The sequence below is a fragment of the Triticum aestivum genome, chromosome 6A, assembly GCF_018294505.1.
Source record: "Triticum aestivum cultivar Chinese Spring chromosome 6A, IWGSC CS RefSeq v2.1, whole genome shotgun sequence".
NCBI classification, from domain to species: domain Eukaryota; kingdom Viridiplantae; phylum Streptophyta; class Magnoliopsida; order Poales; family Poaceae; genus Triticum; species Triticum aestivum.
This window is the reverse complement of record NC_057809.1, coordinates 28,729,936-28,802,024: the sequence shown is the minus strand read 5'-3', so window position 1 is coordinate 28,802,024 and position 72,089 is coordinate 28,729,936. Positions and strand designations below refer to the sequence as shown.

Genomic DNA, 72,089 nt, shown 5'->3' with positions numbered 1-72,089 from the left:
TCAGTGGATATTTCTAAACATTTTGATATGATGTAATCAAGAGGTTTATGGATTCGCAAGAAGTGTACAGAAACATATTTTTGAAAAATGAGCCAAGGCACCCATTTAACAAAGGATAATTTTAGAAGCATCTAGGAATTGGTTTCATTGGATTTGGAGTTCACATGAATTTCCTATGAATTTGCAAAGTTGGTAAATATGAAGAAATGGCTCAATAATTTATGTGGTACAGAAGGTATTAATAAAAATGTTCATAAACTAAGTTATGAACTTAGGAACACCTAGGAATTTGAATCATGGCATTTGGATCAAAAATGGGCTCTCTGTGATTTTCCAAAGTTTAAGACAGGAATGGAAAAATGGGATTATATAATTATTTGTGAAAGAAATATTTCTGTAAAAATGTGCAAATAGCACCACGTGATAGGAAATGAATTTATGAACTTATAGAAATTAGATTCATCAAATTTGGACTTAGAATAAATAATCTATGGATTTTACAAGTTATCTGGGAAAAGAAAATAAGAAAAGGGCTATACCCTTATTCTCCGCACTGGGCGAGAGATAGGCATTGGGCCGGCCTAGCTGCACGGGTGACAGGGTGACGTCGAAGGCGCCCACGCGGAGTGCGCCTTCGCTGCGGGGACGCGGGAGACATGGAATCCGCCTCCACTTGCCAGCGTGGCCTCGTGGTTGGGCCACTGACGAGCGGGCCCCGTCTGCAGGTTCGTCCTCAACCTCCCGCGCGTGCTCCGACCGCGGCGAGGAGCGGCTCCCGCCGGCGATTGCCGGGGCTACAGAGCATCTCCGGCGACGCTCCGCCCACCGGCGTGCTCAGGAGGCCACGCCGCACCCATCCATGTGCTGCACGCATGCCGTGGACGGCTGCAGCAGCGATGGCTTGGGTGGCCGTGGAGGAGGCTGTCGGCCATCTTCGGCCACGAGCGCGTGACGTTCCCGGGGATGAATGACGGTGATGGAGGCCCTCGAGGTGGTGGTATGAGGATACTGGAGTGGCTAGGGAGAGAGGAGAGGCTCGGGATAGCCCGGATTCAGGCGGAGCCCGACTGCGGCGCTACGGCCATTGCGGTGAACGGAAGACACGCGGAGGGGTGTGGGTTTGTCCAGGGGTGCATGAGAGGGAGAGGGAGCCAAAGGAGTAGAGAGGGGGCTCAGGGGTGGCCTTAAATAGCCGACCCGTAGCTCACCGTGGACGCGGCGCACGGGTGGCCGCGGCAACGGCTCGGGAGGCCAGGAGGGAGGGAGAGGAGTTGTCTACGTCGTTCGTGGGAGTCGTGTAGGGTGCCAAGAAGAGAGAGAGGAACCGGGGCGAGGCTCTAGTGCTCGCACATGTGACGCCGAGCATTGGCCGAGCCGGGCGGCTCTGGGCATGCGCCGTAGGAGGTGAGAGAGAGAGGGAAAGGAAGAGGCCTGCACGGTGGCGTGTTGCGGACATCGAGGCACCTCGACTGGCACGAGGGGGAGGCTCGAGGTGGTCGGGGGATGCGGCATCAACGGTCGGGAGCACGCTGACATGCTCCAGAGCGCGCAAATGGCCGGCACCCGCGGCTTTTTCTCGCGTCCTCACGCGCCCACTTGTGTCTGGAAGCTACAGGTGGGAGTAAACAATGTGACAATGGCATTGGATGCAATGGGGATCCACTAGAGTGAGGAGGGAGGTTGAGAGAGAGAGAAATGGTGTTGTCCAGAGAGGGAAAAAGAGCTTTTCACCCCCATCATCATGGCCCCTCGGGCAGGGAAAGATGCAGGGGTTAGAGGAGGACCAGATGATGTTGTGGGAGAAAGATTAGCTCATGGAGATTAGTGGAAATGGCCAAAACATGCATTCTAAATTTCTGCCAGAAGGTGTTTGATGGTGGTTTGGGCAAGCATATGATTTCCATTTTCCATGAGACTCCACAGGATGAAACGTCACATATAATTAGGACCTTCCACCAATTTTTAGCTCATGTGGGCAAAGTTGCCAATGTAACTTTGGTAAACCCTAGAAATCAACAGAAATGGGTTTTCCAAGATCTAGTCATGCAAAACTATTCTCCTTGATGCACCACTTAGTGTAGTGTCATCATTTGAGGTCTTGAACATGTCCACAAAAGTTGAGATCAAGATGAGAAAGTTTCCAATGTAGACTTGTTCAAATATGGTTCTGGGCAGAGAGGGTTTTGGGGTACTTTGATCAAGATAACATTCTCTCCAACTTGTGCCATCTGGTCTAGATGCATTACTACACCATTTGAGCATGTGCACCAAGTTTGAGAGCATTTGGACATGTTTGACAATGCAAAGCTGTTCAAACTTGAAAAAGGACAGAACTGGTTTTGAGAGGGTTTCATGGGGTTATACTATTCTCCATGACATGAGACTTGGCAAGATCATCAAACATGTCATATGTGACATGCTAGAATTTTCTTGGATTTTTATGAAAATATTTCCTGTAGAAATATTTCAAATCCTTGAAATGGGCAGAAATGGTTTTTGAGGGATTTGACCAATATTTTGAACATGACCATGTGTTGAAACTCTTATATATGGACAATATATGTCCATTGAGTTTCCCTAAAGTTTCTCAAATATTTTTGAAACATTAAAATAATTTTTCCCTATTAAAGACCATTTCTGGCCTTAAGAAAAGCTTTTAAATAAAATAAGAAAATAACTTTTAAAATTATATTTTTGTGGTTTAAGGGAGTCCTATATCTAATAGGTTTCAAATAAACTTTTGGAAAGATTTTTTACACCTCAAATCAAGTACTTGCAGTGCAAATCTCAATTCAAGGGGTTTTGGAAAACTAATTTTGGAAAATACTTTTTGGCCAAATTATTTTTGTAAGGAAATATTATATTTCTCTATACACATGGTATGATCATTGGGAAAAGGTTTTGGATCAAGGAGAAGGAGTATAAGAGTTGGAGGATTTATTTGATTTTTAGAGCACTTGCAAACAACAAAAAAAAATCCAATCAAGCAAAGTCCAAAACACTCAAAAGTTTTTGTAAAACCTCATTTTATCATGATTTAATAGCTTAAGCGTGGAAAGGAATACAGAAACTTGGATTTGGGGTAGTCTTCACGTCCTCATACTGCTTCTACTTCCATTTGGTGCTCCATTGAACTAGAAGTACTTGATGGCATGGCTTCGTATTTGTCGTCCTGCTTGATCCAGAATGCAATTGGGGTCTCTCGCGTAGGTCATATTGGGCTGGGGGTCAATGGTTCGGTGTTTGATGTCCTTGCAGAGACCGGGCTAGATAGGAAGTAGGAAACACTTCCGGAGTTGTGTCGTGTGGAAAAACATCGTGCACAGTGGGTGACTCAGGTGATAACTCTAGCTGGTAGCCGTCTATTCTTCATCTTGCAGTGGTCTTTGAGAGGGCCGATAAATCTTGGTGTGAGCTTCCCTTTGACATGGAAATGCTTGGTCCCATTGAGTGAAGTGACTTGCAGATACTCCTGGCCTTCATCGCGGACGTTTATTTCTTGGCGACGGTGGTTGGTATAGTTCTTCCTCCTTGGCATGGCGGTCTTCAAATGTTTTCTTCACCAGCTCAGTGATTCTTCTACCGTCTTCGGGTAGACAAGTATGTCATCAAGGAAGGATGACAATTACTTGTCCGAGTACTCCGTGAAGACTTGCCCACGGGGTACATAGGGTATAGGTTGGGGTATCAGTGGTGGTCATGGTTGGGTATTGGCCAAGGTTTCCTTGTCCTAGAGCCAAAGCCCGTGGTTGTGATTCTGACCATATCGTGGCTTGGTGGGGCTTAAGGGTTTCAAGGATTCTAGTGTCCGAGCGAACGTTTGTCACCTTATCCTTAAGCACGGTTCCTGAGATGCCAATTATTCTATGCAGTCCTTTAAACAAATAACCTTATACCACCGAAAGCATCAACTCTTGTAGGTCAGCTCCAATCATCACTCATGTCATCTATATGCTCGGGACTTGGAGAAGGTCTAACAAAATCATATATGTCTACGATCCCCAAACTCATATGTATGGCTACCTCTAAAAAATCCATGGGTAGAGCATACAAGCTTCCAGGCTGGAATAAAACACGACAATCCAAGTGCTCGGCCTCTTCTTCCAAGGTCTAAGATAAAGCACCTCTATCCTAAGGAAACACGTCGTAAGCCACTCCAAGATCTTGTTTCCTTCCTATGAATCAACCAACAACCCATTAGCTTTCATCAATCACTACATAATCCATTTAATTCTACAAATCCAATGTTTATGATGTTCCTCATGATCTCCTAAAGTCCATAATGCTTGAAAGGGCTGTCTCTACTATAGTAAGTCCACCAATTTCCATTATCATGGTCAGTAAACTCCAAGGTCAAGCTTATATCAACTCCGACAATTAATCCAATCTCCTAGTTTATTGTCCTCCAAGAATCGTGGTATCATCATCGAGATCATCAGTCTAAATCCAATTTACTCCGAACCATGTAGAATTACTCAGCATCCATACTCCACTAGGATAACGTATTGGATCCAATCTCATGTCCAACGAGAATTCCTATCTATTCCCTCAAGTCATTACATAATGTCAACTATCTTCTATCATATCCCCTGGCTCAGTCAAATCCTTATACTTCCAAGAAATTCCTCTTGCGATTATAATTGTCCCACAAAATCCAATTTACTCCAGGGGTAATGAAAGCTATCCTAATCTTTACTAATGCTCCCACCAAGTTCATCTTCCAACATCAAAGCCTCATAATCCACCAAATAGTCTCAGATGATTCCTCAAAGTCATTGATATAAACTCATCAAATCATTTGTCCTCTATTCCTATATCCTCAACCTAGTCTTCCTTATGGCATCGTCCGTTCTGGTGCTATATTAGGATGATAATGTGCTCGTTCACTATGTCCACTAGTTCCATAATGAACCCAGTGTTGTGCAAGGTCTATAGAGACTTAACTGGTTCTCTTGCAATTCTATGGGTTAAGCACATGGTTAAGGACTCGAGCTGGGGTATCTCGTAAAGTCTCGAAGGGTCTAGGAATGGGTTTCTAGTCTGGAGAGTTAAACATAATTCTACGGGGTTGCACTTGGTCGTGGAGGTTGTAGCAGAAGTCTTCATTGCTAGTCGGTTGCCGAGGCAGAATCCTTGGTGTAGCTTGTCTTGCCGGTCATCAGTTGAGGAGAGAGATGAGAGGGATAGGTACCATAGAGGGGGGATGCCTAAAGAGGGTTCTATAGTGCAGGTGCAACAAACAAGTGCCAAAAGGGCCAACACAAACAACAAAATAAGGCAGGTGATATAGTCGTGTACTTATTGCCTAGGGCAAAAAGGGCAACTGATATCAAAACACAAACAAATAAAAACAAGCAACAAACAATCATGGTTCTATTCGAACCATCATACGAACTCGACTGCGCATAGGGGGTACACGACTCATCCTACCCAGGGGTTCCCGGACTAAGTAGTCGTGCCTTGAGCCTCATGTAGTCTTCTGAGTTTTCCTCAGGTGTTGCTATGTCTCTTGTAGTTGTTCGATGAAACGATCCAGGTTGAGCCTGAAGATTCTTCAACAACTTCTCGCCTGTTGAAGTGATGGGGTGAAGGTGGCTCCTTGTAGCTGGCATTGACTCGGTCTTCTATTGTCTTCTTAATCATGACGATCCCGTTTTATCTTCTAAGCCGTCGATGGTACCAGGTAGATAATCCTTTATGCAGTGATATTAACAAGGCATAGTAGAGGTCCAACATGTCGGCTACGTTGATGACAACGTCGACACCAAGAGCGGGGGATGAAGAGAACCGTTTCCCTACTCACTATAGTGAGGCGGACCAAATGGCTAGGTTCTCATCCACCGGTGGTCGCCGATATAACAACGGTAGTTACAGGGTTACTCTATCAGCGATGTATATCATGATCTTGCATATCCTATGCCCGATCATCGTAGGCTAGGGTTGCATCATCTTGTCGTAGTGTCAAGGGTGTCACCATCTCCTGGGTCTTCAGGTCCTCATCCTTCGAGGATGTATCTTCTGTTGGTATCGTCTTGTTGTGATGTCGCCAATCTTGTGCTCAAGAGATGTAGGTGAATGTCTGGCAAAGCATCTTCCTTCTAGATTATCCACGAGGATTACAAGGAATCCCGTGGTTAGGGGCTTGAGGGTGCTAGCGACCATTTGCAATAGTTTTGAAGGGAAGAGATTGATAAGGAAACTATACCTTAGTTTTTCGAAAAACTGAGAAGGGAAGAGAAGTATAGATAGTTTTGAAAACTGGTAGTAGTTTTGGAAATAGTTTTACCCTAACTAACGATCATGCTAGCTAAGGCTTCCTACAGTCAGGATGGCTCTGATACCAGCTCTGTGGGGACCCCGACTCATAAGTCGTGATCACCGAATGCACGTGTACAGTGATCCCAGAGATCAATGCTCACTGAACACACAGAAGCTGAATAACAAGAGTCTTACATCCGTACATACCGTATTACACAAGTAGGACCATTATGGTCAAGTCTTGAGTATAACATTGCAGCGGAAATCTTCGTCGATAACTTGGACCCAAGCCATCTGCCTTAACCCTACAGGCATTCTGACTGGGAAGCGTCCTAGCTCGCATGTTCGTCACCAAAGCATTCTTCTTCATATCCTGTTCTTTTATGCCTGGCCAATAAAATAACCAGTGGCAAGCCAATGAGTACTTTGAATGTACTCGCAAGCAACCCATGTTTTGGTTCAAGATACAACAATGCATGATATAGGTAAATCATTGCGGAAAGCTAGTCTTTGAGTGCAATGACATGTTCAACAACTCGTAAGACATGCATCAGGAGAATTCAAGTAACCAAGAGGACAGGTTACAGATATCAACATAAAAAGAGTGGGCACCAACCCAACTCAATCATGTCAAGTCCTTTGACTTGACCCGAGTAGTGGTATCATCATAAAAAGAGTGGGCACCAACCCAACTCAATCATGTCAAGTCCCTTGACTTGACCCAAGTAGTTCTTCCCACTTACCCAAACACACACTGGTTTGTAAACATGTGGACGTAGTTTAAGCAGGACCGCCCAACTGTCCTTGACCATGGACACGGCTATTAGAATAGTTTTACACTCTACAGAGGTTGCACACTTTACCCACAAGATTCGGGGAACTTCCGTGTCATCCACGACCCGCGGTACCTCAAGTACCCAGGGTAAGCACCCGATCACTATCTTTCCCTAGACGACACTAACAAGGAGTCCACTCGTTGTTCCGTATCCTCATGATGCACATCATACGAGACTCACTAGAGATCGTAGCATCCGAGAGGGGACACAACGGTGTATCCGGTGCCCTGTGAAAATGCTCATGGCCGCCCTACCTGGCACGACCCCGTCCCGAGAGAGAGCACCAACTCTCCCCCGTCACTAGTAATGCGGGCTCCAAGCTAGTATCGGCCTAAGTAATCAATAATGCCCTTTCCCATATAAGGGTAGAGTGGTTGCGCATGTAAGGTTGGGACAGTCGACAAATCTTAAATCTAATCCGTTTTCGAAAAACAACACACACACTTACCTCGGCACACCACTTCGTCATCAAGTGGTTACCCATCTCATTGCCTCGCTCGGGCATAAGTGGCACCCGACGGGGTTTTCGAAAAATCCTTTGAAAGTACTTTCCTCCATCACCATGCATTTTCCCGTCCCTTTTCGTAGTACTACTTTAGCATTCTATCTATTCCCATCGGCAAAACCCTCATAAGGAGGTAGGGTAATGCACAATGCAAGTATCAACAAGGAGGGAATGAAGGCAACCCACCAAGTGGCTACCCTCTCATCATGATTCCGATGCAACAAGAGTAAAGTGCTATATGAAATGCATAAAAAGGGTTTCATAGGCATGGTCAAAAGGGCTGCTTGCCTGTTTTAACAAAGTCTTCGAGGTCTTCAAATATCTCTGGTCCAACTCCGAGCATTTCGTCTACTTCGTCAACTATTGTCGAAAACAACCACAATAAGCAACACAACAAGGTAGAAAATAGAAGTGCTCCAAAAATATTGGTTTGACTTTTCTAGTACATCTCTGGTTATATGAAAAACAATCAGAGTGGTTTCATGGGAATTGGGTCAGTGGATATTTCTAAACATTTTGATATGATGTAATCGAGAGGTTTATGGATTCGCAAGAAGTGTACAGAAACATATTTTTGAAAAATGAGCCAAGGCACCCATTTAACAAAGGATAATTTTAGAAGAATCTAGGAATTAGTTTCACTGGATTTGGAGTTCACATGAATTTCCTATGAATTTGCAAAGTTGGTAAATATGAAGAAATGGCTCAATAATTTATGTGGTACAGAAGGTATTAATAAAAATGTTCATAAACTAAGTTATGAACTTAGGAACACCAAGGAATTTGAATCATGGCATTTGGATCAAAAATGGGCTCTCTGTGATTTTGCAAAGTTTAAGACAGGAATGGAAAAATGGGATTATATAATTATTTGTGAAAGAAATATTTCTGTAAAAATGTGCAAATAGCACCACGTGATAGGAAATGAATTTATGAACTTATAGAAATTAGAATCATCAAATTTGGACTTAGAATAAATAATCTATGGATTTTACAAGTTATCTGGGAAAAGAAAATACGAAAAGGGCTATACCCTTATTCTCCGCACTGGGCGAGAGATAGATATTGGGCCGGCCCAGCTGCGCGGGTGACAGGGTGACGTCGAAGGCGCCCACGCGGAGTGCGCCTTCGCTGCAGGGACGCGGGAGACGTGGAATCTGCCTCCACTTGCCAACGTGGCCCGGTGGTTGGGCCACTGACGAGCGGGCCCCGCCTGCAGGTTCGTCCTCAACCTCCCGCGCGCGCTCCGACCGCGGGGAGGAGCGAATCCCGCCGGCGATTGCCGGGGCTACAGAGCATCTCCGGCGACGCTCCGCCCACCGGCGTGCTCAGGAGGCCACGCCGCACCCATCCATGTGCTGCACGCATGCCGTGGAGGGCTGCAGCAGCGATGGCTTGGGTGGCCGTGGAGGAGGCTGTTCCCGGGGATGAACGACGGTGATGGAGGGCCTCGAGGTGGTGGTATGAGGATACTAGAGTGGCTAGGGAGAGAGGAGAGGCTCGGGATAGCCCGGATTCAGGCGGAGCCCGACGGCGGCGCTCCGGCCATTGCGGTGAACGGAAGACACGAGGAGGGGTGTGGGTTTGTCCAGGGGTGCACGAGAGGGAGAGGGAGCCAAAGGAGTAGAGAGGGGGCTCAGGGGTGGCCTTAAATAGCTAACCCATAGCTCACCGTGGACGCAGCGCACGGGTGGTCGTGGCAACGGCTCGGGAGGCCAAGAGGGAGGGAGAGGAGTGGTCTACGGCATTCGTGGGAGTCGTGTAGGGTGCCAAGAAGACAGAGAGGGAGCGGGGCGAGGCTTTGGTGCTCGCGCATGTGAGGCCGAGCATTGGCCGAGCCGAGTGGCTCTGGGCACGCGCCGTAGGAGGTGAGAGAGAGAGAGGGAAAGGAAGGGGCCTGCACGGTGGCGTGTTGCGGATGTCGAGGCACCTCGACTGGCGCGAGGGGAAGGCTCGAGGTGGTCGGGGGACGCGGCGTCAACGGTCAGGAGCACGCTGACGTGCTCCAGAGCGCGCAATTGGCCGGCACCCGCGGCTTTTTCTCGTGTCCTCACACGCCCACTTGTATCTGGAAGCTGCAGGTGGGAGTAAACAATGTGACAATGGCATTGGATGCCCTGGGGATCCACTAGAGTGAGGAGGGAGGTTGAGAGAGAGAAAAATGGTGTTGTCTAGAGAGGGAAAAAGAGCTTTTCACCCCCATCATCATGGCCCCTCGGGCAGGGAAAGATGCAGGGGTTAGAGGAGGACCAGATGATGTTGTGGGAGAAAGATTCACTCATGGAGATTAGTGGAAATGGCCAAAATATGCATTCTAAATTTCTGCCAGAAGGTGTTTGATGGTGGTTTGGGCAAGCATACGATTTCCATTTTCCATGAGACTCCACGGGATGAAATGTCACATATAATTAGGACCTTGCACCAATTTTTAGCTCATGTGGGCAAAGTTGCCAATGTAACTTTGGTAAACCCTAGAAATCAACAGAAATGGGTTTTCCAAGATCTAGTCATGCAAAACTATTCTCCTTGATGCACCACTTATTGTAGTGTCATCATTTGAGGTCTTGAACATTTCCACAAAAGTTGAGATCAAGATGAGAAAGTTTCCAATGTAGACTTGTTCAAATATGGTTCTGGGCAGAGAGGGTTTTGGGGTACTTTGATCAAGATAACATTCTCTCCAACTTGTGCCATTTGGTCTAGATGCATTATTACACCATTTGAGCATGTGCACCAAGTTTGAGAGCATTTGGACATGTTTGACAATGCAAAGCTGTTCAAACTTGAAAAAGGACAGAAGTGGTTTTGAGAGGGTTTCATGGGGTTATACTATTCTCCATGACATGAGACTTGGCAAGATCATCAAACATGTCATATGTGACATGCTAGAATTTTCTTGTATTTGTATGAAAATATTTCCTGTAGAAATATTTCAAATCCTTGAAATGGGCAGAAATGGTTTTTGAGGGATTTGACCAATATTTTGAACATGACCATGTGTTGAAACTCTTATATATGGACAATATATGTCCATTGAGTTTCCCTAAATTTTCTCAAATATTTTTGAAAAATTAAAATAAATTTTCCCTATTAGAGACCATTTCTGGCTTTGAGAAAAGCTTTTAAATAAAATAAGAAAATAACTTTTAAAATTATATTTTTGTGGTTTAAGGGAGTCCTATGTCTAATAGGTTTCAAATAAACTTTTGGAAAGATTTTTCACACCTCAAATCAAGTACTTGCAGTGCAAATCTCAATTCAAGGGGTTTTGGAAAACTAATTTTGGAAAATACTTTTTGGCCAAATTATTTTTGTAAGGAAATATTATATTTCTCTATACACATGGTATGATCATTGGGAAAAGGTTTTGGATCAAGGAGAAGGAGTATAAGAGTTGGAGGATTTATTTGATTTTTAGAGCACTTGCAAACAACAAAAAAAAATCCAATCAAGCAAAGTCCAAAACACTCAAAAGTTTTTGTAAAACCTCATTTTATCATGATTTAATAGCTTAAGTGTTGTGGCATGAAAATCAGGGTGTGACAGTTACATTTGCTATGTCTTCACATTTGGTCTGGCTTCAATCTAAACATGTCTTCATGATTATCTTCACTATGTTGATTACATATATATACTAGTGTTCTGTCCTCTACAGCATTCACTTGTAGCTATGTCTTCTTTTTGAATCTTTTGAACTAAGTGAATGTGATCGGACCCTAACCTCCCTATGCTTTCTATCTCAAACTCCATTTCTCCAAATCATATGCATTCTCTTGAAACTGTCAAATGTCTTCTCTGCGTCCTTGTCAGCAGAAGATACAGAGACAAACATTAAATCCACTTTCAATGCTAATTCCTTCACCTGAAACCCGGAGAAGTGGGAACGACCACCCGACAATCCAGGCGTGCGTGGGACGTGGAACAACCTCCGATATGCTACATGATGGCCACGTGTTCCATCAGTTGTGAATCGCTAGGGGCACTTGTGTAATAACACTGAGCCGCCCCTGTCCCTATAAATACATGCCACACCACAGTCATTATCTCTTCTTCCACTCTCGCACGAACCCTAGCGCCACCGCTAGCCCTTGACAACGCCGGCAACGAAGAGCTTAGCTGCCACAACCTCTCCGACGCCGTCTTCACGCCGACCGCGGACATCGTCTTCTCCACCGTCGCCGTAGGTGTCCTCCGTCGCCAAGTTAGGGCACAGACGATCGAACTGCTCGGCCTCCTCTTCCACTCCGCCTAGCAGTTCCTTGTGTGGTTAATAAAAACCTCCTTTTTACGGCCCCTTTGATCCTACAGATTCGTCACTTTCTACCACAAGTGGCTTTTGTTCACAGATGTTGGATCCACTTCATACTACATCTCATAATATGCCTAGTATATTCACTTATGCTTCACAAAGTAGTTAGATTCCTCACTTGTACTGATCCGTGGATTCGTACAAATCTGGAACCAACTCCTTATCTATGAGTGAATGTCTTCGCACGATGAGGTCAATGTCTTCTAAACTGATTTATCTTCAAAATCTTCTAAGAATGCATATGACCTATTCCCTTTCCCTCGCACCTTAATGCTGTCACAGGTACATGTCCGTGGGAGAATCCCTTGGTTCTCATAGTATGCATTCATTTGCAGAATTCTTACAGTATCATATAAATTCTCCCGAAGCCAGTTCCTGTTTGTCCTGCAAGCGAAAGCCTTTGAAGCCTTTGAACGTGTCGAAGCCATTCAGTTTGAAGTTCATGGCTGTAGAGAAATCAGTAAGGAAGGGTGGCAGACAGCGTCGTGGGGGAACATCAAGAGATTTGCCTGATGACCTCTCAGAGCTTTACAAGACAGATCCTGAAGAGGATTACAATCAGCGCAAGACCCGAATCCAATGGATTCGAAGATATTGGGCAGAACAATGGTTCAAATACCGGTTTGTGACCCAGGAATATGCTGAGAAAAATGCCATCAAGCGACCGTGGGGAGACATCCTATACAGGAATCTTCAACCCAGGTCCAGAGAAGAAGCCATTGAACAAGGCTTCTATCCCTGCATGGTCCCTGGGCCACAGCCTGCAGATGCACAACCATTGTCACTACTATGGTGTCATGACGACAATCTGTTCAAGCGCAACTTCCAGTTTGACAAGAACTCAGCGAAGCAGAACAAGAAGTCTTTGGGATTAGACTTCAACCCAGGTCCCTCTGCTCCCCGTGCCGATGGAACTCGCGAAGCTGAACCCAATCTTCTTGGGCCCTTGTACAACTTGGAAGTTCTCATCACTCATATCGTGGTTCAAGGGACAGCCGTGAATGAGCCGACAGATGATGCTGAATCAGATGAAGCGCCTGCAGCGCCGAAGCCAAAGAAGTTGAAGCAGCCTAAAGGTTCAAAGCCTGCCTCTGCACCAAGAATCTCACGGGCGAAGCCACTGGCTACTGAACCTCCTGAAGACAGTGTGTAGTCTGAAGATTTGTCACGCATCTCCAAGCCCTAGAAAGTCAAGATGCCTTTGCCACACACCGGTCAAGAACTGACTGCTGCTGCTATTCTGCGCAACGATGCCATTGATCTGTCCAGTGATGAAGATCTTGCAGATGACGCTCTTGAGCAACTGATCAAGAGCAAAGAAGAAGCAGAAATCTTCAATGATCTGCCTCTCTTTGACGTGGCAATCATTCACAACTTCATTGATGAGTGGTTTGACACGCCCAACCTCAGCTTCGAAGATCTGCAACTTCCAACTAGCCTCAGTGTCGCCTTCCATGGTGCCATTGCTTCAGAGCTAGCTCTAGCTCAGCGCATCATCGAACTGAAGCAAAAGATTGACTTTGAGAAAGCTCAGTTCAAGAAGCATATGGCCAAGCTCAGCGTGCAAGAGGTGAAAAACTTCAAGATTATGCTGCACAAGCTCAAAGAAGCCTTTCTCAAGAAACATGCAGAAGCTCAGGGTTCTCGTGAGCGCATGAAGAGCCTGGCTGACAAGTGTGTGCAAGGCTACAATGAGGTTGAGAAGCACAAGGCCCTTGGGCGTCCGGGCATTGATCCCAGGATGGCTGCTAAGCAGAAGAAGAAGCCCACTGTGGCCGAACCCCGCGCACCAAGGCAGGAAGCAGATCCCATTGTCTTCCCAACTAGCATGACTGGCTCGAAGCCAAATGCCAGGTCAACCACTTCTGAACTGAAGAAGACGAGGACTGCTGAGGCTGAAGCCAGAAAGAGGAAACATTCTGTAGCCTCTGATGCTGCTCCCTCCAAGAAGAAGTGGAAGACCAAGAAGGAACAGGCGGCTCCCACAGAGCCCTTAATTGTTGAAGCCATCTCCATTGTTCGCCCTGCCATTGAACTTCAAGAGCGCCAACTGACTGTCCATGAGCCTGCTTTCACAGAGGCTCGCGCAATTGAAGACTTTCCAGCAGCTGATCCTACCGCTGCTGAAGACATTGGTCACCATGACAATGTTGAAGATAATGTAGTCCTTGCTCAGATCGAGCACCAACAGGTATCATCGCCTGTGCTTATGCACAGTGAACTCATCAGCATAGGTCGTCCCTTGATGCCAGTCGCTCAGGATACAACATGGGCTGATCACCCACAAGCACAAAAAGAAGATGACTTTGAGGCCCAGCTAACTACATCTCCACAGGCGTCGCCAGCGTTACGCAGGCTTCGCAAAGGACCAAGGCCTCCAGTCTTTGAGTCTGCAGCTAAAGCTGCTGAAGACATTCTGGCTGCATCAGCCGATGACACCCAAGAAGAAGAACATGTCCCCACTCCCCCAACTACTGATGAAGCTGTTCTCGCGGAGAACGTGTCTATGCCTGACCCTCCAGCTCATCAAGTGGAGGTAGAAAATCTTGAGGCTGCCACCACCAACACCAATGAAGCCACTGACGCTATCATGGCTGAAGCAAATGTGGAGCCTACACCAACACAAGAACCAGAAGTCAGCGAAGCCAATGATGCTGCTGCTTCTGTTCCTGCGCCTGCTGCTGGTCCTCAGTTTGACTATCATGTTGAGCATAGACCTCAGGTACAGAAGCCAATTCCAAGGTTGCCCAGGTTTCCAGGTCCTGCATCAGCACTTGGATCCTTCAATGTCAACGGCTTCAAAGCAGACAACACTTTCTTCAATAGCTCCAAGAACCCCTACTCAAGGGAAAGAATATCTTCTGATCGGTTCTGGAGCTATCCGCAGCGAAGCTATTACTCCTGCATTCTGTACAATCAAGGTCGCATCTTCCCACATAAGCATCTTGACACCGAAGCAATAGCTTGTCTGCCCTGTCTGGAAGAAGCTCTGGATTGCATCAAGAGGTTGGATTGTTGCCGTTTTTCACCGACCAAGAGCACTGGAATGAAGAGTTGCTGCTCCAATTCTATGCCACACTTCACATCCGTGGGTACAACAGAGATCCGAAGACTTGGATCCTGGAGTGGATGACAGGTAATGTTCATCACGAAGCCAAAGCCTTTGATATCATTGAGCTCACTGGTCTGCCCACTCCTGGCGATCTCTACGAACTTGGCTATCAGCTTCACAGTGAAGCTATGGAGAGCATCTTTCAGAAGCCTGAACCAAATATGAGTCAGATGCTCAGTATGATGAAGCCCCTGCCACAAGATGCTGCATATCCTAAGGAGTTCTTTGTTGAAGACCTTGAGTATCTACCAAGGACTATCTATCACATCATAAGGCGAACTCTCTGGCCCATCAAAGGACATTCTCCACATGGCAAGCTGGAAGGTGCAATGAAGACTTGGGTCTTCTATATTCTTCATGGCAAATGCTTCAATGCACAAGACTTCTTCATCCGCCAACTTGCTGCATCAGGCTCTGATCTTTTTGGCTTGAAGTTCTATGCTCCATGGATAATGCGGCTGATTAAACTCCACTCCGCTATCTCATGTCAGCCATCTGCTTGCAATCATCGGATCTTTCTGCCTGATGTGGATATGTCCATTGAAGCGATTTATCCTGAGCCTGCCAAGGAGCCTCTTAGTCTTCAGAATGCGGAGCATCAAAGTTTCTCTCAGAACATTGAAGGAGTTGAAGCAGTCACTCGTGTTTATCCTCTGGCTGGAACTACACGTGCACCTCATCGTTCCCTCACTGAAGCCACCGAAAGCACTATGGCCCAACGACCCAAGAAGCGATCTCGTGTTCTCAACGATCGAGAGCTTCTGGTGGCTCTTCATCAGAAACAGGATAGGCATCATGACTGGCTGAAGCGCCAAATGCAAAGCCTCGTGGTCAATGTTAACCGCATTCGCAATCTTGCCGCCAAGAATGCCTTTGTTGCCCATGAAACCTCTCGATGCACATGGAATGGACTGACGCTTATGTTCTCTAAAGATGATCTTCAAGAGGATGGCTTCTCTGAACGCTTCAAGTTTGACTCCACACCTCCTCGAAGGGCAGTGCTGCGACGAACTCCATCTCTTGAAGACTCTGAGTTCTCTTCCTCTGCGGAAACTGTGAATGCCTGAGTGATAGAGGATGAAGACGATGCTACTTCACCGCCCCCTCCTTCAGCACGCTTCGACACTGCTCCAAGTTCTTCTGCACCGCCGATCACCAACGATGACCCTGCTGCTTCACCTACTCCTCATGGGAACGAGTAGATGCTCTATGTCTTCAAACCTTTTTGGTCCTTACTGACAAAAAGGGGAGAAGCATATGAGTTTGATAGTCTTCAAGCGGGTCCACATGGGCGGTTGCTTTAAATTTTGCCTAGTGTTTACAACTCTCTTTTTGATACATTTGGTTCTTTGAGTTGTAACACCTAAACTCGATGGTCGTCTGCTACTTATTTGCTACTTTGTGATGCAATGATAAATTCCGCACGTGCGACGATAAATTCCGCACTTAGATCATTTTGCAGACGTCCATTTTCCATTATGCATGTCATTATCTTCACATACCTTCACATGCATAATGAATTGTCATCATAAGTTGAAGAGGATCTCCATGAGTACAACCTGCCATGTGCATTTGCATTCCAAAAGCAAATTACTTATATGCACATCTTCAGGGGGAGCCCTTGCAACTTATGAAGACAATTCCTTATCCTTTACAATTTCACATATTATATTCCCCATTGAAAAGGGGGAGATTGTAAGTGCATCTAGAGCCACCCCTAGTTGGTTTTGGAGTATTGACGACAAACCTAGTTGAGGGACTAATGTGTTTGTGAGAATTGCAGGATAACACAGGTAGAAGTCCCTCATTGATTCGGTTTTCCTACCAGAGATGACCCCTCAAAATGTATGAAGACATTGATGTCAAAGGTGTTATGTGAAGATATTCACATTGAATACTATGACAAGAGAAGACATCGCATGAAGCCTATGGAGCTCGAAGACTCAGATCTTTCATAGTTCTTTTTCTTCTTTATTGAGTCATAGGAACCACCGTACTGTTAAGTGGGGTCCAAGAGAAACAGTCAGAATGACTGAAGTGATGCTTAACCAAAACCTATGTCTTCGAGTGAAGACTATGAGAGCAAATCTTGTCCAGAGTCGGACAAGTCAGCTTTGCTTGTAGCCCAAGTAAGGTTGCCGTGTGTGTTTGAAATCTGACCGTTGGAACACGTGTCAGTTCCTTAGTGACCAAGGGTCATTTTGGACAAATCAGGTCGGGTTGCCTAGTGGCTATAAATAGCCCACCCCTACAACCATAAACGGTTGGCTGCTCAGAGTTAGAGTACGGCTTTTGTCGTTTGAGAGCAACCCACCTCGAAGCCTTTGAGAGAGAATTCCTTGCGAGGATAAAGCCCTAACAACCCAGAGCCAAAGAGTGTTAGGCATCACTTAAGTCTTCCTGTCTATGTGATCTGAAGACTTATTACACTTGAGGACTGTGAATCCTCCAGCCGGTTAGGCGTCGCGTTCTGAGCATCCAAGAGTCATTGTGGATCGCCGGTGAACGAAGTCTGTGAAGGTTTGGGAGTCTACCTTGAAGACTTACCAGAGTGATTGGGCGAGGTCTGTGTGACATTAGCTCAAGGGGAATACGGTGAGGACTGGGTATCCTGCGCTGCGTGTTTAGGACTGGGTGTCCGGGACTGTGTGTCCTTAGGTTTAAATACCTAGCCGCTATGTCGGGGGATGGTCTTCAGGTCTGACGCTGGCTTGTGAGACATGTCGGAGTAAAACTGGCAGCCTTCACATCTATCGACTATATCTTTCGCCATTTCATTTGCTCGTGGCCAATAGAATCCAACTCGGTATGCTTTAGCCACGATGGCCCGAGAGGACGCATGGTGACCACAGGTCCCCGAGTGGATGTCATTGAGGATCATTCGACCTTCTTCTGGTGTTATGCATTTCTGACCGACTCCAGTCACGCTTTCCATGAATAGGTGTCCTCTTATCACAGTAAAGGCCTTGGATCGACGGATGATTTGTCGAGCCTCTTCCTCATCCTCTGGGAGTTCTTTCCTAAGGATGTACGCAATGTACGGCACTATCCAGTCGGTAGTAATGGCCAGAACCTCCATGATCAGGTCGACCACGGCTGGGACCTCGACTTCAGTCGGGTCTGTGGCGGTCTTAGGCTGCGTGGGCTCTTCAGTAAAAGGATCTTCCAGAACTGTCGGCGTGTGAATATGCTCCAAAAACACATTGCTGGGAATGGCTTCTCTCTTGGAACCTATCTTTGCCAAGTCATCGGTTGCTTGATTTTTCTGGCGGGGTATGTGATGGAGCTCTAACCCCTCAAACTTCTTTTCCAGCTTCCTCACCGCGTTGCAGTAACCAGTCATGGCTAGGCTTCTGACGTCCCACTCCTTCATCACTTGATTGACTACCAAATATGAGTCACCATAGACCATGAGGCGACGGACGCCGAGTGAGATGGCCATGCGCAACCTGTACAGGTGTGCTTCATATTCTGCTTCATTGTTGGAGGAATCAAAGTGAATCTGGAGGGCATCTCTGAGCCCATCTCCTCGGGGGGATACCAGTACCACCCCAGCACCAGAACCATTTAGCATTTTGGATCTGTCAAAGAACATGGTCCAGTGCTTCGAGTGAACTTGAGTCGGCAGTTGCTGTTCGATCCACTCGGCAAGGAAATCTGCTATTGCTTGGGACTTGATAGCTTTCTTTGTCTCAAACTTGATATCCAAGGAAGGAGTTCAATCACCCAATTTGCCACTCGACCAGTTACATCTCTGTTGTGCAGAAGCTCTGACAATGGAGCGTCGCTGACGACTGTAACAGAGTGATCAGAGAAATAGTGTGCAACCTTCTTCATGGTCATGTAAATCCCGTAGACGAGCTTCTGATAGTGCGGATATCTATGCTTTGACGGAGTCAGGACTTCAGAAATGTAAAAAATCGGGCGCTGAACTTTATAAGCTTTTCCTTGTTCTTCCTGCTCGACTGTAAGTGCTGTACTGATGACTTGTCCAGTGGCTGCTATATAAAGCCGTAAAGGCTCTTTGCTGATTGGAGCAGCAAGCACTGGCTGGGTTTAAAGCAGGGCTTTTAGCTCTAGAAATGCTGCATCAGCTTCTGGGGTCCACTCGAACTTATCTGATTTCTTCATCAGTCAGTAAAGAGGCATCGCCTTTTCACCGAGGGGGGAAATGAATTGAATTAGGGTGGCCAAGCAACCAGTAAGCTTCTGGACATCATGCATACGCACAGGGCATTTCATTCGGAGTATAGCACCCACTTTCTCTGGGTTAGCATCGATACTTCGTTCGGAAACAAGGAAACCGAGTAATTTTCTGCCCGAAACTTCAAACGTGCACTTTGATGGATTGAGCTTGATATCATACCTTCTGAGGCTGGCAAAGGTTTCAGCAAGGTCAGTCAGTAAGTCGGAACCTTTACGTGACTTGACCACAATGTCATCCATCTGAGTGAGCAGGCACTTCTGAATAATCTGCATGAATGTGGCTACAGCATTCTTCAAACCGAATGGCATCGTGACATAACAGAAGCACCCAAACGGGGTGATAAAAGCTGTCTTTATCTCATCCAGTCCATATAGACGGATCTGGTGATACCCGGAGTAGGTGTCCAAAAAGGACAAACGCTCGCACCCTGCAGTCGAGTCGACTATCTGGTCGATGCGAGGGAGAGGAAAGTGATCTTTCGGACAGGCCCAATTGATATGCTTGAAATCAATGGACATGCGAAGAGAGTCGTCCTCCTTTGGGACCATGACAACATTGGCTAACCACTTAGAGTGATAAATCTACCGGATAAACTCAGCTGCCAAAAGACGAGCCACCTCTTCACCGATTGCATTTCTCTTCTGTACGGTGGACCGTCGAAGATGTTCTTTGACTGGTTTCACTTTTGGGTCGACTCGCAAATGATGCTCATCCAGTCCCCTAGGAACAACCAGCATGTCAGAAGGCTTCCATGCAGAGATGTCCCAGTTCTCATGGAGGAACTGGATGAGCGCTTCTTCCTATTTGGACTCGAGGTGTGGTTGAAATGTGATTCGGAGCAGCATTGGGGTGTGTGGGGTGAATGTGAATCGACTTTGTTTCACCAGATGACTGGAATGCTGAATCTGTGGCTGGCTTCTTTGCTCGCAACAAATCACTCGGATCTGCATTTTTCTGGTATTCTTGCAATTCTACCACGACCATCTGAGCATCGGCGATCTTTGAACCCTTCCGGAAACACTCTTCTGCCTTCTTCTGATTACCAGAGATAGTGATTACCCCTTTGGGACCAGGCATCTTCAATTTGAGGTACACGTAACATGGTCGAGCCATAAAACGTGCATAAGCTAGCCTGCCCAGAATGGCGTGATAGGCACTCTGGAAATCCACAACTTCAAATGTCAACTTTTCTTTGCGGTAATTCTTGGAATCACTGAAAACCATGTCGAGAGCAATCTGGCCGAGAGATGCAGCCTTCTTGTCTGGAATGACCCCATGGAAACTCATATTGCTCTCGTTGAGTCTGGACATCGGAATGCCCATTCCCTTCAACGTCTCTGCATACAGTATGTCCAGGCCACTGCCACCATCCATCAGGTCGAGTGCCTTCGACCACTGGGTCGACCACCAGTGCTTGCCTCCCAGGGGTAGCTATGTGCGCTGGATGATCAGACTGGTCGAATGTAATGGCAGTCTGTGACCACTTCAAATAACTGGGTGTCACCGGAGCAACCATATTCACTTCTCTGTTGAAGACTTTCAATCGACTTTTGCTCTCAACATCAGCAAAAATCATCAGAGTGGAATTCACGTGGGGATAACCATCATCATCCCCTTCCTCGTCCTCAGACTTATCTGCTTCCTTCTCCTTACCTTGGGTTATTTCTCTCGGAATTGCTGGATTAGGAGCCGACACTACCGAGTGGTGTGCTTTGGGTAAATGAAATTACCCTCTTCATATTTTTTTGGTGTGGATGTGGCAAGGCAGATCGAACATGTCATTTCCATCTTGATCTTTTACTTTCTTGGGGTTCCACGTCCCTTTGGGCATCCCCTTGAAATTTTCTTGAACCACAGCCAAGGCTTCACCAGGAGCAGCTGGCTCGGCCTTGCTCTTCTATTTCCGACTGGAGCTTCCTCCTCCGGCTTCGTGGGCGACTGCTTTGTGCTTGCCACTACGGAATCGTTCTTCTTCTTCACCATTGGCATACTTGGTGGGAATCTCCATCATCCGAGTCAGAGTCAGATTTCCTGCCCGGCCGAATTTCATATTCAACTCCCGATACCTGACACCTTCCTTAAAGGCACAAATTGCCTGATGATCAGACACATCCTCCACCGTGTGGTGTAGGGTGATCCAGCTTTTGATATAATCCCTCAAAGTTTCATTCGGTTTCTGGACACAACACTATAATTCCGTCAAACCTGCCGGCCGTTTGCAAGTGCCCTCGAATGTTCTGACAAACACTCGGGCAAGATCTTCCCAAGTATAAATACTGCCAGGTGCTAACTGATTCAGCCATGCTCTAGCCGAGCCCTCCAACATCAGACAAAGGTGTTTCATGGCCACTTCATCATTGCCGCCACCAATCTGGACAGCCACTCGGTAGTCTTCAAGCTAAGTGTCAGGCCTGGACTCACCAGTGAACTTACTGACTCCAGTCGCCAACCTGAAGTTGGGGGGAATCACCGCAGCTCTGATAGCTCTACTGAAGCACTCTGGACCTGAGACATGCACCCTGTTACTCGTTTGAAGATCTCTGTCATGGCCCTCTCGGTGAGCTTTGTTTCTGTCGACCAAGCCCTGGACGATAATTGATCTCGCATCAAAGCCTGGCTCCCTGGGTCGACTGGAATACCTCGCCCAACACTGTGAGGGCGTCTGTCTTCATGTTGCCAAGGCACGTACGACCCACTCCTTGGGGGAGGCGTGGGCACTCGACGATGATCATTGCGATCGACTCGGTGATCATACTGCTCACAATTTTTGTAATGATCTTGTCGATCCCCACGTCCCTCACGCCTCGGGGGCGATCTTGGGCTATGGGCCGACCGAACTGTGTCTGCAACCACGGATATGCTATGGATCCTATTTCACGACTGAGATACGACCGTATTCTGTTCTCCTGCCGCCCGGAGCAAGGCTCGGATCTGCACCAAACCTCAGCCAGCTTCTGACTAGGAAGGTTGGATCGACTCCACTATCCGGGCAGCAGCTGCTAGATTCTGGATCGGGGTTCGGTATACCTAAGTCTGAGGTGGAAAAAGTTGGCGTCGACTAGATTCGGGAGCATGTTGCCGAACGCGATCGTCGAGTGCGCGCTGGAGGTTCTCTAGTCGAGTGCGCTCAGCCAAGTTCTCCAAGCGCGCCTGCTCCAAGGCCTGGGCCTCAGGGGTTACTCCAACTATAGGAGTATGTAGTGCATCCATGTTCTGGCGGCGAAGTTCCTCCCACTGCTGCGAAAAGAGGGGTTCGGGGCGGTACTCTTCATGAACGCGCGACGGATCGCCGTTCCCGTCGCCTCCTTCTTCACGGGTGAAGCCATGAGGACTGCGTGGTCCATTGACCATCAAGACTTCAGCTGCTAGCTGGGTCGCTGCGGTCGCACTCGGATGCGGTCTCTACGGAGCCAGTCGACAGATCGAACAGGCCATAGAGAGTTTCGTCGGGCTCGATCGCCGCGACTTGAGGGGTGGCCGACTGGCGGGCCACCGCATGCCTCACCCACCGCTGAAGCCTCGACCGACCGGAACGTTTGCTCCGGCGGGCCGTAGGGAGGGGGAAAGTGCTGGAGCCGACCGATACTGGAGCCCCGCGGGTAGGGAGCGTGTCAACATCGAGTGGAGCCTCCTGAAGCCAAGAGGAGTCGTCGGCGACAAACACGAGCGCGCCGAGACGGATCTCGTGGCCCTCAGCCAAACCTCCACCTGAAACCATGATGAAGGGGATCGGAAAAATTGCAACTTCTCTAACAAGTCGCTAAGACACCTGCCCCACGGTGGGCGCCAACTATCGTGGTTCTAAGACTGACAGTAGAATAGGGGGTGGGAATGTAGAGGCAAGATCCCCGCTATGGAGGAGTTGTACACGTGAGTTTTACGAGTTCAGGCCCTTCTCGGAGGAAGTAAAAGCCGTACGTCTCGGAGCCCGGAGGCGGTCAACTGTATTATATGCGTGTATGTTACAGGGGTTGTGAACCCTTGTCCCAGAGGAGGGGGGTGGCTTATATAGAGTGCGCCAGGACCCCAGCTCCCCTCCGTTACACAGTGTTCAATGTTCATAAAGGAGGAGCGTTACTGGTAACGTCCGGAGTAAAGTGCTATAAATGTCCATAAAGCTATGACTTAAACCCCGACCGTTGCGGAGTGAAGGGCTTCACATCTTCTGGTGGTCGAGTGGTTGTTCGTATGGTCGAGTGTCTTCAAGGCTGTCGAGTGAGCATAGCTTCATGGTTGAGTTGGTGATAATTTCTCTTTGACTGCTTCTGGTTCTTTATAGAGATGTCCTTGGGGAGGCTATGTTGGACAGATCCATGACCCTACCCTAGGTACATAGCTTCATCACCGTGTGCATGAAATCTATCATGTATCAAACCATCAATTAACTGCTGAAAAACATAAATGTACCATGTGAACATATAATACCTTCAACACATTAATTATAATTAGAACGTACTATTTGGATTAATTTGAGGAGGGAACTACACTACACTACATACCCCAATTTGAGAAGAGCGCGAACTACAGTACACAACACTACACTACATGGTCTCTACTACTCCAATTTGGAAATAATACTCGAGGCTGTCAAAGTATAGCACATGAGCAACGTTATTAAACCTAGTAGCACTACTGAACCTAATTGAACCTAGGCAATACTCCTACTGAATGATGGACCATGCATGTTCTATCTCACTACTAAACCCCAAGAGAAAAATGCAGTAACAAATGGAGTAACATATTAAGAAATTACAGTACACAAGAACTAAACTTTGGTTAACTGAATGCATTAGCTACTGAGCTGTCCAGATTAACAAACTACAGTGCACAAATTTCCTGTCATCATCAGCAACAAAATTCAGATTAACAGATTACTTCCATATGTCAATTTACAGTGCACAAACTTTACTGTTATCATCATCAGTAACAAAATTCAGACATTACAGATGGAGTTGGGGGTGAAGTAGTCACAGTAGAAGGCATTGCAGGTGTTTATCTGCGGCCATCACGAATCCATTCATCCTTACCCAGGGAATAGAGACTGATAAATTTTTTAATTTTAGAAGAAAAGGAACAAATTACTAGCATTGCATCTCTACTGAACTGAACATGTGGCAAATGACAAATGTTGTCTGATGTTGAACAAATGGCATGAAGGACATTTTCTGTCTAAACCTAGGAACACAGTCATTACTGTCTGTCTATGATAGCCATGGCAAGTGCAACACATGAGCTATCCGTGGCACATGGCAAAGCAATTAACCTGAGATCACAAGTCATAGCAAAGAAATTAACCTGAAGTGTTGAGACACAAGACACGGTCGAGGCGAGGGAGGGATAGAATGGGAGGACGGGTGGAGAGGGAGGAAGGAGGAAGGAGGAGAGGTACCTAGGCGGGCGCGGCCGGTCGCCGGAGGGGTCGGGGTCGGGTTGGGGTCGAGGTCGGCGGCGGCGGCGGCGTCGAAGGGATGGCTCGAGGGCGTCCGAGCTCGTCCGGGTCCTCGTAGTCGAAGAGGAAGATGGCGAGGGGCTGACGCGGGGAGGCTGTCGACGACGGCGAGGTCCCGGAGGCGTCGGCGATGGTGGAGCTGCAGTGGTGGGGGCGCGGGGGTGGCAACGCACGTAGGGGCGGTGGCATCATGGGCCGGGGCAGCGCGCGGTGGGGGGGGGGAACTGGATCTGGCGAGAGGGAGGGACTAAGGGGTCGGGCGAGTTAGAGCTAGGGGAAGATTACTAATGGCGCACCCTAGAGCGGAGCGCCATTAGAATGTTTTTTTTAGATAGCAATGGCGCACTACAAGAGCGGTGTGCGATTAAAATGTTTTTTTAGATAGCAATGGCGCACCCCTAGCGGTGCGCCATTAGAATGTTTTTTTAGATAGCAATGGCGCACTACACGAGCGGTGCGCCATTAGTATGTTTTATTATTATTTTCTTGTTTCTATTTTTAATATTTTTTTAAAAAATAGTAATACTTTTTTTTATAAAAATAGTAATAATTTTTTTATGAATATGAAAATATATCATCAAATTTGTTATTTGAAAATATCATCAAATGGGGGTGCTCGGCGGCGGTGGAGCGGGCCGGGGAGGGTGCGGTGGGTCGGCGGCGGCGATGGAGCGGGGGAGGGTGCGGTGGGTCATCGGCGGCGGTGGAGCTAGCGGGGGAGGGTGCGGGGGGTGCTCGGCGGTGGTGGAGCTAGCGGGGGAGGGTGCGGGGGGATCGAGATCGAGATGGAGGGGGATAGCGATCGAGATTTAAAAATATTCATCAAATTTAAAAAGTATTCATGAATTAAAAAAGTTCCCATGAAATTGAAAAATATTCATGAGTTCAAAAAGTGCCCGTGTAATACAATCGAGAAATGAAGATTACGATTTAAAATACAATCGAGAAATGAAGACTACGATTTAAAATACAATCGATCTTAGCTAGCTAGCTATCAGTTCACAATCTTCTTGCCCTTCTTTTTCGCGAATGGAGTTCTTTTGTGGAACGGACGTCCTTTAGGTAGGGTGGTCTTGCTTCTTCTTGTGGCGTATGCTACTACTTCATCGTCGTCGTCATGTTCGATCTTTGGGTCGCCGTACTTGTCGAAGTCTTGCTCATTGGCTACTCCATCCATTCCTATGATCTTACTTTTGCCTCTCCTCACAACACCATGAGTTGGCTTTGACGGGTCGGTGATGAAGAAGCATTGGTCCACTTGGGAAGCCAGTACCCATGGCTCATTTTTCGCGGTGACGTTTGTGCCTGCGGTCTTGGATTTGGCTTCGGGTATAACCATGGTGGTGAAATACCGGTCTTCTTTTAGGACGCTCTTGGCCCATCTGACACGGAACATCGGGACCTTCTCTCCAGCGTAGCTCAGTGTGACGCCCCAAGATCGGAGCTTCAGATGCCTTCCATGAGTTCCGAGTTTCGTCGTGTATTTTGTTTGGTTCGTTGCATTCATCTTTGCATCATGTCATCATGTCTTTAATCTTTGCATCTCAAATCAAATAAATAAATGGTATGGATTTTCAGTCCATTTAAACCGAGGGAGTTCACCTGGTGATTTCTCTATATAACATATCCTCCTAATAATTATGGAGCTATTATTAAATATTCCATTCTTTTGGAATTAACCGTTGACACGCTTGCAAATAAATCCCAATGCCTTGGTTATCTCAATTCTTGGTCTCCGACTTGTCCTCATTTTCTTTTATCGTTTTATCGAGGCTCTTCCTAGATGTTCAACATTTTTGGAAACTTCGGATCCTTGCTCCATTCAAACGAGTTGAATTAAATTCAAATACATTTGAATTTATTCTTTCAATCTTGGTCTTTCCTAATTTTCTCGGTCCTAACATATTTTTGTGAGTCCAGGAAAACTATCCGCGCGTCCAACTTCGTCCCCTATCCTCTCTTTCTTTTCTTCCTTATCTCTGTTTTTTTCTCTTTTGAGTGGGAGAGAGGGTGCCCAACAGGCCATTTAGGCACAGCTACACCTCAGGCCGCCGCAGCCCACTTGGGCCTCCCTAGGCCCACTCCAGCGCTGGCCCAAGGCCCAGGCACACCCTCCAACCCTAGCGGTCTACCAGGCCCGACCGAATCCCCTGTCAACGCCCTCGAACTCCTTCCCTCGTTCCCTCATCGCCGCCAGAGCCATCTTCTCGATCCCCCTCGCTCTCTCCTCTCACCTTCTCTCTCGCACTCACAGAGAGAGCAGCCTGATCCCCATCGCCATCAGCTCGAGCCTCCTTCCTCCTCGATCCGGCCCGCCGCCGGCGCCCTGCAGTCGTCGCCGTCTTGCCTCTATGCTGCACCCCACCTCCATGGATGCCGCGCCCCGCCTCGACGCCCGGATGCCACTTCGCCCCTCTGCTTCCTTGTTCCTTTGCCTGCACACCGTGCATTTTTGGTTCAGCCATGGATGGCCGGCTCTGCCAAGTTCCCCGCTGCCACATCGTGGCCTTGCCCTCCTCCCGTGCTCGACGCCGTGGCCACACACGAGGACGCCTCCTCCCGCCTGCGCCTCTTTCTCCAGCATGGCCGCCCTAGGCTCCTCAAGAAGCCGCGCCGCCCGCCTCTGGCCATGGCTCCGGCGAGAACCGGGCAGCCCCGCACCAGAGCTGTCGTTCCTGCTGCTGCCGTGTTTTCCCGTGACAAACAAAACGGGCACGCCGCTTCCCCGCCATGGTGACGCGCCCCTGTTCATCGTCGTGGTCACCATGACCCCTTTGTTGGCCGCCAAGACCGCCATGGTGCTGCCTTGTTTCGGTTCGCTAAGGTCCGCACCGAAACATCGTCACAGTCGACTATGTTTTGCTGTCCCGACCGGAACCATCAAGTACTCAAGACACAATGGCACCAAGTACCAATACGAACGTGAACGACTACCATCGAAGTGTACGACTACGCGACGCCCGCCAAGTTCGACGACGCTGGCCACCCGAACGACTATCGCCGACGCGTACCTCTCCGTTGTCGTGGGTTTCGTCAAGTCCAACGATGAACCCCGAAGTCATCGGATCCGTCAAGTCCAACAACGACTATGTACAACTAACGACGACCACGAACGTCTATGAAACATGTACCACGACCATCGCGGAAGACCCCGTGGACATCAAGTTCCGTGTCGTGAGCCCGAACATCTACGAAGCAAGAACGACTACTTCCACTACCACCGTCGCGAGAACAACTACTTCTTCTACGAACTCGAACCGCTCGAGAATGCTTCCTTGGAAGGTATAACCACCGAGACGACGCCCGTGAACGAATGTTGTGTGACGTTTGAGATGCTCGTGTTTGCATCATGTCCGAGTTGTCCTTTGCGAGTTCCTCATTACCTTGCCGTCGACGTGTGGGAACCTGGTATCCGGGAGCACCCCATCTTCTTGCATGACACGCTCCCGTCGCTTTTCCTTTGGCATCGGTATCTCAATCGAGGTACTGAAACCGGAATGTTGCCGTGCCATCACTTTAGGATTCATCGTCGTGGCCCCCTTTCGTTTCTGCCAAGATGGCAAAATGCTTCTTAATATGCTCTTATCAACATTCTCATAAACATGGCTTAAAACTTGAACATGTCATCCGCATCATGTTAACAACATTAAGATGGTTTAAATTCTTGTTTGATTTAATTTGCTAAATGCATATGGGGATTTGTCGGATTCGTTATTTGTTATATCCGGCCCCATTTAAATTGTTTAGATGGTGTAGTTTTGTTATGCCTCACCTCTTGCCATGCTTAACAACATTTAATATTGTTGAGTACATAAACGCAAGAGAACTAAATAATTGATGTGGTGTTCCGTCAATATGCAACTCGTTGCATATAGAGCTCCACTTGTAGTTTTGTTTGTGCCCTTTGCCATGCCAAGCATATTTAAACCAGACATGCATCATACTTGTTTGCGCATCATGCCATGTTATGTGATGGTTGTTTTCTATCTTGTTTGCTTCTTTCCGGGTTGCTTCTCGCGTTAGCTTCGGTTTCTTTCCAGAGTTGTGAGGGTCGGTTCGACTACGTCTGTTTGTCTTCTTCATGGAGTCGTTCCTCTTCCTTGCGGGATCTCAGGCAAGATGACCATACCCTCGAAATCACTTCTATCTTTGCTTGCTAGTAGCTCGCTCTTTTGCTATGCCTATGCTACGATACCTACCACTTGCTTATCATGCCTCCCATATTGTTAAACCAAGCCTCTAACCCACATTGTCCTAGCAAACCGTTGTTTGGCTATGTCACCGCTTTGCTCAGCCCCTCTTATAGCGTTGTTAGTTGCAGGTGAAGATTGGAGCTTGTTCCATGTTTGGAACATGGATATTTTGTTGGGATACCAAAATATCTCTTATTTAATTAATGCACCTATATACTTGGTGAAGGGTGGAAGGCTCGGCCTTATGCCTGGTGTTTTGTTCCACTCTTTCCGCCCTAGTTTCCGTCATATCGGTGTTATGTTCCCGGATTTTATTTTCCTTACGCGGTTGGGTTATAATGGGAACCCCTTGATAGTTCGCCTTGAATAAAACTCCTCCAGCAAGGCCCAACATTGGTTTTACCATTTTCCACCTAGCCTTTTCTTTCCCTTGAGTCGGCCGGCTCAAGGTTCATCTTTATTTTAACCCCCCCGGGCCAGTGCTTCTCTAAGTGTTGGTCCAACTGAGCGATGTCTGAGGCTACCAGGGGCAACTCTGGGCTGGCTTACCCGATGTCTGGCTCATCCGGTGTGCCCTGAGAACGAGATATGTGCAGCTCCTATCGGGATTTGTCGGCACATTTGGGTGGCTTTGCTGGTCTTGTTTTACCATTGTCGAAATGTCTTGTAACCTTGATTCCGAGTCTGATTGGGTCTTCCCGCTAGAAGGAATATCCTTCGTTGACCGTGAGAGCTTGTGATGGGCTAAGTTGGGACACCCCTGCAGGGTTTGTACTTTCGAAATTCGTGCCCATGGTTATGGGCAGATGGGAATTTGTTAATGTCCGGTTGTAGAAAACCTGAAGTTGACCTTCATTAAAATACATCAACCGCGTGTGTAGCCGTGATGGTCTCTTCTCGGCGGAGTCCGGGAAGTGCACACGGTGTTGGAGTTATGCTTGACGTAGGTTATTCTAGGATCACTTCTTGATCATAGTTGCTCGACCGTGCTTTGCCTTCTCTTCTCGCTCTCTTTTGCGAATAGGGGTGCCACCATATATGCTAGTCGCTTGCCGCAGCTCCACATCATACCTTGTCTTACCTATAAGCTTAAATAGTCTTGATCGCGAGGGTGTGAGATTGCTGAGTCCCCGTGACTCACAGATACTTCCAAAACCAGCTTGCATGTGCCGATGATACCGTGCAGGTGACGCAACCTAGCTCAAGGAGGAGCTCGATGAAGACCTTGTTCATTATGTTGTTCCGTTTTTCAGTTGATCAGTAGTGGAGCCCAGTTGGGGTCGATCGGGGATCTGTGTAGCATTTGGGGTAGTCTTCTTTTATTTTGGTTCCGTAGTCGGACCTTGATTGTATTTGGACGATGTAATGCTTTATTCATGTAATTGTGTGAAGTGGCGATTGTAAGCCAACTATGTATCTCTTTCCCTTATGTATTAGATGGGTTGTGTGAAGATTACCTCACTTGCGACATTGCTTTCAATGCGGTTATGCCTCTAAGTCGTGCTTCGACACGTGGGAGATATAACCGCATCGAGGGCGTGACAAGTTGGTATCAGAGCCTTCCCCGACCTTAGGAGCCCCCTGCTTGATCGAATCGCTGGCGTTATTGAGTCTAGAAATGTTTTGAGTCATTTAGGAATTATATATATCAAAGAGTTAGGACTTCTTTTTACTCCTCAGTCCCTTCGTCGCTCTGGTGAGGCATCCTGACGTAGAGTTTTGACTCTTCTCTTCTCAAATTTCACTAAAAAAATCTTTAGGATCACGCGGGTATCTTGGAATCGTTCCGATGGTTTTGTGGCGAGAACATTGTTCTTGGTGCCTCCTGACATTTAGGGTTTGTGGCAGTGTCCCGGGGAGTTGAGCTCCGAGGTGTTGTCGTCACAATTTTATTGTTGCAGTTCTGGAATATTTGAGATAGTTTCGCCGACATCGAAAATCTCTTTTATGCAGTTGTTGGTGAGATAACCTCGACGCCACCCAGTACTGGGGCGGGAGTTTGGGAGTATTGCCATAACTCGTATAACGGATGCTTTTCGTAGGTTCAGGTAGACGATTTCCGAAGGTTTCTTGGTTATGTGTTGAAGGATGCATACAGCTGGATGTAGGATTTGCTAGTTTTGGGTGAGATATTATGCTTCCCCTGTATCCCCAACACCTGATTGCATAACCAGAAAGTTTCGGGAGTTTATAAGTGGGAATTCAAGTAGCTCTTAGGATATCTTTCCGACGGATATATGATATGAAATTGAGGTTCGACGTCTAGTGGTCCGCCTATTCACGGCTGGTCTTACAGTGGTCTCGTTGTGTCTTATAGAGTCCTTGGCTATGGCGACTTGGGGACGCTTCGTATGTCATGTGCACTGCCTTGTACATGATGGTGATGTACGATCGAGCCCGTGTAGGCCCCACCACGAAAACTTCGGACGAAATCTCTATCATATGTTTGTTCCGGCTTATTCTGCAAGCCAATCCTTTGTTTTTGTTTTGAGTTGTGGTATTTGAGTTGCTTCGAAGTCAAATGTTGATTCCATACCCTTTCTAAGCGGTGTTCTCATATTTCTTTGAGAATACAAATCCTTCTCGTTTAATGAGATTGTCATGTCAATCCTTTTTCACCGGTGTGTTTCTCTTCAAGTGGATCCGATCATTTCAACAACCGCAAGATCAAGTATCAGTTCTTCTCAACGAAGTTTGTTTCATTCGTCTCCAAGTTGGCTTTGTTTTCCCGCCCACCCTCCCTTTTTCTTCGAGGACTCAGATTTCTTATTCAAGTATCCTTTTATTGATGAGAAGTCTCTCAATTCTTTTCTGTCAATGTTCTTATCCGTTGATTCTCAGGAAGATGCTAACGAAGCTTCAAGTTCGTCTTTCGTCACTCATTTTGTTCTCCGGCGGATTCAATTCAAGCTTTCGGTGTAATCATATTCTTTTCTGTATTTCTAATGCTTTTCTTATGCCGGTGCACCTCATAATAATTCATTTCTCGCTATTCAATTGTTCTGGAGTGCTGAAGATATCTCGGATGATTCGTTTCCATTCTCAATCCGTTCAAGATATTTCGAGGATGTTATCTCATTCAAGCCTTTTAATTCAACCGCCGCAATCTATCTTTTAAATCATTCAACGGTGTTTCTTTTGAGTGGGCCTTAACCCACAGGTCTTTTCGAAGGATCTTACCTGACTCTTCTTTTCCCGGAGCTATCCTCAAATTCCTCTTCGAAGTTCGATGTAAAAATGAATTATCATCAGTCAAATGCCTTCTCCTAGATCTTTCACAATTTTTTCATCGTTGGTTCAACCTTTCCATTTTTCATCCCGGAGTATCTCAACAATTTGGTGGTTTTTCTCATCGTCATTCACAGATATTGAAGACCGAAGAAGAGTTTCCCTTTAATCTTGCTCCATTCTCTTCAAGATTCATGGCGCTAGCTTGTTGCCATCCTCTCATAATTATTTTCGATTGTGAGAATATTTTTCACCCATCAGGAGATATTCAAGGGTATTTTCCGTTCGATTATCCGGAGCCCATCATTTCAGAAGACTTGTTCATTCTCAGCTTTCAGCTCTCGTTCCCCAAATCTCACCGGTGCATCATTCAATATTCTTTAATCAGTGCATGATCTCTTTGTTTCAGGTGTATCTAAATTCTCTCAAGTATCTTCATTCATTTCATAATTCTTCCCGGTGTTCCTTTATCTTTTCTTTGTTCATTTTCATTTCTTATGGTGGTTCTTCCAGATTTCTGTTCCTTATCAATTGATTCGTTGTCAATCCTACTAGTGGTTCATAGAAGACCTTCCCAAGTGACGGAAATATGCCCTAGAGGCAATAATAAAGTTATTATTTATTTCCTTATATCATGATAAATGTTTATTATTCATGCTAGAATTGTATTAACCGGAAACCTAATACATGTGTGAATACATAGACAAACAGAGTGTCACTAGTATGCCTCTACTTGACTAGCTCATTAATCAAAGATGGTTATGTTTCCTAACCATGGACAACGAGATGTCATTTGATTAACGGGATCACATCATTAGTTGAATGATCTGATTGACATGACCCATTCCATTAGCTTAGCACCCGATAGTTTAGTATGTTGCTATTGCTTTCTTCATGACTTATACATGTTCCTATGACTATGAGATTATGTAACACATATGTGCCGGAGGAACACTTTGTGTGCTACCAAACATCACAACGTAACTGGGTGATTATAAAGGTGCTCTACAGGTGTCTCAGAAGCTACATGTTGGGTTGACGTATTTCGAGATTAGGATTTGTCACTCCGATCGTCGGAGAGGTATCTCTGGGCCCTCTGGGTAATGCACATCACTTAAGCCTTGCAAGCATTGCAACTAATGAGTTAGTTGTGGGATGATGTATTACGGAACGAGTAAAGAGACTTGCCAGTAACGAGATTGAACTAGGTATTGGATACCGACGATCGAATCTCGGGCAAGTAACATACCGATGACAAAGGGAACAACGTATGTTGTTATGCGGTCTGACCGATACAAGATCTTCGTAGAATATGTAGGAACCAATATGGGCATCCAGGTCCCGCTATTGGTTATTGACCGGAGACATGTCTCGGTCATGTCTACATTATTCTCGAAACCTTAGGGTCCGCACGCTTAAGGTTTCAATGACAGTTATATTATGAGTTTATGTGTTTTGATGTACCGAAGGTTGTTCGGAGTCCTAGATGTGGTCACGGACATGACGAGGAGTTTCGAAATGGTCGAGACATAAAGATTGATATATTGGAAGCCTATGTTTGGATATCGGAAGTGTTCCGGGTGAAATCGGGATTTTACAGGAGTACCAGGAGGTTACCGGAACCCCCTGGGAGGTATATGGGCCTTAGTGGGCCTTACTGGAAGAGAGGAGAGGTGGCCAGAGATGGGCCGCGCGCCTCTCCCCCCCTTGGTCCGAATAGGACAAGGAGAGGGGGCCGGCCCCCCTTCCTCCTCTCTCTCCTCTTTCCCCCCTACACGAATCCTATTCCAACTAGGAAGGGGGGGGGAGTCCTACTCCCGAAGGGAGTAGGACTCCTCCTGGCGCGCCTGCTCGTGGCCGGCCGGCCCCCCTTTGAGCCTTTATATACGGAGGCAGGGGCACCCCCTAGAGACAGAAGTTGATCCACGTGATCATATTCTTAGCCGTGTGCGGTGCCCCCTCCCACCATAGTCCTCGATAATGTTGTAGCAGTGCTTAGGCGAAGCCCTGCGACATTAGTACATCAAGATCGTCACCACGCCATCGTGCTGACGGAACTCTTCCCCGACGCTTTGCTGGATCGAAGTCCGGGGATCATCATTGAGCTGAACATGTGCTAGAATGCGGAGGTGCCGTAGTTTCGGTGCTTGATCGGTTGGGCCGTGAAGACGTACGACTACATCAACCTAACGCTTCCATTGTCGGTCTACGAGGGTACGTAGATCACACTCTCCTTCTCGTTTCTATGCATCACCATGATCTTGCGTGTGCGTAGGAAATTTTTGAAATTACTACGTTCCCCAACAGTGGCATCCGAGCCTAGGTTTTATGTGTTGATGTTATATGCACGAGTAGAACACAAGCGAGTTGTGGGCGATATAAGTAATACTGCTTACCAGCATGTCATACTTTGGTTCGGCGGTATTGTTGGACGAAGCGGCCCGGGCCGATATTACACGTACGCTTACGCGAGACCGGTTCTCCCGACGTGCTTTGCACATAGGTGGCTTGCGGGTGACAGTTTCTCCAACTTTAGTTGAACCGAGTGTGGCTACGGCCGGTCCTTGCGAAGGTTAAAACAACACCAACTTGGAAAACTATCGTTGTGGTTTTGATGCGTAGGTAAGATTGGTTCTTGCTTAAGCCCGTAGCAGCCACATAAAATTGCAACAACAAAGTAGAGGATGTCTAACTTGTTTTTGCAGGGCATGTTGTGATGTGATATGGTCAAGACATGATGCTAATTTTTATTGTATGAGATGATCATGTTTTGTAACCGAGTTATCGGCAACTGGCAGGAGCCATATGGTTGTCGCTTTATTGTATGCAATGCAATCGCGCTATAATGCTTTACTTTATCACTAAGCGGTAGCGATAGTCGTGGAAGCATAAGATTGGTGAGACGACAACGATGCTACTGTGGAGATCAAGGTGTCGCTCCGGTGACAATGGTGATCACGATGGTACTTCGGAGATGGAGATCACAAGCACAAGATGATGATGGCCATATCATATCACTTATATTGATTGCATGTGATGTTTATCTTTTATGCATCTTACCTTGCTTTGATTGATGGTAGCATTATAAGATGATCTCTCACTAAATTATCAGGAAGTGTTCTCCCTGAGTATGCACCGTTGCGAAAGTTCTTCGTGCTGAGACACCACGTGATGATCGGGTGTGATAGGCTCTACGTTCAAATACAACGGGTGCAAAACAGTTGCACACGCGGAATACTCAGGTTATACTTGATGAGCCAAGCATATACAGATATGGCCTCGGAACACGGAGACCGAAAGGTCGAGCGTGAATCATATAGTAGATATGATCAACATAGTGATGTTCACCAATGAAACTACTCCATCTCACGTGATGATCGGACATGGTTTAGTTAATTTGGATCACGTAATCACTTAGAGGATTAGAGGGATATCTATCTAAGTGGGAGTTCTTAAGTAATATGATTAACTGAACCTAAATTTATCATTAACTTAGTCCTGGTAGTATTAGCATATCTATGTTGTAGATCAATAGCTCGCGTTGTTGTTTTCATATGTTTATTTTGATATGTTCCTAGAGAAAATTGTGTTGAAAGATGTTAGTAGCAAAGATGCGGATTGGATCCGTGGTCTGAGGTTTATCCTCATTGCTCCACAAAAGAATTATGTCCCCTCCAGCTGCCAAATCCCGACATGCGAAATCCCCCATCAAACCCTGAGCCGAAAGGGCCGCTAGTTCAAGTCGGTGGGGGGTACTTTTGTAACACACCCTACATTTCAGACAAGCGCGTTCCTAAGTCATGCTTCACCCCCTCCCATCGCCCCCTTTTCACCATTCGAAATCACAGGCCGCCATAACCTCTCCGCTCCAGCCGCGAAACCCCACCTTCCTCCGTCCGCCACGTCACCGCTGCCCAGCTAGAGCCTCTTCCCCGACGACATCGTCCACCGCAACAGCTCGACGTCCCTCGTCCACCTCCCCGGTTGAGGATCCGTCATCCATCTCGCCGTCCCGCCGGTTTAGCTGCCCCGTCCTCCACCTCCAAGGAGCTGCACCGACGATCGCCTCATCTATCGCGGCTACTCCATCCCCACAGCGCCGCCTTAACCTGCTCCACCAGAACCGCAGCATCCTCACCGACCCCTCGGACGAAGCCGAGGCCTACTGGGTGCCACCAAAGAGGTTGTACACTCATCGCATCGCACCTTCTCCTTAACTCGACCTCCCGGCGTCGACGGTGCTCCATCCCGCACCCCCATGGAGCGGCTACCTTGAAGCCGGCGCCGCGGGCGACATCTCCACGGCGGCTCCCCCAGTGCGAGGCCCCTTCGGCGGCGGCGTCCATACCAGCCGGATCTGCTACTGCTGCTTCGGCTCTCGCTCGATCGCTCGCTCGCCCAGCTGCTGTTGCTGCTCCCCCCCCCTCGCTCGTGCTGTTGCTCTGCTCTGATTAAGCCACACTTCAGTCGAGTGAATCGACTTTTGGGTCAGTCGATTTTCAGGGGTTGGGGGGCTCGCCGGAGTTAAGGAAGAACCACCCGCAGTGGGGACGGGGGCTCGCCGGAGAGGTACCCCACTATCTATCTTAGGGTTCAGGGTGGGGGGTGAGGGAGTCCTGGATTAGGGGGTGTCCGGATGGCCGGACTATACCTTCAGCCGGACTCCTGGACTATGAAGATACAAGATTGAAGACTTTGTCCCGCGTCCGGGAGGGACTTTCCTTAGCGTGGAAGGCAAGTTTGGCGATACGGATATGTGGATCTCCTACCATTGTTACCGACTTTGTGTAACCCTAACCCTCCCCGGTGTCTATATAAACCGGAGGGTTTTAGTCCGTAGGACAACATATAGAACAACAATCATACCATAGGCTAGCTTCTAGGGTTTAGCCTCTCCGATCTTGTGGTAGATCTACTCTTGTACTACCCATATCATCAATATTAATCAAGGAGGACGTAGGGTTTTACCTCCATCAAGAGGGCCCGAACTTGGGTAAAACTTCGTGTCCCTAGCCTCCTGTTACCATCCGGCCTAGACGCACAGTTCGGGACCCCCTACCCGAGATCCGCCGGTTTTGACACCGACATTGGCTTGATGGCTCCTACGATCATCAATAGCGATGTAGTCCATGGTGAGACCTTCCTCCTCGGACAGATCTTCGTCTTTGGCGGCTTCGCACCGCAGGCCAATTCACTTGGCCATCTGGAGCAAATCGAAAGCTATGCCCCTGGCCGTCAGGTTAGATTTGGAAGTTTAAACTACACGGCTGACATCCGCGGGGACTTGATATTCGACGGATTCGAGCCACTGCCGAGCGCGCGGCACTGCCACGACGAGCATGATCTAGCTCTGTTGCCGAACAGTGCCCTGGAGGCCGCACCCGCGTCGGCTTCAACCCTTAATTCGGAGCCAACTGCGCTGATCGAGGATGGGTGGTTGGACGCCGCCTCGGGGGCTGCGATCCCAACGACGATCGAGCCGAACACCAGCCGCGCACTCCGTGAGACTCGTGACTCCAAGGAGCCGGACTCCTCTCCGGACTCCGAACCCTCCGCGCCCCTGCCGATCGAATCCGATTGGGCGCCGATCATGGAGTTTACTGCCACGGGCATCTTTCAGCACTCGCCTTTCGGTGATATTCTGAAGACACTAAAGTCTCTCTCTTTCTTAGGAGATCCCTGGCCGGACTATGGTCAGCAAGGTTGGGATACGGACGATGAAGAAATTCAAAGCCCACCCACCACCCACTTTGTAGCCACTGTCGACGATTTAACTGACATGCTCGACTTCGACTCCGAAGATATCGACGGTATGGACGCCGATGCAGGAGACGATGAAGAACCAGCACCTATTGGGCCCTGGAAAGCCACCTCGTCATATGACATATACATGGTTGACACCCCAAAAGAAGGAGATCGCGATGGATCAGCGGAGGATGACCCCTCCAAGAAACAGCCTAAGCGTCGGCGTCAGCGGCACCGCTCAAAATCCCGCCAAAGCAAATACGGTGATTCCAGCACGGGAGATAATAATACTCCAGAGAGTGCCGAAGAAAACCCCCTCCAGCAAGATTCAACACAGGAGGATGGAGAAGCCAGCCCTCATGAGAGAGCGGCAGACAGAGAGGTCGAGGACGATAATCATATGCCTCCCTCCAAAGACGAGGCAAGCCTCGACGATGACGAATTCGTCGTGCCAGAGGATCCCGTCGAGCAAGAGCGTTTTCAACGTAGGCTTATGGCCACGGCAAGAAGCCTCAAGAAAAAACAGCAACAACTTAGAGCTGATCAAGATTTGCTAGTCGACAGATGGACTGAAGTCCTTGCGGCCGAAGAGCATAAACTCGAACGCCCCTCCAAGAGCTACCCAAAGCGCTGGTTTCTACCCCGATTAGAGGAGGAAGCACTGAAACCTACATCACCAGCACTTGATACGGCCGACCGGCCACCTCGTGGACGCGACAGATAGGCCTCTCGGCCCTCCACTCAAGCCGCACCCCGTACCAAGGCACGGGAAAATGTGCCAGACCTGCGAGATATGTTGGAGGAAAAGGCAAGGCAAACAAGATCGATCTACGGATCGCGTGGGCGCCCCATGACTCGAGACGATAACCGTCACGCCGGACACAAATCCGGTAGGGCCGAACACAGTAGAAAAAGCTCATTGGAGCTACGTCATGATATAGCCTAGTACAGAGGCGCCGCACACCCACTATGCTTCACAGATGAGGTAATGGATCATCAAATCATATGAATGGCACAACAGATCCTGCGGTATGGATCGAGGATTATCTCCTTCATATCCACATGGCCCGCGGCGATGATCTCCATGCCATCAAATACCTCCCACTCAAGTTTAAAGGACCAGCTCGGCAATGACTTAACAGCTTGCCAGCAGGATCAATCAGTTGTTGGGAGGACCTGGAAGCCGCATTCCTCGACAATTTCCAGGGCACTTATGTGCGACCACCAGACGCTGATGACCTAAGCCACGTAATTCAGCAGCCAGAGGAATCGGCCAGGAAATTCTGGACACGGTTCCTAACAAAGAAAAATCAAATAGTCGACTGTCCAGACGCAGAGGCCCTAGCAGCCTTCAAGCACAATATCTGTGATGGGTGGCTTACCCGGCACCTTGGACAGGAAAAGCCGAAATCTATGGCAGCACTCACGACACTCATGACCTGCTTTTGCGTGGGAGAAGACAGCGGGCTTGCTCGTAGCAACAATATGACCAAGAACCCTGGTAATTCGGATACCAGGGACAGTAGTGGCAGGTCGCGTCGCAACAAGTAGAAGCGCTGCGTTAACGGCGACAATGCTGAGGATACAGCAGTTAATGCCGGATTTAGAGGCTATAAATCCGGTCAGTGGAAAAAGCCATTCAAAAGAAATCCTAGGGGCCCATCCAGTTTGGACCGAATACTCGACCGCTTGTGCCAGATACATGGCACCCCCGAAAAGCCGGCTAATCACACCAACAGGGATTGTTGGGTGTTCAAGCAGGCAGGCAAGTTAAATGCCGAAAATAAAGACAAGGGGCTGCATAGCGATGACGACGAAGAGCCCCGGCCGCCGAACAATAGTGGACAGAAGGGTTTTCCCCCACAAGTGCGGACGGTGAACATGATATACGCAACCCACATCCCCAAGAGGGAGCGGAAGCGCGCGCTAAGGGACGTATACGCGGTAGAGCCAGTCGCCCCAAACTTCAACCCATGGTCCTCCTGCCCGATGACCTTTGATCGAAGGGACCATCCCACTAGCACCCGTCATGGCGGATTCGCCGCATTGGTTCTAGACCCAATTATTGATGGATTTCATCTCACTAGAGTCCTTATGGACGGCGACAGCAGCCTGAACCTGCTTTACCAGGATAGAGTGCGGAAAATTGGCATAGATCCCTCGAGGATTGAGCCCACCAAAACGACTTTAAAGGCGTAATACCAGGTGTAGAGGCCAACTGTACAGGCTCAGTCACACTTGAAGTGGTCTTCGGATCTCCGGATAATTTCCGAAGCGAGGTGTTAATCTTCGACATAGTCCCATTCCGCAGTGGCTATCACGCACTGCTTGGGCGAACCGCATTCGCCAAGTTCAATGCGGTACCGCACTACGCATACCTTAAGCTCAAGATGCCAGGCCCTCAAGGAGTATTTACGGTCAATGGAAACACCGAACGCTCCCTCCGAACGGAGGAGCACACGGTCGCCCTTGCAGCGGAAGTACATAGCAGCCTCTCCGGGCAGTTCTCCAGTCCGGCCATTAAAACGTCCGGACACCGTCAAGCGTGCCTGGAGTAACTTACAACAAGACCTCCTGGCACATTCCGAGCAGGCGTAGCAATGCGGCCCCAACCCCAGCCCTCGCAAAAAACGCGACCCCAGTGCTTCGCGTACATAACTACGCTCTAGAAATACCATGGGTACAGGGGGAGGGGCACCATCATGGCACGCCCGAAACATGGCTTAAACCTCACTAGGGGTTGCCGATTATTTAATTTTCTCTTACTTTCAGCACTCCATTCTTCGGAAGGCCTGTTCGGCAGTTCAATTGCCGCACAAACGATGCAATAACCGGGGAAGCAGACAAGCCATGCCACATTACGGAACTCCCAGGTGGTCTCTATCACGAGCAGTATACCTGTTTCGCATACCATTCCGTAGCCTGCCCCTGGAACGGACATGTTAAATAGTCCAACCTTTTTCTTATCGCATTATTTGTATCGTTCTGCTTTGATCACAACCCTTTTTAATAAACAATGCTTAGCTTTTGTCTATTTTTGCATTACTCTTTTTTTACAAATATATGTTCCTTAACGACATGTTGCACCCGTACACTTTGGTACGGCCAAAATACGCCAGGGGCTTTAGTACCCCTCAATATGGTGTGAGAAGCCTGAACACTTTAACAAGTGCGGCACCCCGAACTTATAGCATTATATGCATCGGCTCCGAATCATGTCTTGGGTCAATAGTTCGGTTTGCCCGGCTCCTATGTTTTGGTGCCTTACGTTCTGCTATGTCAGCTAAGGTAGCACTAGGAGAACTACTGCGATTGTGCCCCAGTTGAGCTGGGTCGAGCACCTCAGTAGAGAAAGCTAAAACTGACTGTCATGATGAAGCGAGAGCTGGTCATTGTTCGAGAGGTTTTTTGAGTCCCTAAAGACTTATGCCGCTTAGAGCGAGGAGTCGGCTCTGTCCGGCCAAGGCGTGGATAGCGCCCCGAACTCGGTCTTCCGAATACCAGGGGCTTCGCCGAAATTTAAAATTATAGAATTCTATGGCTAAGTGAGAGTGTTCACGCATTATAGTCCGATTGCCTTGTTCGTTATGCTGAGCGCCTCCCTCGAAGGACCCAAACATGGGAAAAAGAGCGCTCAGGTTTATCCCCGAACACCCTAGCACTAGCGGCACGGGGGCAGAAGCCGACGACTCGCCATCTCTCAGAATTGATAAACAGCCGCACAGAAGGTAATATTTTAAATTCCAACAGCATTGCTTAGCGCATATGAACAAGTTTTCAGCGCACAGGACAAAATGAGCGAGTTTTACTGAAAAATTACATCCCTGGAACATTCATCCGCCATAAGGCGGGCACCCTTCAGAGCATCCTTATAATAATTCTCGGGCTTTGCGATGCTCTTTCCCCGGCGGTGGCCTATCCTTCACAAGCTTCTCAGCATCTAGCTTGCCCCAGTGCACCTTAGCACGGACAAGGGCCCTACGGGCACGTTCAATGCAGACGGAGCGCTTGATGACTTCGAGCCTTGGACAGGCCCCCACCAGCTGCCGCACCAGCCCGAAATAGCTCCCAGGCAGAGCCTCTCCAGGCCACAGCCGAATTATGAGGCCCTTCATGGCCTGTTTGGCCGCCTTGTGGAGCTCGACCAGTTGCTTCAGCTGGTCACTCAGGGGCACGGGGTGTCTGGCCTCAGCATACTGAGACCAAAACACCTTCTCTGTCGAGCTGCCCTCCTTGGCTCGATAGAATGCGGCGGCATCAGACACGCTACGGGGAAGATCTACGAATGCTCCCGGAGAGCTCCGGATTCGGGTAAGTAACAAGTAACTCACGTTTATGTGTTTGCTTTGCATAAAGAATGCCTTACCCGCCGCTATCTTTTTCACCGCATCCAACTCCTGGAGGGTATTCCGGGATTCATCCTTGGCAGACTTGGCATTCTCAATAGCCACCGCGAGCTCGGACGCTCGCGTCTTTGAGTCAAGCTCCAAACTCTCATGTTTTTTCATGAGAGCCTGGAGCTCTTGCGGCACATTGCCAACCTGGGCCTCATACTTCTCCCGCTCGGTGCGCTCCCCGGCCGCCCTCTTCTCGGCCTCGAGCAGCGCTTGCTTAAGGGTCGCCACCTCAGACGTGGCCCCTACAATAGCCACGATAATCCTGTCAGTTTTTTGTAGTTGCACTTCTTTATATATATTTAAACAAGGTATTTCTTTCCTTCCTTGTCCTCGAGCTGCTTCTTGGCATGCCTGAGCTCATGGTCAGACTGCTCGAGGTTCTGCTTTAGCATGTCCACTTCCGCAGTCAGTGCGGCGGACGCCAGCAGAGAAGCCTGCATACGCATATTGACTCCTTTTTGTTAGACTCCTGCGAATTTTATTTGATCCTCTATTCGGCTTTTCTTCCCGAATGCCAAACAGAGCATCAGGGGCTACTGTCTATGCGGTAATATTATTTACACATTCTTTACTTACCTCAAAGCCTGTTAAAAGGCTAGCGCAAGCTTCAGTTAGTCCGCTCTTGACGGACTGAACCTTCTGGACCACCACACTCATAATGGTGCGGTGCTCCTCGTCGATGGAGGCGCCTTTGAGCACCTCCAACAGATTGTCCGGCGCCTCCGGTTGGACGGGGGTCACCGGCATGGTGGGCTTGTTCCTCTTGGAAGGAGGTCGCCCACCGAACTCTGGAACCTTTCATGGTTCCGGAGCGGTGTCCGGCCTAGAGCCGGACTTGGAGCCCTGGGGAGTTTTATCCCCTTCACTCCTGGAGTCAGGGAGGTCGCCTTGCGGTGCCTCCAGGACCACCTCCTCCTGGCTTGGAACCTGTTGGGACAACACTTCGGCGTCATCCATAGGGCGGGGGGAGGTAGCCGTGGGAAGCGAATTCACATTCGACGAGTCTAGGGAACCGCTCGACGACGCGTCGAGCCGGTCTTTGGGTGGGCAGCATAATCATATTCGACATAAGGGAAAGCTGTGCAATAAAGGATTACTATGAATTACTCTGGTATCCGGATACTTACAATTTCGCCAGGGACTTGGCCCTAATCGGCCACTCCTCTCCGCCGTCGTCGGTGTTGGTGGAGTAGTCCGGAGGAAGGGTTTTCCCCTTCTTGGACCCTTCGGCCTCCCTAGTGAGGGCGGCCTTCCTTTTCTTATCTCCCCCTGCTGGAGGGGGAGAGGTCTCTTCTTCCTCCTCCTCATCTTCACGGGAGGAATGCACCTTGGAGCCGTCGGATGATGAACCCGACACCTCCTGGCGCCGAGCACTTTTTCGAGTCCCCGTGTCCTTCTTCGCGGCCTTCTTCTTCGGCACCACATAGGGTGCCGGAACCAGCAGCTTTGCCAAACGGGCATCGGCTGGGTCTTCGGGCAAAGGAGCCGGACAGTTGATCTATCCGGACTTCGCCTGCCAATCCTTCCAGACATCTTCGTACGTCGTGTCGAAGAGCCTTCTTAGAGTTCGGTGCTGCACCGGGTTGAACTCCCACAGATTGAAGGCCCGTTGTTGACACGAGAGGATCCGGCGGATGAGCATAACCTGGACTACGTTGACAAGCTTGAGCTGCTTGTTCACCAGGTTTTGGATGCATGTTTGCAGTCCAGTCACATCATCTTTACTGCCCCACGACAAGCCCGCCTCTTTCCAGGACGTGAGCCGCATTGGGGGTCCGGACGGGAACTCGGGGGCTGCGACCCACTCAGGGTCGCCCGGCTCAGTGATGTAAAACCACCCCGATTGCCACCCCTTCAGTGTCTCCACAAAGGAGCCCTCGAGCCATAAGACGTTGGGCATCTTGCCCACCATGGCGCCTCCGCACTCCGCCTGGTTGCCCCGCACCACCTTCAGCTTGACATTGAAAGTCTTGAGCCATAGGCCGAAATGGGGGCGGATGCAAAGGAAAGCCTCGCACACGAAGATAAATGCCGAGATGTTGAGGATGAAGTTCGGGGCCAGATCAAGGAAATCGAGGCCGTATTAGAACATGAGTCCCTAGACGAATGGGTGGATAGGAAAGCCCAGTCCGCAGAGGAAGTGGGGGAGGAACACTACCCTCTCATGGGGCCTTGGGGTGGGGAGGAGCTGCCCCTCTTCGAGAAGCCGGTACACGATGTCGTTAGACATGTATCCGGCCTTCCTCAGTTTTTTGATGTGTCCCTCCGTGACGGAGGAGACCATCCACTTGCCTCCCGCACCGGACATGGCTGGAGAAGGTTGAGGTGGGGAGTGCGGACTTGGGCCCTGGAGCTCGAGTGCGCGAAAATGGATAGGCAAAGGAGGAAGAAGGCGTAGGTGAAAAGGTGGATCCTTATCCCATTATATGGGTGGATGCAACTACGTGTCCCCACCAGCCTGGTAAAACTCACTTATCTCCAAGCGTCGTAATCAATGGCGCGGTTGGGTTACCCACGGCCGTATTGATGAGAATCCCGGAATAAGGGGACACGATCTCTGCTTCGACGAGACGTGCCAAGGAAAGCGCCTCGCATGACACGCTGAGGAGGGACAATAAAACAATTCGAATAAAGGCTTGGCCGTGGTGTGATGTCACACTACGAAATACGTCAGCAGATTAGATTTGTGTAAATATTATTCTCTCTACGGCAATATGTGGAAACTTATTTTGCAGATCCGGACACTATCTTTGTGTTCAAAATCTTCTATGAAGTACTTGGAGGAAGAACCCGCCTTGCAATGCCGAAGACAATCTGCGCGCCGGACTCGTCGTCATTAAAGCCTGGTTCAGGGGCTACTGAGGGGGTCCTGGATTAGCGGGTGTCCGGATGGCCGGACTATACCTTCAGCCGGACTCCTGGACTATGAAGATACAAGATTGAAGACTTCGTCCTGTGTCCGGGAGGGACTTTCCTTGGCGTGGAAGGCAAGTTTGGCGATACGGATACATGGATCTCCTACCATTGTAACCAACTTTGTGTAACCCTAACCCTCTCCGGTGTCTATATGAACCGGAGGGTTTTAGTCCGTAGGACAACATATAGAACAACAATCATACCATAGGCTAGCTTCTAGGGTTTAGCCTCTCCGATCTCATGGTAGATTTACTCTTGTACTACCCATATCATCAATATTAATCAAGCAGGACGTAGGTTTTTACCTCCATCAAGAGCGCCCAACCCTGGGTAAAACCTCGTGTCCCTTGCCTCCTGTTACCATCCGGCCTAGACGCACAGTTCGGGACCCCCTACCCGAGATCCGCCGGTTTTGACACCGACAGGGGGCCTAGAGGGCTGGCCGGGGCGGCGATGGCGAGTTGTTTTGGGGCGGCGAGGTGGCGCTGGGGCCGGCGGTTCGGCTGGTGGTGGCTGGCGGCTCAGGGGGTTGCAGGTTGAAGATGAACTGCAAGCCCTCCCTAAACTACATGTCAAGTGCCTCTCTGCTACCATTGCGTTCAGTTTCGACAGTAGCATTCAGATTCCATAGTAAATTTCAGTTTCGACAGTTAAGTTCAGAGTCAAAAGTTTTTACCTCATCTGTTGTAGTCAGGTTATTTTTGGTGATGTTAATTTTACATCCATTTTACATCATCTATTGGAGATGCTATTAGAATCCCACTTGAGATTGACGATGTCTGTCTTCTGCTGCTTCAGCCTTGACGTCTTACGGCTCGCCGGAGCTGCTCCAACGACAGAACGATCCATCACAATAGAGCAGTGCCCTGGACGCCGTCTACAGATTCCTTAGATCTTCTTCCACACCTCCGACATCCACCTCTTCCTCAACTGCTTCAGTGACCAACCCAATGATGCTGAGGTCGACACGGCTACAGCAAAGAGGTTGTACACTTGTTGCATCACTTATTATTATACATTCATGTCGATCCATTAGGGCTATTTTTGTTCAACGGAAAAACATCGATCCACTTGTTCTTACCATCACTCTAAATTTCTGCATGCTCTCCTTACATAATCTCACCATATTTTTTCGTATGCGTGTCAGATATTGTACACAGTCATGCTGAACATGTAGAGAAAAAGAGAAGAGTTTTGCGCGGCAATACAATGTCATGCAGACATCGCTCCATGGTGGGTTCAATGGCAAACCCTCCCCACCCCTCTCCAGATTGTAATCCAGAGGAAGATATCTGTTCTAAGGCAGATTCGGACGTCGCTGACCACTCCTATTTACCCCCAAGGTGTTTGCTCTACCTTGGCATGATGATGTTAGTCATATCATGCATACGTTGCCTTGCAGTGCCTACTTTTGACATCATATATGTCATCTGCTTAGTTTAGACATGTTTTGTAATGCCACCTGTCGGTGTCAAAACCGGCAGATCTCGGGTAGGGGGTCCCGAACTATGCGTCTAGGCCGGATGGTAACAGGAGGCAAGGGACACAGAGTTTTACCCAGGTTCGGGCCCTCTTGATGGAGGTAAAACCCTACGTCCTGCTTGACTGATATTGATGATGTGGGTGTTACAAGAGTAGATCTACCACGAGATCGGAGAGGCTAAACCATAGAAGCTAGCTTATGGTATGATTGTATGGTGTAGTTGTTGTCCTACGGACTAAAACCCTTCAGTTTATATAGACACCGGAGAGGGTTAGGGTTACACAAGGTCGGTTAAAAGGAGGAGACATCCATATACGTATTGCGTAGCCTGCCTTCCATGCCAAGTAGAGTCCCATCTGGACACAAGACGAATTCTTCAATCTTGTATCTTCATAGTCTAACAGTCCGGCCAATGGAGATAGTTCGGCTATCCGGAGACCCCCTAATCCAGGACTCCCACTATAGCCCCTAAACCGGGCTTCAATGACGATGAGTCCGGCGCGTAGTTGTCTTCGGCATTGCAAGGCGGGTTCCTTCTCCGAATACATCACAGAAGAATTTGAATACGAGGAAAGTGTCCGACCCCGCAAAATAAGTTCCACATTTCACCATAGAGAGAATAATGTTTTCGCAGATCTAATCCGCTAGCTTGTTTTGGCAACATGACGTTACGTCATGGCCCAGTGATCATTCGAACCGTTCCATTTAACGAGCCCCGCACATAATGCAAGGCAGTTTTTCGACACGTCTTTTCAAAGCAGAGATCGTGCCCCCTTATTACGGGATTCTCATCAACATGGGCGTGGGTAACCCAACCGCGCCATCAATTGCGGCGCTTGGGGGATAAGCGATTTTTACCAGGCAAGTGGGGACGCTTAGTTTTGTCCGCCCATATAAAGGGATAAGGATTCACCTTTCTATCCACGCCTTCTTCCTCCTCTGCTCATCTGCTCCCGCACACTTGAGCTCTAGCGCCCAAGTCCTCACTTCCATCTCAACCTTCTCCAACCATGTCCGGAGCGGGAGGCAAGTGGATGGTCTCCTCCGTCATGGAGGGAGACGTCAAGAAACTGAGGAGAGCCGGATACCTTCCTGACGATATCGCGCACCGGCACCCAGATGAGGGACAGCTCATCCCCACGCCCGAGCCCCATGAGAGGGTCCTATTCCTCACCCATTTCTTCTGCGGACTAGGATTCCCTCTTCATCCCTTTGTCCGGGGGCTCATGTTTTATTATGGCCTGGATTTCTACGATTTGGCCCCGAATTTCATCCTCAACATCTCGGCGTTTATCGTCGTGTGCAAGGCCTTCCTCCGCATCAAGCCCCACTTCGGCTTATGGCTGAAGACCTTTAATGTCAAGCCGCAGGTAGTGAGCGGCCACCAGGCGGAGTGCGGAGGCGCCATGGTGGGCAAGATGCCCAACATCACATGGCTCTATGTCACCGAGCCGCGCGACCCCGCATGGGTGGCGGCCCCCGAGTTCCGATTTGGCATCCCCATGTGGCTCACCTCTTGGAAATAGAAGGGCCTGTCCTGGGGTAATTCAAAAGAGCTGACCGGACTCCAGTCATGTATCAGAACATGGTGGACAAGAAGCTCAAGCTTGTCAACATAGTCCAGGTTATGCTCGTCAGCCGGATACTCCCCTGCCAACAACGGGAGTTTACCTTATGGGAGTTCAATCTGGCGCATCACCAAACTCTGAATAGGCTCTTCGATACGACTCATGAAGATGCCTGGAGGGTGCTATTCAAGAGCGCCAAGGTCCCTCCCCCTACTACTGAGGATCGCGGATTTAGCGCGAAGCGCCATGCTAGATTGACTCTATGCGGGATCTAAACTCTCGTAATTTTGACAAGACTGGCATAAGTTGGCCGGACAGATCGACTGTTCGTCTCCCTTGCCCGAAGGCCCCGCAGACGCTCTTCTGACGAAGATGCTGACTCCGGCCCCTTATAAGGTGCCGGAGAAGACCAAGAAGGCCAAGGGAGCTCGAAAGAGTTCCCGACGCCAGGCGTCGTCGGACTTACCGTCCGATGACTCTGCGGCGCATTCTTCCCCCAAAGACAAGGAAGAGGAAGAAGAGGCTCCCCCACCGACTGGGGGAGACAAGAATAGGAAGGCCGCCCCAAGTGGGGAGGCTAGATGGTCCAAGAAGGGAAGGACTCTCCTTCCGGACAGCTCCACCGCCGCCGACGAAAGTGAAGTCGAGTAGTTGCCCAGGGCCAAGCCCCAGGGGAGATCGTAAGTATTTGGATATCAAAGTAACCTACATGATTCCTTTCTCGCAATGCTTTCCCTAACGCCAAAATCAATTGTGCAGGCCGCCCCGAGCTAATATCGAGGTATCCTCGGAGGGCTCCTTGGGCTCGTCGGACATGGATAGCGATCTAGTCCCGACAGCCACTTCCCCTCATCCGGCCGACAACGCCGAGGTGCTGTCTCAAGAGGCACCGGATCGAGGGGGGTAGTCCCGGAGGCGCCTCAACGCGACCTTCTGGACTCCGGGAGCCGAGGGGACGGGGTCCCCGAGAGCTCCGAGTTCGACCCTCAGCCGAACACCGCGCCGGACCCTCCAACGGATCCGAGCTCGGGCAGGCGGTCTCCTTCTAAGGAGGGTGAGACGCCTGTGCCGGTGACCTTTGTCCACCCAGAGGTGCCGGACACTATGCTGGAAGTGCTTCGCAGAGCTTCCCTTGAGGAGGAGCACCGCATTATCATGAGGGTGGTGATCCAGAAGGTTCAGTCCACCAAGAGCAGATTGACTGAAGCCTGTACTAGCCTTCTAACAGGCTTCGAGGTAAATGTTTTAAAATGTAGTAGTAGTGTTGCCGCATAGACAGTAGCCCCTGATGCTTTGTTCGGTGTTCACAAAGAAAAGCCGAACAGAGGATCAAATAATATCGCAGGAGTCTAATATAAGTATGTCAATATGCATATGCTGGCTTCGTTGCTGGCGTCCGCCGCACTAACTGCGGAGGTCGCCGTACTGAAGGAGGCCCTCAAGGGGTCCTAGAAGGAGCTCGACCTTGCTAAGAGGCAGCTCGAGGAGAACAAGGGTAAGTAATACCCCGTCTATAGACGAGGAAAAGGACGCGATTGCTAAATGACAGGATCATTGTATGTTTGCCAGGGGCCACGACCGAGGTGGCGACCCTGAAGCAAGTGTTGTCCCAGGCCGAAGAAAAGGCGGCCCAGGAGCGCACCGAGCGAGAGAGGCACGAGGCTCGGGTGGGCGAGGTGCAGCAAGAGCTCCAGGCTCTCGTGACAAAGCACGAGGCGTTGGAGCTTGACTTGAAGACGCGAGAGTCTGAGCTTGCCGCGGCCCGTGAGAGCGCGAAGAGTGCCAAGGCCGAGGCCGAGAACGCCCTCCAAGAGATCGACGCGATGAAGAAGATAGCGGCAGGTAAGGCTTTCTATATGCAAAGCAAGCATGTAAAAGTAATTTACCAATTACTTACCCGAATCCGAAGCTCTTCAGGAGCATTCGCAGATTTGCCCTGCAGTGTGTCCGATGCCGCACAATTTTACAAGGCCGAGGATGGAAGCTCGACAGAGAAGCTGTTTTGGTCTCAGTATGCTGAGGCTGAACATCCGATGCCAATGAGCGACCAGCTGAAGCAGATCGTCGAGCTACATAAGGCGGCCGATCAGGCCATGAAGGGACTCATGGTCCGGCTGTGGCCTGGCAATGCCCTTCCGAACAACTTCTTCGGCCTGGTGAGGTGGCTTGTGGATGCCTGCCCATGGCTGGAGGTCATCAAGCGATCCGTCTGCATTGAAGGAGCACGCCAGGCTTTCGCCCGTGTCAAAACTCAGTGGGTCAAGCTAGACGCCGTGAAGCTGATCAAGGAGGGGCCGCCGGAGGGCAAGGAGCACCGCCACCCCGAGATATACTACGAGGGTGTTCTGCCGGGCGCCCATCTTATCGTGGATGACTGTTTGCAAAATGTAATATTTGAATGAGACTTGCTCGTTTTGTCCTGTATGTATGAAAACTTGTTTCGTATTCGCTATGCAACGCTTGTGTGAATTTAAAATATTACCTTCTGTTTGGCTGTTTATCCAATCTGAGAGATGCTAGTCCTTGGCTTCTGCCCCCATGCCACGATTACCGGGGTGTTCGGGATAAACCTGAGCACTCTTGTTCCCATGTTTGGGTCCTTCGAGGGAGGTGCTCAGCACAACAAACAAGGCAACCGGACTAATAATGCTTTATCACTCTCACTTAGCCATAGAATTCTATAATTTTAAATTTTGGCGAAGCCCCTGGTATTCGGAAGGCCAAATTCGGGGCGCGATACACGCCTGTAAGCCGGACGGAGCCGGCCCCTCGCCCTAAGCGGCATAAGTCTTTAGGGACTCGAAAAACCTCGCCGAACAGCGACCAGTCTCTCGCCTTATCATGACAGTCAGTTCTAGCTTTCTCTACAGAGGTGCTCGGCCCGGCAGAACCGGGCACAATCGCAGTAGTTCTCCTAGCGCTACCTTAGCCGATAGAGCGGAACATAAGGTACCAAAACATAGGAGCCGGGCAAACCCAACATTTGACCAAAGACATGATTCGGAGCTGATGCATATAATGCTATAAGTTCGGGGTGCCGCACTTGTGAAAGTGTTCGGACTTTTCACACCATATTGTGGGTACGTAAGCCCCTGGTGCATTGGCCGTACCAGAGTGTATGGTTGCGAGGCGTTATTAGTGAACACATATATATGTATATATATAACAAAAATGCGATAATAGTCATAATGTCATGTATTGTATATTGAAAAATTGCATTAAAGCAGAGTGATACAGATAGTGTAATAAGCAAAAGAGTAGGACTATGTCCCTTCCAAGGGCGAGCTGAGGAATTATATGAAATCTATAATCCACCTGGGAATTCCGTAGTTGTCGGCCTCCTTGGTTGCTGTATCATGTGTTCGGTAATAGACCTATCGGACGGTGTTTCCAGAGATGGAAGTCCTGAAAGAAAAAGAAAAATAACCAAACAGGAAGCCCCTGGTGCAGTTTAGTCCGCGTTTTGGGGCTTGCCGTAGTTGTGCCTCCCCCTACCCATCTATGCCCATGGTATTTTTAATGCGTAATTATGTAAGCACGGTACGAACAACGCCATTGGGCTGGGATTGTGGTGGCCGCGGTATTGCTACGTGAGCTCAGATCGTGCCAGACGGTCTGTTTGCCGATTTCCCCGAGCACACTTGAAGGTGTCCGGGCTTTGAAACACCGAACTGGTAGATTGCCTTGAGAGGTTGCTTTGCGCTTCTGCTGCGAGGGCCGCGGTGTGCTCCTCTGTTCGGAGAGAGCGCTCTGTGTTTCCATTGACTGTAATAACTCCGTGGGGTCCTAACATCTTGAGCTTGAGCTATGCATAATGTGGTACCGCATTGAATCTAGCAAATGTGGTTCGTCCGAGCAGCGTGTGATAACCACTGCGGAACGGGACTATATCGAAGATTAACTCTTTCCTTCGGAAGTTATTCGGGGATCCGAAGACCACTTCCAGTGTAATTTAGCCTGTGCAGTGGGCCTCTATGCCTAGAATGACGCCTTTAATGGTCGTTTTTGTGGGTTTTATCCTTGAGGGGTCTATACCCATTTTGCGCACTTTGTCCTGATAAAGCAGGTTGAGGCTGCTGGCGCCGTCCATAAGGACTCTAGTGAGGTGATATCCGTCAATGATTGGGTCTAGGACTAGTGCGGTGAATCCGCCATGACGGATACTAGTGGGGTGGTCCCTGCGATCGAAGGTGATCGGACAGGAGGACCAAGGGTTGAACTTTGGGGCGACTCGCTCCAACGCATATACGTCCCTGACCGCACACTTCCGCTCCCTCTTGGGGATGTGGGTTGCGTGTATCATGTTCACCATCCGCACTTGCGGGGGAAACCTCTTCTGTCCTCCAGTGTGCGGCTGCCGGGGTTCTTCCTCATCATCGCTATGCGGCCCCTTGTCCTTGTTTTCGACAATTAACATGTCGGCCTGCTTGAACACCCAACAATACCTGTTGGTGTGATTGGCTGGCTTGTCTGGGTGTCGTGTATTTGACACGAGCGATCTAGTATACGGTCCAAGCTGGATGGACCCGGCGTACTTTGTTTAAATGACTTTTTCCACTGACTGGTTTAGAGCCTTTGAATCCAGCATTGACAGCCGTATCCTTAGTACTTTCGCCGTTAATGCGGCGCTTATGTTTGTTGCGACGTGACCTGCTGTTGCCATCCTTGGTATCTGAGGTACCATGGTTCTTTGATATGTTGTTACTGCGAGCCAACCAGCTGTCTTCTCCCGCACAAAAGCGGGTCATGAGCGTCGTGAGGGCTGCCATAGATTTCGGCTTTTCCTGACCAAGGTGCCCGGCTAGCCACTCATCTCGGTTGTTGTGCTTGAAAGCCGCTAAGGTCTCCACATCCGGACAGTCGATGATTTGATTTTTCTTTGTAAGGAACCGAGTCCAGAATTTCCTGGTCGACTCTTCTGGCTGCTGAATTATGTGGCTCAAGTCATCGGCGTCTGGTGGTCGCACATAAGTGCCCTGAAAGTTATCAAGGAATGCGGTTTCCAGATCTTCCCAACAGCTAATGGAGTCCGCTGGCAAGCTATTAAGCCAATGCCGCGCTGGTCCTTTGAGTTATAGTGGGAGGTACTTGATGGCATGTAAGTCATCACCGCGGGCCATGTGGATGTGGAGGAGGAATTCCTTAATCCAAACCGCGGGGTCTGTAGTGTCGTCGTATGATTCAATGTTTACAGGTTTGAAACCTTCTAGGAATTCATGTTCCATTACTTCGTCTGTGAAGCATAAGGGGTGTGCAGCGCCTCTATATTGGGCTATATCGCGACGCAACTTGAATGGGTCCTGCCCGCTGTGTTCAGCCCGGCCGGATTTGCTTTTACCGTATCCGGCGTGACGTTTATCATCTGGTAGAGTGGTGCGCCCTCGTGATCTGTAGATTGATCTTGAATGCTTTGCTTTGTCCTCCAATATGTCTCGCAGGTCTGGCGTATCTCCCCATGCCTTTTTATTTGAATGGCGTTCGGGTGGAGGCTGAGCTTTTGGCCGGAATGCCTCTCTATCGCGGCCACGAGGTGGCCGATCAGCCGTTTCATACGCTTCTTCCTCCAGTCGGGGAAGTAACCTGTGTCTTGGATAACTCTTGGAGGGTGCTCGAGTTTATATTGCTCGGCCGCGAGGACTTCAGTCCATTTGTCACCTAGCAGATCTTGATCAGCTTGAAGTTGCTGCTGCTTTTTCTTCAGGCTATTTGCCGTGGCCATAAGCCTGCGCTTGAAGCGCTCTTGTTCGACGAGATCCTCTGGTACGGCAAATTCATCGTCGCCGAGGCTTGCCTCGTCTTCGGAGGGGGCATGTAATTGTCATCCTCCTCCTCTCCGCCAGCTGCTCTCTCAGGAGAGCTGGCTCCTTCATCCTCCTGATCTAACTCTTGCTGGAGGGGATTTTGTTGTCTTCGGCACTATCCGGAGTGTTATTAGCTCTAGTGTTGGTATGACCACTTTTGCTTTGGCGGGACTTAGAGCGGCGCCACTAACGTCGGCGCTTGGGTTGCTTCTTGGAGGGGTCATCCTCCGCTATCTCGTCGCCGTTGCCTTCATTAGGTGCATCCACCATGTATATGTCATACGACGAGGTGGCTTCCCAGTGCCCTATAGGTGCTGGTTCATGTTCGTCTCCTACATCATCGTCCATACTGTCGATGTCTTCGGAGTCGAAGTCGAGCATGTCGGTTAAATCATTGACAGTGGCTACAAAGTGGGTGGTGGGTGGGCGTCAAATTTCTTCGTCGTCCGCATCCCAGTCCTGTTGGCCATAATTCGGCCAGGGCTCTCCTGACAAAGAGAGAGACCTTAGTGAATTCAGAATGTCACCGAAGGGCGAGTGTTGAAAGATATCCGCAGCAGTGAATTCCATGATCGGCGCCCAATCGGATTCGATTGGCAGGGGCGCGGATGGTTCGGGGTCCGGAGGAGGGTCCGCACCTTGGAGTCACGGGCCGCGCAGAAGATTATGCGGGTGTTTGGCTCGATCGCCGTCGAGACTGCAGCCCCTGAGGTGGTGTCTAGCCACCCATCCTCAATTGGCCCAGCTGGCTCTGAGCTAAGGGTCGGAGCTGATGCGGGCGCGACCATTGGGGTACTGTGCATTGGCAGAGCTAGGTCATACCCATCGCGACAGTGTGGCGCGCCCGGCTGTGGCTCGAATTCGTCGAAGATCAAGTCCCCACGGATATTGTCCGTGTAATTCAAACTTCCAAATCTGACCTGATAGCCAGGGGCGTAGCTTTCAATCTGCTCCAGATGGCCAAGCGAGTTGGCTCGCAGTGCAAAGCCACCGAATACGAAGATCTGTCCGGGGAGAAAAGTCTCACCCTGGACCGCATCGCTATTGATGATAGTAGGAGCCATCAAGCCTAACGGCGACGACATAGAGGAACTCTCAATGAAAGCACCAATGTCGGTGTCAAAACCGGCGAATCTCGGGTAGGGGGGTCCTGAACTGTGCGTCTAGGCCGGATCGTAATAGGAGGCAAGGGACACGATGTTTTACCCAGGTTCGGGCCGTCTTGATGGAGGTAAAACCCTACGTCCTGCTTGATTGATATTGATGATAGGGGTGTTACAAGAGTAGATCTACCATGAGATCGGAGAGGCTAAACCCTAGAAGCTAGCCTATTGTATGATTGTATGTTGTGGTTGTTGTCCTACGGACTAAAACCCTTTGGTTTATATAGACACCGGAGAGGGTTAGGGTTACACAAGGTCGGCTAGAAAGGATGAGATATCCATATACGTATTGCCTAGCTTGCCTTCCACGCCAAGTAGAGTCCCATCCGGACACGAGACGAAGTCTTCAATCTTGTATCTTCATAGTCTAACAGTCCGGCCAATGGAGAAAGTCCGGCTATCCGGAGACCCCCAAATACAGGACTCCCACACCACATGTTTAGTTTCTATATCATATATGGGAATTATGCAGTCTCGTGTCTTTTAGCTAGCCATAATATATGTGAAATGTGCAATGCCATCTTGTTTAACCAGGCATCATATATTTGAATGATATCTTGCCCATCCTTTTCCTCATTACATTTTCCATTTGTCGACAATGTTTGTCCATTAAACTACTCTTCCTGTGAATTAGCCATTTGGGTGGGAGATGGAAAAATCTGGAGTGAAAACAAGGCCTTCAGAGCAGACAGTGCTACCTGTCGAAGCAGATCTCTTGTTGGGTCCCGATAGCTCCTCAGAGATGGATTCAGAGACAGATGACCACTCCTATTCCCCCACTGATGTGTATGCTCTAACTTGGCACGGTTATACTGCTCATATTATGCATACGGTGTCCTGCATTGCATAGTTTAGACATCATATACACAATATTCAACACAATGTTCTTAGTTCAAACATCATATCGAATGCCCTCTGTTTAGCATATAAATCACATATGTGAATTAAATGATGCGATCCTGATTACTTAGATAACATGTAGGTGAATTATGTCATGCGATCCTATTTAGTTATTCATCATATCTTTGAATTATGTTATGCTATGCTATCCAGTTTAGATAGACATCATATATGTGAAATTATGTCATGCTATCTGTTTTAGTTAAACAATATACATGTCAACTATTTCATGCCCTCTTTTTTCCACACTATCTATTGCATCTGTCTCTCATACAATGTTTGTACATTCAACTATGCTTCCTGTTTATCAGCCATTTGAATTGGATCGGGTGATGCCAGTATCTAGAGGACTAAAAACACGGTCTTCAAATAAAACAGTGCTACCTCTTGGTGGAGATAGCACCCCGGTTGTACATGCACAAGAACCAGCCCTTTCACACATAACCCAAACTCTCGCAGATTCTACCCCTACTATGATGGACAGAGAACCAACTTCACCCATCTAACCCCAACCCCAGCCGATAGTAACCTAGTTCCTGTTGACACAGCACCATCACCACCACAGAGCTCCCGAACAAGAGCAGTTAGTAAGGCAGCTCCAGTGCCCAAAGGGCCAGTATTATCACGGCGAACCCCAACTCCACCAGTTAGTACGCCTATTCCTGTGGAGGAAGCACAACCAGCTAGTCGTAGTTTAGCATCTATCGCATTTGATGTTCTCAAATCGTATGTGCGTATCTTCCCATCTTGGAAATATTATATTGAAGATGAAGGAAAATTCCAGTTGCTGGTGTTTGTCCAGGAGTTATGTGTAAGTAATGTTATTCATGGCAATTACTTTGCTTCGCCCCATACATCCTACCTCCATGATGGTTATAATACAGCAAATTTTCCCATTTTTCTCTATAGAGAAGGACCAATTTGGAAACTCAGGATGAGGTAACCTGTGCTAATACCTCTGCTATCTTCAAGAATGCTTGGTGGAAGTATCGGAATTACCTGAAGAAAACATACTTCATCGGCAAAGAAACTCATCAAATTCCCTAATGTTCTCCTAAGACCCATTTACTGGACGATGACTGGGAACGCCTTGTTCTGTACTAGTCCTGAACCAAGAATGTGGTAAGGTCTATGAGCTCATTTTCTATTTTTAAGTATTATATTCTTGCGTCTTACTGTACTCTGTTCATGTAGAATAAGTGCCTAAACCTGAAGAACAAATGTTCTAATTTAAGATTCCATTGCTACCATAGGACATAGATATATGTTTGCTTGATGCTTTTATTATGTACTAGTACTTGGCAATAGAAGACTTGGTAGTTTAATCCTGTCCACCTTACTAATGAACTGGCTCACCGAAATGAGTTTCATATACTAGTACATGCTAAACTTGTTATGTGTCTACTTGTTTCTTCTTTTAGAATGCTGATTGAATATTGGGGAAGAGTCCCTTATTAAGCAACGGTAAAGTACATAATGCAGATTAGGTTCAAGATAGTGACACATCCTGTCTTGGTTTAGTGTTGGAGTTATTGGCCACTACCGCTTGCACAAGCTATTCAACCTCACGGTCTGAATCAGTTCAGTTTCTTGAGTCTCAACTACAAGCTGAAAGACATCGTTCAGATGTGCTGCGACAAGAAGTGGAAGGACTGCGGAAGTCCCTGGAGCATTCAGATGCATACTTTCTGGTGCAACAGCAAGCGTTGGAGAATTTTAGCGCCAAATAGGACAAAGCTAATCAGAGGACGCACATGATCCAGATGTGCGGGGGCCTGGGGATCCAGATGAGGAACAAGAGCACCTTCCCAGCAATGATCCTTCCTGACTCGGTCCGGGGTTGGGAGTCGACTTGGTTTTACTATAAGGACCAGCCGATCCTGGGTCAGTCGACTGGACTTCCTCCCTTTGCTTTGGCTCGAGTGGAGAAGCCCTGCCCCCTAAAGGTGGTGCCAGAAGAGAAGGCGCAGGTCAAGGTGCTGGTCGAGCGGGTTGTCCAACTCGTCCGCGATGGGGTGACCGGGATGGACCTGCTGGAGGTCTTTCTCGGTCGATGCATCCAACCGCTTCAGTCACGTGATCATCTGTTGTGGATGTACTCTGGGCTCGAGGATTCAACTCGGATCCACCCGAAGGACGTCAGCGAGGACACCTTGGAGAAGTGGCTGATGGGAATCACCAACAACAAAGACAACCCTCGGGGGTCTAGGAGGGTGATTCCATTCGACCACTCGCGTCAGCTGGAGCAGGTATGATTCTGTTTTATCAAGTATCTTTCTGATTCACTGTGTGACATCTTATTGATGGTCGACTGAATTTCTTTTGATCATTGTCTTTTCAGGCCCTCATCGACATGTACTCAATGCCCAACGGAGTGCAGGAGCAAGACATCGAGGAAGGAGCAAGCGGGCGCGAGAGTGGCGAAGGGTACTCGGATGCCGAGGAGGAAGAGGAGAGCGACGAATTGACTGATGACGAAGAGGTCGACAAGCCTTCTCGCAGGCAGAGGAGATCCAAACACGCTCACGACCCGGCGAGTGCTCCGAGCCTGGTGGCCGCGCCGATTGGGCAGTCTTTGAAGCATCCCAGGACGTCTTCCCCAACGCTGATTGAGAAGGCTCCGAAGCAGCCCAAAGTTTTGCCGCCTCCAGCGCCGAAAGCACCGAAAGCCACCTCCTCCAAACTGCCAAAGGCTTTGCCCAGGATCAAAGTGACCGTCCCTACTATCTCCGGGTAATCATCTGACTTGTTCTTTTCGTCGACTCAAATAACAGAACGTAACCGACTGGATGCGGGTCTTTGCAGTGCTGCTACGTCGGGAACCTCTTCTCTCTAGTACCGAGAGGAGGAGATGGAAGACGCGGTTACCTCTAACTGAGGTAGAAACTCTTAAGATCTTGTTCTTGATTCCTTGGTCGATTGCATTCTAGTGGTTCACTTGGGTTCGAATGATCTGTCTTGCAGCTCCACCCAACGTCATCGATCTTCCAGATGACGATGAAGATGTGGCTCTTAAGCCCGGGAAGAGCAAGAAGGTAGCAGCTGGCAAGATGTCTCGGCAAGGGCCAACAACAACACAACCCGTCCGTCAACCTGAGGATGTGGGCAGGGCCTCTGGAACCTTCGCTACACCCTTGTCGAGTGAGCACCCTGCACCGTCGACTCCACCGGTGATTCATTTAGTCGTCCAACTCCACGCCACGGAGCTCCAAGCTGCCACACCTGGGTCGTCTGCTCTCTTTTTCACCAGCTACCCCATCCCGGTTAACCAGTCAGAAGCGGCTGCGGAAGCCATCCGACAGGCTGACGTGATGATGGAGCTGGTGAAGATGGTGCATGAGAATAGTCAGGCTGCCTATGACACCGACACTGCTCTTCGGGCCAATGTCCAAGTAAGTAGACTTTCCGACTGCTCTTGTTATATGAGGATATGCTACCCGAAAAATTTTCTTCTACACAATCTCATGTTGTTTGCGTCAAATCAGAGCACCCACTAGGTGTTTTGTAGTCTTTGGTAGCTGCGTTCTTCCACTCGGTCTGGGCGAGTGGGATCTGAACCGGTGGGGGCACGCTAAGTGCACCCACTGGGTGTAGTCCCTAAGACCGCGGTCGACTACTGGCAGTCGCACTACTAGGAAAAGGCCTACTAATGGCGCACCAGTTTTGCCTACTAATGGCACATCACTGGTGCGCCATTAGTATCACGCCACTAGTATTTATTACTAATGGCGCACCACTAGTGCGCCATTAGTATCTGGTATACTAATGGCGCACCACCCAATGCGACATTGGTATATAACACCATGCACCATTAGTATGCCTCCCAGGGCCATATTTAACCATGTGCTTTGGCACACTAATGGCGCATTGTGGATGGATGCGCCATTAGTATACTTGGCATTCTAATGGCGCACTCTGTAGTGATGCGCCATTAGTATGAATATTAGGTTTTTTTTACTTTTCTGATTTTTGCATAGGTTACAAAATATATTATTTGACAGAATATAGACAGTAGCACACAGCAACAGCAGATTCATCGAATACAATAGAAGATTAGTCTCCAAATACAATTCATCATATTACTCTCCGAATTCAAAAGACCGAACAAAGATAAAACATTACAAGTCTCGAGACCGCGAGTATCGAGTTTGTCGAAAGTAATACTAATCCTAATAAGTCCTACTAATCATCATCATACAACTTCTACTCGTTATTCATAACAAGTCATACGATCATCATCTTGATAGTCATCGAACCAACCCTACTTAATTGTTCTTAGCACATGATCATCAGTATTAGGCAGGACCTAAATACCCTATTTAAGCTAAAATAGCATAAAACAATATAGACCCTGACTCTCCATTATGGAGAATGGAGAACATCCTGTCTCCAATTCTTGCACTTCGCTTCCTTTTGCTTCCAAGAAGCTCCTTACGACTGTCGATACATTTTTTCCATCCTTTGATTTTCATGTCTCCACTTCTTTTAGAAATCTCGTATGGAGAGTTGAGATTCGTAGGATGACCTGGCTGTATGTTCAAAACATTAAGACTACCTTTCTGATACATCATGTGAGGCACACAATTCTCTGGGATTATCTGTTGAAAAACACAGTAATAACTTCATAGTTAGCAATGATGTACTAGTTTTAGAAGTATGCAAAAGATGCACGGATGTCGTAATAGTAAAAATCTTACCAGGCTATCTCCATGGTAGTTACCGTTTTTGAACACATGCGCTAGTGGCACGTATTTACCATAATGTTGAGGAGTTTGATTGTGGATATTGTAATTCTCAATGTCTGTACAAAATCGGACCAGATGATTTTTCTCCTTGTAAGTTGTTAATTCAGAGCCATCGGTGTAGTGGGTTTTGTCTACCATCTCCCGCACATTCTTTGAACAATAAAAATAAGCTGTTAATGGAAATAAGCTGTGAACTATTTTGAAATAAACAATATAAATTAGCTAATAACTATGTTTGAGAAACTCACATAGCGGTAGAACTGGAGGCGTATCAATAAGGACCCAAATGTCCATATTGTCTTGGTTGATGTCAGGATTACCAAGATCCATGGTGATAAGCATACCCTCATCAAAACCATACATCTTGCAAAATGCTTCCCAATTTTCGCAACCAAAATGGGTTACGCGCTCAGAATTATATAGATTTACTTCAAAGTCCACATCGTGATGAGTCCTTAGGTGAATTTTCTTTGTTTCAGAAATTTCATGGTCTTCAAAATCCATCCTCTCCAAGACATAGCATCTTGCATGGCATGGGATAAGCTATACTCGCATTGTAAAAGATGAAAATTACACGTTGAAATAGTTGAAGTCATGCTTAATTATGAAAATAACACTTGTCGTCGTTGTGTACCGTTTCAACTTTGAAGGTCTCCTCGAGCTTAATGCTGAAGCACCGATCATCGTCCAGGTGAGGCATGTCGCACAGACCTCGATCATCGTGGCACCAGTCGCACTCCCCTGGGAGACTTTCATCGTCCGATGATGATGACGACATATCCTACGTTCATAATTCAAAACTACATCATTTAGGGTTTGTCGACACCGAGGCATCCTAAAAGCTAAGCTTTTATCATTTAAGGTTTGTCGATGCTGAGGCACCCTAAAAGCCTAAGATTTCATCATTTAGGTTCTTATCGACACCGAGGCACGCTAAAAGCCAAGGTTTTATCATTTAGGGTTTGTCGACGTCGGGGCACCCTAAAAGCCTAAGCTTTCATCATTTAGGTTTTGTCGACGCCGAGGCACACTAAAAGCTTAAGAGTACATCATTTAGGTTCTCATGGACACCAAGGCACCCTATAGAAGCCAAGTTAAGTTTTCATCATTTAGGGTTTATCGATACCGAGGCACCCTAGGTTGGGCCTAATCACTTGGCACTAATCACATGGCTCTATTGCCACCTATGTTGGGTTTATCATCTAGGGTTTTGTAAGTGCATCTAGAGCCACCCCTAGTTGGTTTTGGAGTATTGACAACAAACCTAGTTGAGGGACTAGTGTGTTTGTGAGAATTGCAGGATAACATAGGTAGAAGTCCCTCATTGATTCGGTTTTCCTACCAGAGATGACCCCTAAAAATGTATGAAGACATTGATGTCAAAGGTGGTATGTGAAGATATTCACATTGAAGACTATGACAAGAGAAGACATCGCATGAAGACTATGGAGCTCGAAGACACAGATCTTTCGTAGTTCTTTTTCTTCTTTATTGAGTCATAGGAACCACCGTACTGCTAAGTGGGGTCCAAGTGAAACAGTCAGAATGACTGAACTGATGCTTAACCAAAACCTATGTCTTCGAGTGAAGGCTATGAGAGCAAATCTTGTAGCCCAAGTAAAGTTGATGTGTGTGTTTGAAATCTGACCGTTGGAACACGTGTCAGTTCCTTAGTGACCCAGGGTCATTTCGGACAAATTAGGTCGGGTTGCCTAGTGGCTATAAATAGCTCACCCCCTACAACCATAAACGGTTGGCTGCTCAGAGTTAGAGTACGGCTTTTGTCATTTGAGAGCAACCCACCTCGAAGCATTTGAGAGAGAATTCCTTGTGAGGATAAAGCCCTAACCACCCAGAGCCAAAGAGTGTTAGGCATCACTTAAGTCTTCCTGTCTGTGTGATCTAAAGGCTTATTACACTTGAGGACTGTGAATCCTCCAGCCGGTTAGGCGTCGCGTTCTGAGCATCCAAGAGTCATTGTGGATCGCCAGTGAACGAAGTCTGTGAAGGTTTGGGAGTCTACCTTGAAGACTTACCAGAGTGCTTGGGCGAGGTCTGTGTGACCTTAGCTCAAGGGGAATACGGTGAGGACTGGGTGTCCGGGACTGTGTGTCCTCAGGTTTAAATACCTAGCCACCCTAACCAGACATACAGTTGTCACAGCAACTGGAACTGGTACAACAAATATTTGTCTTCAACGAGTCACTGGTTTCATCCTTCCCTTCCCTTTACTTACTGTTGGTCCTTGTGAAGTCATTGTATGATTGCACTATCTTTTGTCTTCACTGAGTGACTGCTTGTTCTGATTGGCTTCGTAATATCTTCCTACCTGATCCTTACTACCTAGCTGCTATTAGTCATTGTGCTTTCACTTCATTGAATACTTGACTATGGTTTGCCCAGTGTAGTCTACCTTCCGCTGCATGATAATAGGTTTATTTCTATCGTTTGTCTTCGAAACTTCCACGTTTTGAAGACTTTCATAAAAATTGCCTATTCACCCCCCTCTAGTCGATATAACGCACTTTCAATTGGTATCAGAGCAAGGTACTCCCTTGTTCTGTGTGATTCAGTTTAACCACCAGGAGTTTTAGCTATGTCGACTGCAGGGATAATTAAAGTCTCCGCTGCGTGCCCCGTCTTTGATGGAACTGAATATCCCTACTGGAAGAATAAGATGTGCATGCATCTTGAAGCCATTGACGTCAACCTATGGTATGACGTCAAGAACGGCATTCCCAAGGCTGGAGAAAGTGTCACTGCTGCTGACGTCAAGAAGTTCGTTCAACTGGACTCTACTGCCAAGAATATCATCTGTGGTCATCTGACCAAAGGGTAGTATGGCCGCGTGAGTGCTTTGGAAACATCTAAGCTAGTCTGGGATTGGCTCTCCAAGGTCAACGAAGGCGTCTCAACCCAGAGAGATCAGAGAATCAGTGTCCTTCACAACCTCTTCAACCGCGTCAAGAGAAATGACAATGAGAATGTCCAGCTCACGTTTGATTGACTCACTGACATCACAAATGAGCTTCAAGCCCTCGGCGCTACTGAGATCACCAAGCATGAAGTCGTCAAGACACTCCTGAGATCACTTGACAGTTCGTTTGACACCCTAGCCCTGATGATTCAAGAACGTCCTGATTTCAAGACACTCGATCCATCTGACATACTTGAGAGGCTCAACACACATGAGTTTCAGCTTTCTAAGAAAAGAGATATCTACGGTCCCAACTATGGGCGAACTCGTGCCTTGAAGGCAAAAGCTGTCTCCTTATCTGAAGAAGAATCTGACAGCAGTTCTGATGATCCTGAAGACATTGGAAAGGAGCTTGCTATGCTTGTGAAGAAGTTCCAAAAATTCACCAAGAAGAAAGGGTTCAGAAAGTCTTCACGATCAAGCTCAAGGAATGATGAAGCTTCTGCTCATGACTACAAGAAGAAAACATATCACAAGTGCAAGAAACCTCGCCACTACATCTCTGGGTGTCCGCAGTGGGACATTGAGAACAGGAAGAAAAAGCAGAGCAAGGAGTATGATTCTGATGACAAGAAGAAGAAGAAGAAATACTCAAAGTCTTCTTCCAAGTCCTCCTCAAAGTATTCATCACACAAGAAGAGCTCATCTGGCAAGGCACGTGCGTTTGTTGGCAAGGAAATGGATTCAGAGGAGGAGTCCGCTTCTTAGGAGGCAGAGGTGGAGTCTGAGGAGGAGTCCGATTCTGGCATTGCGAGTCTGGCTACAGCATACATTGCCAAGTCCATCTTGAACACTGAAGACAATGACTCCATCACCGACACCGATGTAAATGAGAAGGACTACTCCGCTCCTACCTACTGCTTCATGGCACGCGGTGCCAAGGTAAACACATGCACTACTCACTATCAAACATCTAGTGACAATGACTCTGATTGTGGTTCCAAACCCAGCTACAAAACACTCGCTAAAATTGCAACTGAACAACAGAAAACCATGGAATACATTCAAAAACTGTTAGACAAAAGCGATGATCTGTTAGACGCTGAAATGACTCGATCTCAGTCCTTAACTGAAGACATAAAAAATCTTCACGTTAAGTATGAGGAACTTGAAAGTCGTCATGAAACACTCTCAACAGCTCATGAAAGGCTTTCCTATGATTATCTTCAAAGGAAGCAAGATCTTGAGAAATTGAGAGCGGCTCATGAAGATCTTCAAAAAGAAAACGAGTCGCTTGGCGCCAAAAAGATCAGTTCAGCTCAGGAAGGATTTGAACCACCATGTCTTAAATGCATTGAGCATGATAATGCTACTTCTGTTGCTGAATGTTCTACTACTGCTACTATTGCAATATCTTCAACTGTTTGTTTTTTGATAGAAAGACTGTAAGGGAACCCCTACAGTATAATTGGTGCAACAACCCCAAATTGCAAGTACCATGCCTTGAACCTGGGTGGGTGGGAAGGCATCAGCCCCTTCCCACCACTAGGCTATGCCTTAGTCTGCAATATCTTCAACTGTTGATGTGGGAACTAATCCCTCTGCTGAGGATACACTACTATTGCTGGTGAGAATGCTAGGTTGAAGACATTGTTTGAAACAGGGATGCACAAAAGTCTCAAAGGGCATCTGACACTATGTGATGTCCTGAAAAGGCATATCCTGAACCGAAACCCTAGGAAAGAGGGTGTTGGGTTCGTAAGGAAAATGAATGATGATGGCTCTTACTGGAAACCTGAGCAGTACCCCAAAACCACATGGGTTGCTACAAAGGAACCTTCAGCAGATCCATCCACTCTATCTGGCTTCACTTGTGCTAACCCCATTGTCATTGATGAATCCTTTGATGCAAACTATAAACTGTTTAAGAATCAAAATGGTGAAGTGTTTGCCAGGTATATTGGTACTAACTGCAGGAATGGACCGCCTATGAAGAAGATCTGGGTGCCCAAAAAGTGTTTAGAGAATCTTCCTGTGAATGTCATCATGACACCACAGGTGAAGAAGACAAACCCCAGACCATAGGATTCATACGGTCCTAAGGCTTCATACAGATAGAGGACTCACCGGAGTCAAACTAACGCAAATGTTTTGCAGGGAAGCCATACTCAGGCCTATGAATATGAGCGCGGTTCATCAAACCTCCATGTTCATAAGACCAAGAACTATTCTGCTTATTCTTATGAATACTATTATCCTCTTGCAAGACTTTTCGCGAGGGCTGCAAAGCCAAAGTTCTCAGATGCTGCACTTAGACTCATTGCTTCGAAGCCACCCTTGAAGATGTGGGTGGCTAAGAAAGCTTAACTCTCTTTTACAGGGAAGGGTCTCCAGCAGAAAACCAAAATCGTCTGATGCTATGGCTGGGGACCTTAAACATCTTGTAGGGCGCAAGATCAAATGCCCAAATGGTCTTATTATGTACTTCGTTCCTGAATCGCTTGCTACTCGCCCTATCAGTCCAAATCTCGATCAAAGCTTTCATAACCCACTGGTTCGTCAAATGTTTTTGCTTCACAATTCTCTTCGTGAAGCCTATCCCCCTAACTACACTGTAGCGTACGACACCAGCAGCTTCAGAATGGATTATTGATAGTGGGTGTACCAATCATATGTCTGGCAAGAGAAGCCTTCTTATGGACTCAACCTTACGACCATCCGACAAGAGTCACATCACATTTGTTGACACTTTTAAAAGTAAGGTATTGGGTCTAGGTAGAGTTGCAATCTCAAAGGATCAACACATGGATAAAGTCATGCTTGTTGAATCCCTTAGTTTCAACTTAATGTCTGTCTCAATGCTTTGCGATTTAAACATGATCGTGATGTTTGGAAAATATCATTGCCTTGTTCTAATGGAATCTGACAAGTCTCTAGTGTTTGAAGGGTATAGGAAAGATGATTTGTACGTGGTAGATTTCTCAGCAGGACCACAACTTGCCGTATGTCTTCTGGCAAAAGCTTCAGAATGCTGGCTCTGGCATCGGAGGCTAGGTCATGCTGGCATGAGGAACCTCCACACCCTTGCAAAGAAGAAGCATGTCATAGGCATCGAGGGCGTCAAGTTCAAGAAAGATCACTTATACGGTGCCTGTGAAGCAGGAAAGATGACGAGGGCAAAGCATCCCTCGAAGACAATCATGACAACAACTCGACCCTTTGAACTGCTCCACATGGATCTTTTCGGTCCCACTCATTACTCAACTCTTACTACTGCTGCTTGTCTCTATGGCTTTGTCATTGTTCATGATTATTCTAGATATACTTGGGTCCACATAATCCTCTACAAGACTGAAGTGCAGGATGTCTTCAGACGCTTCGCTAATCGAGCAATGAACAACTATGACGCCAAAATAAAGCACATCAGAAGTGACAATGGCACTAAATTCAAGAACACTGGCCTTGATACATATCTTGATACTTCGGGCATCACACATGAATTCTCAGCTTCGTACACGCCACAGCAGAATGGCATCGTCGAATGCTAGAACAGATCACTCATAGAGATGGCCCGAACGATGCTTGATGAATACAAGACTCCAAGAAAATTCTGGCCTGAAGCTATTGATACTGCATGCCATACAATCAATCGTGTTTATCTTCACAAGCTTCTGAACAAGATATCTTATGAGCTCCTTACTGGCAAGAAGCCAAATGTCAGTTACTTTAGAGTATTTGGCGCCAGGTGCTGGATCAAGGATCCACATCACACTTCAAAATTTGCATCAAAAGCACATGAGGGTTTTATGCTTGGATATGGAAAGGATTCGCACTCCTACAGAGTCTTCAATCTCTTTCATTATAAAGTGGTTGAAACAGTGGATGTGCGGTTGGATGAGACTAACGGTTCACAAAGAGAGCAACTGCCAAATGTGCTAGATGAAGTTCCATCCAGTGAATCAATCGAACTTATGGAAACTAGAGAAATCATACCCTCTAAAGCTCAACTTGAAGAGGAACTTATCATCTCCGCACCTGATCAACCTAAAGATAATGCTCAGCCTGAAGACAATCCTTCTAACCATGACAATGATCAGCAAGAGCAAAATCTTCGCCCTGTACATCCTCGTGTTGCCAATGAAGTGCAGATTGAGAGAATAATTGATAGCATCAATGAACCCGGTCCGCTCACTTGTTCAAGAGCAACACAGCTAGCAAATTTCTGTGGGCACTTCGCATTCGTCTCAATAATATAACCCAAGAAAGTTGAAGAAGCCTTCATGGAACCTGAATAGATTCAAGCTATGCAAGAAGAGCTTCAACAGTTTGAGCTGAATAATGTATAGGAACTGGTTAAGCGTCCAGGTCCTCGGAAGAACAATATAATAGGCACAAAATGGATATACCGCAACAAGCAAGATGACCATGGTCAAGTTGTCAGAAACAAAGCTTGTCTCGTTCCTCAAGGATATACTCAAGTGGAAGGGATTGACTTCGATGAAACATTTGCTCCCATGGCTCGACTTGAAGCCATACGCATACTGCTGGCCTATGCAAATCATCATAACATACTTCTATATCAAATGGATGTGAAGAGCGCATTTCTCAATGGCAAGATTGAAGAAGAAGTGTATGTTGCACAACCGCCTAGCTTTGAAGATCCAAAACATCCTGACATGGTATACAAGCTCAACAAGGCACTGTATGGCCTCAAACAAGCCCCTTGGGCTTGGTATGACACACTCAAACACTTCCTGAAGAGCAAAGGCTTCACACCTGGTTCCCTCGACCCCACTCTCTTCATGAAGATATATGATGGTGAACTATTTGTGTGCCAAATATATGTGGATGACATTATCTTCGGCTGCACCAATCAGAAATACAGTGAAGAATTTGGATATATGATGCAAGAGCAATACCAGATGTCCATGATGGGAGAGCTGAAGTTCTTCCTTGGTCTGCAAATACGACAGCAAAGCAACGACATCTTTATATCTCAAGAGAAGTAGCTCAAAGATTGCCTGAAGAAGTTCGGTATGCAAGACTGCAAAGGCTTCACGACGCCAATGCTAGCCAAACATCATCTGGGTCCCGACGACAATGGTAAAGATTTCGATCAAAAGGTATACAGCTCCATGATTGGTTCTTTACTTTATCTATGTGCATCTAGGCCAGATATTATGCTTAGTGTTTGCATGTGTGCTCGATTCCAAGCGGCACCAAAGGAATCGCATCACTTAGTTGTGAAGCGAATTCTTCGATATTTGGCTTACACCCCAACTCTAGGATTATGGTATCCAAAGGGCTCTGAGTTTGATCTAGTTGGATTCTCAGATGTTGATTATGCTGGTGACAAGGTGGATCGCAAGTCTACATCAGGCACATGTCATTTTCTGGGACGATCACTTGTATGTTGGTCTTCAAGGAAGCAGAACTGTGTATCTCTCTCCACTGCTGAATCTGAATACATTGCTGTTGGATCTTGCTGTGCTCAGCTTCTGTGGATGAAGCAAACACTCAAAGACTATGGCATTCATCTGAAGCAAGTGCCACTCTACTGCGACAATGAAAGCGCCATCAAGATTGCCAACAACCCAGTTCAGCACTCGAAGATAAAGCACATTGAGATTCGTCATTAGTTTCTCATAGATCATGTTGTGAAGGAAGATATTGATATCATACACGTCAACACTGAAGAGCAATTGGCAGATATCTTCACCAAGCCCTTGGATGAGAAGAGATTTTGCAAGTTACGGTGTGAGCTAAATATCTTGGAATCCTCAAATGTACTGTGATCAGGCACACATCCTAACACTTATGCATATTGATGACTTAGATGTGCAACACACGAAGTAAAGTATATCTTTAATCAATGAAGACATCCATTCTAAGTGTGAACACATTAATGAGGAATTTGACTTCGGAGCGCCACGATAATTGTGCGCCGTGTCTGGGTCTAATACTTCCTATACGGTGGGTAACGCCACCACCAAATGTTCTGTTTGAAGTGTTTCACTCACGGCGTTACATTTGCTATGTCTTCACATTTGGTTTGGCTTCAATCTCAACATGTCTTCATGATTATCTTCACTATGTTGATTACATATATATACTAGTGTTCTGTCCTCTACAGCATTCACTTATAGCTATGTCTTCTTGTTGAATCTTTTGAACTAAGTGAATGTGATCGGACCCTAACATCCCTATGCTTTCTATCTCAAACTCCATTTCTCCAAATCATATGCATTCTCTTGAAACTGTCAAATGTCTTCTCTGCGTCCTTGTCAGCAGAAGATACAGAAACAAACATTAAGTCCACTTTCAATGCTAATTCCTTCACCTGAAACCCGGAGAAGTGGGAACGACCACCCGACAATCCAGGCGTGCGTGGGACGTGGAACAACCTCCGATATGCTGCATGATGGCCACGTGTTCCTCAGTTGTGAATCGCCAGGGGCACTTGTGTAATAACACTGAGCCTCCCCTGTCCCTATAAATACACGCCACACCACAATCATTATCTCTTCTTCCACTCTCGCATGACCCCTAGCGCCACCGCTAGCCCTCAACGACGCCGGCCACGAAGCGCTTAGCTGCCGCAACCTCTTCGACGCTGTCTCACGCCGACCGCGGACATCGTCTTCTCCACTGTCGTCGTAGGTGTCCTCCGTCGCCAAGTTAGGGCACAGACAATCGAATTGCTCGGCTTCCTCTTCCACTCGGCCTAGCAGTTCCTTGTGTGGTAAATAAAAACCTCCTTTTTACGGCCCCTTTGATCCTACAGAATCGTCACTTTCTACCACAAGTGGCTTTTGTTCACACATGTTGGATCCACTTCATACTGCATCTCATAATATGCCTAGTATATTCACTTATGCTTCACAAAGCAGTTAGATTCCTCACTTGTACTGATCCATGGATTCGTACAAATCTGGAACCAACTCCTTATCTATGAGTGAATGTCTTCGCACGATGAGGTCAATGTCTTCTAAACTGATTTATCTTCAAAATCTTCTGACAATGCATATGACCTATTCCCCTTCCCTCGCACCTTAATGCTGTCACAGGTACATGTCCGTGCGAGAATCCCTTGGTTCTCATAGTCTGCATTCATTTGTAGAATTCTTACAGTATCATATAAATTCTCCCGAAGCCAGTTCCTGTTTGTCCTGCAAGCGAAAGCCTTTGAATCCTTTGAACGTGTTGAAGCCATTCAGTTTGAAGTTCATGGCTACAGAGAAATCAGTAAGGAAGGGTGGCAAACAGCATCGTGGGGGAACATCAAGAGATTTTCCTGATGACCTCTCAGAGCTTTACAAGATAGATCCTGAAGAGGATTACAATCAGCGCAAGACCCGAATCCAATGGATTCGAAGATATTGGGCAGAACAATGGTTCAAATACCGGTTTGTGACCCAGGAATATGCTGAGAAAAATGCCATCGAGCGACCGTGGGGAGACATCCTATACAAGAATCTTCAACCCAGGTCCAGAGAAGAAGCCATTGAACAAGGCTTCTATCCCTGCATGGTCCGTGGGCCACAGCCTACAGATGCACACCCATCGTCACTACTATGGTGTCGTGACGACAATCTGTTCAAGCGCAACTTCCAGTTTGCCAAGAACTCAGCGAAGCAGAACAAGAAGTCTTTGGGATTAGACTTCAACCCAGGTCCCTCTGCTCCCCGTGCCGATAGAACTCGCGAAGCTGAACCCAATCTTGTTGGGCCCTTCTACAACTTGGAAGGTCTCATCACTCATATCGTGGTTCAAGGGATAGCCGTGAATGAGCCTGCAGATGATGCTGAATCAGATGAAGCGCCTGCAGCACCGTAGCCAAAGAAGTTGAAGCAGCCTAATGCTTCAAAGCCTGCCTCTGCAACAAAAATCTCACGGGCGAAGCCACTGGGTACTGCCCCTCCTGAAGATAGTGTGCAGTCTGAAGATTTGTCACGCATCTCCAAGCCCTAGAGACTCAAGATGCCTTTGCAACACACCGGCCAAGAACTGACTGTTGCTGCTATTCTGTGCAACGATGCCATTTATCTGTCCAGTGATGAAGATCTTGCAGATGACGCTCTGGAGCCACTGATCAAGAGCAAAGAAGAAGCAGAAATCTTCAATGATCTTCCTCTCTTTGACGTGGCAATCATTCACAACTTCATTGATGAGTGGTTTGACACGCCCAACCTCAGCTTCGAAGATCTGCAACTTCCAATTTGGCCTCGGTGTCGCCTTCCATGGCGCCATTGCTTCAGAGCTAGCTTTAGCTCAGTGCATCGTCGAACTGAAGCAAAAGATTGACTTTGAGAAAGCTCAGTTCAAGAAGCATATGGCCAAGCTCAGCGTGCAAGAGG

General features: G+C 47.9%; 1 pseudogene; it reads right to left on the bottom strand.

The window, feature by feature from the left end:
* Positions 1-20,277: 20,277 nt before the first annotated feature.
* On the bottom strand, positions 20,278-44,547 carry LOC123131494 (uncharacterized; annotated as a pseudogene).
* Positions 44,548-72,089: the final 27,542 nt, after the last annotated feature.